Below are 63,713 nucleotides of genomic sequence, written 5' to 3'. Positions count from 1 at the left end.
AGCGTAGATTAATTGGAGTATTAAGAGGGGGAGTCTAAGGTGGAATTGTGGAGGCGGCTCCATCATTAGGAAAAAGACATTACTGTGTATTAATTGTTTGTTTGTTGTATAGTAGTATTTCAGATTTCAGATAATTATAGCATATATAGCCAATTGGATATCTAGATTATCTATCGTTTGGAATTTCAATATATGTGCGTGTAAATAAGAGAAAATCAAATCACCTGTTCTATTTAATTACTGTTTCTCAATTAAAAAAACGTTGATTTGATAAACAAATCAGCTACTAAATTAAAATATAATTTTGCCAGCACGCCCGTAGTATTTTCTTTTAGTCGGAGCTTAGAATTTTGGAGAAGTATTTTCGAGAAACTTGTGTACAAAAAAAATTAATAAAATAATTTCTTCATTTCATATTTTTGTATTCAAATAAGCTTTGATGAAAAAAATTAAAAACCAATAAATATTGAGTTTGATTATTATGTATTGATAGTCTAAAAAGATTTTTACATTGACAATCAATAAAAAATCATAAAAAAATGACTTTTAAAATAATTTTTATAATAAATAATAAACATACCATTTATAGAAATTATTTATTGCATGATTATATAAAACTATTATATTTTCTCAAAAATATTACTCCCTTGTGATTTTGTAGTGTTTTACAAAAAATTAATAAACACACCATATTTTCTCAAAATAAATTTTACAAAAATTATTGGAGTACTTTATTAGCACGTATATTGTTGTCCCTTTTTTTTGAATTATTTTATACAAATTTGTGTATACAAGATATATAAATGAAATAAAATAATTATATATATATATATATGATGTCATCAGTTTATTTAATTTTCGAATAATAACACTGAGAAAGAAAACATATGTGGTTTGAATTCATGTAAGAGGAAGAATGTGTCTGCGTAGTGGCCAGTGGGATTAGTAAGATAAAGTGAATAAATTAATTGAGATTTCAAATCTCTGCAGGTGACGGAAATTGGTCATCGTTAGTGAAAGTTGTGGTTTTTGTTTTGTTCGTGGTAGTCGGCCAAGAATAGAATCAGTTCTATTTGGACTTTTAAAAAAATTCTAGGTTATGGTCACAGTTCACACGTGTTTAAGACAAGTAATTTAATGAAATAATTAAAGTTTTTGGTCAGCGAGGAAGAATGGGTGGGTGTAAAGTTTTGAACATCGCAGCTTCCATGAAATAACTAGCAGCTAGACGAATCGATAATTGCGCCAACTCTAGAAAATCTGAAGGTTGCCTCCACTATATGTATAGGAGTTCATCTAGATTTAACTCAAGTCATTTAGCTAGGTGGATGAACATTAAATGAAAGATATAGATATTTTGCTATTTTTATGTAACCAAAAAACATTACCAAAGTAATATTGGATTCAGATTCTCTTATCTTAAGTTGGAACTTGTGGGTGAAAAAAAATATAATTTAAAAAAATTATCAGTTAGATTTTTTGATAAATTAATTATCAATAAAATCAATAAATAAATAACATGTTACTATATAAAATAAAGAAAAGAACGGATATAAAAGAATACAACTAAAGTCGTATGTAATAACATTCATGTATTAACTTCTTTTCATTGATAATTGTAATATTTTTTTTTGGTAAAATTGTAATTTTAATAATGTGTTATAGGTGTGAACTTTTTATTTGTGTATGGGTTTAAATGAATTTTGATGTTATTTGTTATAAGTTGTATTGATTTTTAATTTATTTTAATCGATATACTCTTTTTTGTTTGCAACTGAGCACTTTAAGATCATCCGATAAACTAAACAAATGTTGAGGCGGTATTATTATTTTCACCCATGTGGTCATTTGCAAATTAAACAACAATTTAGTGACTTAGTTAAAAATTAAAATAATTATAGCGACCATGTATAATATGTATTTACCATAATGAAATATTTGCTTGTTGTTGAGAATCTCTTTAATCAGAAGCTTCCATGTGAAGTTTATCAAGTAAAACCAATAATTAATGAGAATGCAAAAGCTGAGGCCACATAAAATTTCACACCGAATTCTCATGTACTCAATATTTATGTAAGCCATGCATGCATACATACATATATATGGAGCAACTTAAAATATTTGTTTGCATGTGTGTAATTACGTCAGTCAACAAAGGAAGAATAAAATGTTCAAACAAAGAGAAGCGTGTGCGAATACAAATATTGATAAGAAGAATCCATGACAATAGATAAACAGTTTTTTTAATACATGATTCAATAACTCAAGAATCATTTGATAAAGTTAAGCAGCAATTACCCTTGGTGTTGGTGGTATACTAATTAATTATCTTTAGCTACTTACTGGCAGTTGAATTACGTACACTATTGCATTGTGCCCGTGTGTGTGTGATCATGTATTGTAGAAGTAGCCAATAAATCAAATTTGTTTATTTCAAGTTCATTTGTCGATTGTTAATCTTGAGTTTTTCATATCTATTAATATATTTTCATGTACATTACATTGCGAGTACGCTTAATTTCTTCCCGTAAATTAATGCAAGTTTAAAAAATTTCTTCAATTTCCTTTCACGCAATTTATCTTTCGTGCAAGTTTGCAGGATAAAGGTTGTCTTGGAGATGGTTTATAACTAATTAAGTCCAATAAAGGCCCTTGTTTATATATTAGCTGAATGGTGTATGAATTATGCATTCTGTATTTATAGACATAATTGAATCTCTTGAGTGGTTGTTAATTTTACGATGTATTGGTGTACATGGGTTTTTACTTTCATTTTATTTTTATATATATTGTACATAAGTACCTATTATTTTATTAAATAAATATATAAATTTTCGGCACTTAAATTCCTTTTTATTTTTATTTTCTTATTGTCTATGGGTCTGTTCGGTACTTCAGTTCGATTTAAAGGAATAAAAAGTTTGAATAAATTAAATCAATTGATTTGAGAGGTCCATATTGAGGTCATTGAATTAGTAACATATATAATTTTTAAATTGCTAATTTATAAAATGTGAAAAAAATCATAAATTTATCATATATATATATTTTTAATAATAACCCTTGAATTTAGAATATCAATTACAATATAATTGCTAAGAGGAGGAAAATCTCTCAAATCCTAGAAAAAAAAATAGAATACTGTAATTGATTTGGTTCGTATGTTTGATTTGATTCCAGAAATTACGAACTTGACAGCCAATAGAAGGACAATTAGATATTTTCGTCAAATTGGTAATTTCTACGCTTCACATTTTTTTCCTTGTAAAGACTCATGATAATCCCCGCAAGAAACAGGACAAAAAGAGTTAAACTTTATTTAGTAGAGATGAGAAAAATATAATAGATTGAAATAAAAAAACAAAGTACAAATAAGTAAGAAATAAAGTGATAAGTAAAGTTTTTGGTTGAAGAGAAAATATAAAAAAGATGAGGAAAGATAAAGAGATGAATGAAAATAAATAAGAAAGAGTACAAACAAGACCCATTATTTTTAAATTTTTTTCTCCTCATTTTTTCCCACCAAACATATAAAATTATTTTCTTTCTCCATGTATTATTTTCATCTGTGAAATCAAACACAACGTTATGAAATTGATAATGAGAAGTAAAACGTTTTACATGATTGAACATATATGTACTCGATCGAGTCATATTTCTCAACTAAAATGAGTAGTTCTAATCATTTATATTTTTGCAATTTAAATATTACATTATATCCTTAATTGTAAGCTTCTTTATGAAATAAGTTAAGGCAAGGTTTTCAATAAAAATTTATTAATTTGGTTAAAATTATCACTTTTTTGTTATTTAAAAAGTCTACTAGGTTTAAGAAATAGATTAAGAAGTTATAAAATTGATTTAGTGAAAAACAGGAAAAGAAAAAAATTCATAATTTCAAAGTTTTTTATATACTAACAAAAATTAACAACTAATACTTATCATTTATGAATAATAAAAAAAACAAGCTTAATAATTTAAGTGAATATCCTCTTTATATATGTGGTGTGTTAAGTGGGGTGATGGGATTTGGTGGATGGGAGAAAGCACAATGGGAGGGCTGCTACTAAAACTATAACGTGTACCAAAGTTTGTGCTGACAGAGATTATTAAGGTGGGGTTCTATGATGCAAAAGGTTATTAATTAGTATTTTATATTTATGTTATAACCTTTATTAGAATTAATTTGTTTATTATGACCTTCGGATGAGGAGTTGGTATTTGTAAATCTGAATTTTGGATGGGTATTACTTATACTCAATCATATATATATATATATATATATATATATATATATATTCTTTTTGTCGATAAAAATCATACTATTTATAAAATTAGAAAGGTTATTTTGAATTTTTAGAATATCTCATTATTATTTAGTAACGATGTCACATAACATACAATTATATATAATGTTACATTCCATGAGAGTAAAATGATGTTACATGTCTAAATACATCACATCATTATTAAATAATAATCAAATCATTTAAAAAATTTAATTTATGATGATCGCATTAATAAAAAATTGAAAAAATAATATAAAAAATTATTATATTTATAATAATTAAAAATATATTTAACCTAAATAATATTTTAGTTAGTATTAATATATATATATATATATATATATTCTAAATGTTTTTAGTGTATAAAAATCATATATTTACTTACTTTTTATTTATTAAGCATATATTGACCTACATAAAAAAGTGAAATCTATAAGTTATTGAAGGATAAATTTATACCATATTTAGCAGTCTCATTTTTAAATAAGTTGTCATATGAAAGTCGGATTAGATTGATCATAAACTCTAGTTAGACTTTGCTTTTATAAATTCTTTTCCTCCTATTTTTATCTTTGTCTCATGTATTAAGTAGCATCATTTTAGTTTTCATAGTTTATATTTAGTTTTACATACATTTTTCCCAATTAATTAGTCGAATAATCTATTTAAAGATAGGTACAACATTATTATAAACAAAAAGTAGATAATAAATACTGACAAACTACAATGATAAGAAAACCAATAATATAAAAAAGAGCATTGAATAATACTGTTCTCTTATCCTTGTATCACATCCATGATCTGATTTTTATCAATTCCGAAAGAACAGTGAAGTCAAAGGATATCCTAAAAACACAACATTGTTACACATAATCTAAATAGATGATACTTAGCATTCCAAAGAAAAACATGACAAATAGAATGCAACTTTTTTCTTTTTGAAAAGAGACCTAAAACTATATAAAATGATAACAAAAAATATCATTCGACAAAACCGTTAAAAAAATTGAGCCATGCATAAATTGCGTTGCGAATTCTGTTTGTCATCAGGCTTAAGATAAAAAGAGGTGATGAGAATCATCCTCAAAGAAAAAATATACATAACACACAAGAGATTCAATTAAAAATATTACATATCTTGGTAAAAAGCTGACAAAAATATATGATCTTGCCTAAAAAACTAATGATAGATGATATAAAAGATCAAATTTAAGTCTTGATTTTTTTTTTAAACAAGCCTCGTGTCTATTTAAACAAAACCTTTTTTTTTTCTGAGTAGCAAAACCTTATTCTACACTCAAACTTTTTCCACCTCTTGCTATTTATGTACTTTAATTTGACGTATTACATATCTTAGCAATTGTGTATGTATTTAGCGCATTAAACTTTCTTAAAACATTGCAATTAAATCAATTAACTATCTATCCCATTGGTCAAATATTGTTTTTAGTTGACAATTATATTGAATTAATGAGAATCTTTTCCAGCATTTTATAGTTTTCGACATGTTTGACAAATTTATGTGTAAAAGAATGGAGTAATTTATAATCTCACTAATTATATCAAATTGATATCATTTATATGTACAGTATGACGTACAAGAGGCTAATGGCTACGATATGGTAATATTACTTATAAAAAAACATCAAAAATATGTTTTTTTTCCTATAAATATCAAAATGTTCGAGATTCGTTCATACGAAATTTTGAGTATGTTTTTCATCATCGCAAAATGTAAATATATGATATTTTGTCTTGAAACTGAATTCAGGAAATTCAATCCTACATGTCAATGCTAGATCATTATCACGTGTCAATTAGAATTTGACATGTTAACTATCTAACATTAACACATAGAATCAGATCACTCAAATCCAACTTTGAGCCAAAATATGACACATTTATATTTTGCGAAGATGAAAAATATATTTGAAATTTTGTTGGGACAGATACCGAATATTTTGATATTTATAGGGATGAAAAATATATTTTAGCCTAAAAAACTTAATTATGTTTTTAGTTACTTAGAGTAGCGGTCTAATTTGTTAGTCCCCATATAAAAAATTGTATATTTTAGTTTCTCAAATTCAAAAAATGTTATTTTTAATCCTTCTATCAAATAAAAGTTTAAATCTTTTAGTCCCTTGAATTCTAACAAGGGGACTAAAAACAATATTTTTTTTTAATTTGAAGAACTAAAAATGTAAATTTTCATTTGGAGAACAAAATAACATACTTCCTTAAGGCTGCTTTGGGGGTGGTTGTGAGTTTTTTATTTTTGGGTTTCAAATACAAATTTTAAAACAAAACATGTTTAGCAAAAATAGAGCTGAAATAATTTTTAAATCATTTTTAAACTTTTTATACTCATTTTCAAAACCAAAAAAAAAATCATGAATTTGGTTTTTAGTTAAAAAAAACACACATTTCTCACATTTAATAATGACATTTTTTGTTGTCACCACTGTCACAACTGGCACAACTATCACCACCACTATCACTATTACCATGTCATCGTCACCACCACCAATATCACTTATGTCGTTGTCACTACCACATCGCTGCCACCATCTCTATCGTTGTCACCGCCATAACTAATTGTCACCACCACCACCACCATCATCACTACTGTCATCATTGTCACCGACATCACCAACATTATTACCACCATTAGTGTCACTACTATCATCATTATCATCACCACCATCATTAATATTATCACAATCATCACCATCGCCACCACTTAATGCCACAATCATTGTCATCAATATTGTTATTACTACTACTATTGCTACCAACAACACCACCTTTGTCACCGTCCCCACAACTACCATTGCTACCACTTGTTGTCACCATCTCCACCATCATCATCACTAATATCGCCTCCATCACTGTCAATGTCACCATCATTGGCTGCCACCACCACCACATCATCATTGTCGACACTAGTTCCATTGTCACAACCACCAATGTCAGCTTCATTGTCACTATTGATATTTCTATCGTTGTTGTTGATATCATTATCATCATTATTGTCGTTATCACCACACAAGACATTTTTAAACTATCTTTAATACAATATGAAACTTTTAAAATGAGTTTATTTAAAACTAATCATATTTTAAAACCTGATTTAAATTTTTTTTGAAACTAAAACTAAAAATTAATTGTTATTTTTAAAAATTTGAAAACTCAAAATGAGAAAACCACCTCTAAATTAAGGGTTTCAAAACATAATTATGCCTAAAAAAATTCCCGTAATATTAACACTGAAATATGTATAGAATATTATTATGACTTTTTTATTCATAGATTAATGCAACATATTGATATAATCCAATAAAATATGGAGAATTGGGACACATATGATATGCCTAACATAAAAAATCCCATATTTAAGCATAAAAATAAATAAAAAATGGAGAATTGAGGCACATATGCTTAATCTCTTACTATACTATGTGGCACATATGCCTAACATTAAAAAAAATAGTTATATATATATAAAGGGAAACAAGTGAATTGAGGCTCAAAGTATAGAAAAAATAGACTCCTACTGTGCCTCAATATAATATTTACCAAATATTAAATTTAAATCCACAACTAAGTACTTTTCAACTTTTCACATTGAGTATAATCGTTTTGTTCTATTTTTATTTATTTATTATTATTTAAATAACTTTCCTGCTGATCCCACCTTTTATCTAGAGTCTAATTCAATTGATTGAATAAGGTGTCTGAATTATTATAAATTTTTTATATTTATATTTGATTTACAAATAAAAATAAAAACATCCTTTGATCCAACAAAGAAATTTGTTAAAGAAGATTATTAGCAGAAGTACTCACCGATACAAAGAGTGTGATATCTTCCCTGTTACAATTGTTAATTTCTTATTATTAACAGTAATAATTGAGTATGTGCCACAAAATTACTAGTTATATTTTTGGGTACAGTACTAGTTATATATATAAAGAGAATAAAGAAACACGCAGTTTCTGATATTTGTTTTGTTATCCTTTAAATGTTTACTAAGAATCTTTAAAATTAATGAGTAAATAATCAATATAGTTCTTGCATCTCATTATCTTTTTAGTTTCTAAAATTAAGAAAAACTAAAAAAAGTTCTTGAAATTATTTAATATTATATTTTAGTTCCTAAAATTAATATTTTTTCACTTTGGTCTCCAATATGAGGACTTAAGTGACGATGATAATGAGTATAGGAATCAAAATAATAAAAAAAAAATTCAGGAACTTAAATGAACTCCTAATAATTTTAGGAAGTTATCTGAGTTTTCTTAATTTTAGAGACTAAACTAACAATAAGATATAAATTCGGAACTAAATTGATCATTTATTTAAAATTAAAAAGAAATTGACTTTTGTTCAAAACCATTAACTAGTAGCTAGCCGTCAAGTAGCTTTCCATTTGCTTTTTTATAGGCTTTGCCTAATATTTAGAATATCAGCGAATACTGCTTAACGTGAGTGAGCGAGTATTTTCTTCAAATTTATTAAACTATGGTGGGACTAGCTTGTTTGACAAGTGGATATGTATGTATATATGCACATTCATGCTCAAATTAACAATCATAAATCTAGGGTTTTCACGAGAAAGTCACTCCAGAACCACGGACATTGACTTTTTTGGAATTTCATGGCGTCCACAGTTTTAGTCATCATGAGTGAAACACGAGTTCCAGATGTCGTAAAAACTAGTCCTTGATCCATGATTGTAAAACGGGAGTATGATCTACTGAAACTGAAACCAGTTTATCTCGTTTTTCATTTCATATATATATATATATATATATATATATATATATATATATATATATGGTGCAGCGGTAAAGTTTTGTCTTGGTAACTTGTTGGTCATAGGTTCGAATCCGAAAACAGTCTCTTTGCATATGCTCTAACAATAATGATTAACACAAATTATAATGATTTATATTTCTTAATCAAATAATTTATGATTTGAATTCTGATTGATTCATGGATGAAATAAATTTTGTTGAGAGGGAAATATTTATGATTAATAAACTAAAATATTAATTTTTTTTGTATAAAAAAATAATCAAAACATGGTGTGACATGTTTGATTAATAATTTTATCTCTTAAACAAATTGTTATGCGTCCAATATCTAACCTATGCATAATAAAAAAATACCTGGTTAGAATTTAATTTTTTAAATGAATCTCAATACCTTAGAAGGGACAAGGATACCTTGCTTCACCTAAAAAAAATATAAATTAAAAAATGCGGCCTCTTAAAAGAAGTGGTACCAACATACATACTCTTTACAACGTATTTTATGAAGATTTTATAAAAATATTATCAATACTTTTATAATTTATATACATTTAGGCATTAGTTTTATTACTATTTTATATTTTTTATTTAATAATTTTGTTAGGATTATTTTAATATTTGATTAAGATTTTATCAAATTCTGATTAGTATTTTTATATATTTATTTTAAAATCTAGTTGAGATTTTATAGATTCTATTTAAAAATCTGATTAAGATTTTAAGGATTTTATTTGAATTTATTCAAGTAAGATTACAAGTAGGTATTATTGGTATTTAATTTTTTTTAGTTTCATTTTTACTTAGATATTACAAATCATACATAAATAAGATTGAACTTGCTACTTAAGCAAAATTGGTATGATTTTTTTAAAGAAAAAAATTATATGAAAGTCAAGTTTTCTTTATTCCTTATGACCCCGTGAACTTAATTGTCAACATTAATTGTTAATAGAGTTTTTTTTTTTTTTATCATGACATTAGTATCAAAATATTTATCTATTTTATTATTAATTAATTTTTGATGAAGAATTTGATTAATCACTTTTAATGTGATATTTTTTTATGCATATTTTTTTCAGGCACAACTCAAATCTAATGTAAGAAGATTGAGTTCTGTATCATTCGGATTACCAACTTATTGGTTAATCTTTTTATATTTTAGGTTTCATTTTACAATATATTTGTTTGAGAAGTTTTTTTCTTATTTGGAATACTATATCAAGGTTTGTGGCTATAAGACATCATTGAATTAATGCGCATTTTTTTTCCTATATATCTTTGCCTCCACGTTTTTATGCTTCGATAAAATACAAAAGGCGGTAATATATCAATGTTCTTGCTTTACTAAGCAACAGGTTATGGTTGATCTACACCAAAGCCTTTTTTATATAAGAAAAAAATTATTGATAAACATATTATAAGGAGTACTCTAACTCAAATTCAAGATTCTCACAAGGACATATTAATATAAAAAAAGGTTAAACTAAATTATCAATAGTAATAAAATAAAAAAGAACAAGTACTATGAAACTATCCATCTTGACTTGAATTCAATACACCAAAGTTCTTACCTAACTAAAGAGTCGCAGTCTTCTTTCTTAATGGGGGTAAAACATCAAATTTACTTGTAGATTCTGAGGTCTTTATATCTCGTGGGTTCACATCAAAGGGTGGAACCAAAGATAAAAAAGGTATTTATAATGGAATAGAGTTAGTGGTTCCATTGCACTTATTCATGCACTAAATACCATAAGGTATGCCATGAGTCTAAATACAAATTAGAAGTCCTAAAGATTATCTGTAATGAGTGTTTGCAATGGATTTTCAAAATTTATCATTACATACTAGATATTTTTTTAAAAAATACTTATTTTTTTTTACCAAATATTAAACATTACCAATCCGAACATCAATTTGTATCCTTAATCATGATATCAACTATTGTCAAAATAAATAAATAAATATAAACACAAATAACATAAGAAGGGGATTTAACTGTATTTTTAGAAATTTAAAACTTTTTCTAAAACTAAAAACACGTTTATCGCTTGATGCAGATAAACTTAAAAACAAATAAAGAAGTTTTGATAAAAAATTTATAAAACAATGCGAAGAACAATTTTTTTTGTAAAACAAAACAAGATGTAAGATCTATAAACAAATTTATACACTTTGTTAGTTTAAGCAATCAAAGAAGGCACACGAAAAATTATATTGGTTTGTCTCAAATCAAATATTGTGTCTAGTTTTTGACAACCCATCAAGTTTTCACTAACCGTCAAAGTTACAAGCCTCATGCAAGCTCTACCCTAAGCTTAACTTAAATCCAATATTTTTTGTTCTACTAAGTCATTGTTGGCTCTAAACAAATAAACAAAATTTGTTAGAAGTTTGCACACTGACTAAGTTTGTGATCGTTTTATAGACGAATAAATCACTCAATACTTTTAGTCTTTTATCTCAAAATATACAAAGTGTTTTGAGAGCTTAATATCTATACAAGGATTTATAGAAAGATTTATAAGAAAGAATGAAAGAATATGTTTGTGTATATGATTTGTGTCTTGTTTCTTCAAAGCTTCTTCTATATATAACATTCATTTCAAGTATATGTAGTCTAACAATGGTTGGATTCTTCACTCTCATATTCGTCTAAAGTCTTGAGTCTGTTGGAGTATTTAATGCCTGCATTAAATGCATGTTTCTTCTTCATGCAAAGTCCTTGTCAATAGGCTAGCGTGTTTTATATTTTACCAGGGAAGTCACTTCTTTCATCATAGCAGATATGCAACAATAGAGTGCACCTTTTGATAAGGATCGACGTCTTCTAGATTATGGATTTCATTTATTCTTTATAGGACTTTGACTGATCTTAGGAGAATATTTTCTACACAAAAGAATCTCAGACATAGAATATTAAATGAAAACCTTAATCGTGTTACTTAAATATTATGTCAGATCATTTTATGAATGTACCGTCTGAAAATACAAATGCATATATACAATTCACGACCTGATAGCATATCATACACAACTTTTAACATTTGTATTTATTTGTTTCTCATCAAAATAATTAGGAGTCTTGATTTGTCTTTAAGACACAAATGTCTTTTTTTTATTTGGGTCAATGATAATCACTGTGTATAGGTATATTTTGAGATTAAATTATGTAGGAATTTTTAATTTTTCTTTCTTATTTCTTCTTTATAATGTGAATAATTAGAATTTTAACATCATTTGAGTTTTTGTGCGGAAAATGTCAAAATTTTGTAAATCTACAGTGCTTGGAGAATAAATGCTGCAGAAAAATAAAGTAAAACTCAAAGAAGCAAAATTGAATATCTGAAGCTACTCGCTCAACACGATGCAATCGCTTAGCGGAAAAAACACGCTTAGTGCCAGAAAGTATGGAGAAGTCTAGAACATGAAGGCACGCTTAGTGCAAGTCACGTGCTAAGCACGAGAATACGATCATACTCGCTAAGTGTGACAATCGCGCTTAGCATTAAGGTTGTGTGAAAATCAAGCTGAACTGCACCTATAAAAGAAAGAGAGAGAAGAAGGAAAAAAACATAGAGAAAATTCAAAGAACATAATTCTTTACAGAAGACAAAGATCAAGAGCAGGAGAAACAATCATTAGGAGTCATTCTTTTCCTCAATTCCCTTTCTAAATTTCCCCTTTTCTAAATATTATTCTCTTGCAATTGTAAAACCTCTTATGACAATGAAAGACTAAACCTTTTTTGTTGGGAGCTTATCTATTTATGAATTTTACTTTTTCATTATCCTTTCATGTGCTTAATTTTATTGTTTGTGGCTTGATCACCCATTTGCATGGTAAGTTTTAGGGGTAGCATTGGGAAGCGTCATTCTCTAATAGAATTGGAAAATGATATCTAAATAATTCATCACTAGGGATAGATTGATTTTGTTTAGTTTGTTATACATCTCTATTCTTAATGTAATTTAACTGTTTTACCTCTTAAAGGGATTTGAGAGAAAAAATAAATAAATTAGGCTCTTTCACTTGAAGGATCATGGTTAGAGTATATAAGTAGATTCATGTGAAAATTGAAATAAACAAAAATAGAGAAAAATCATTAACATGACATCAAAAGTAACTCTCGTAGGCTAAGCCCCAAACATTCTCATTCTCTGAATTAACTTCTACAATAATATTGACTTCTCTCATCTTTTTTGTTTTAATTAATTAATTCTCTTTTATGTTTTTTTCTCTTGTTTAATTTAAATTAGTTTTCTGTCAATTTATTTCTGTTTTCTTCACAATCTTTTAAACCAATTTATTTATTTCTTGAAAATTATATATTCACATACTTAAGTACAAACAAAGTTTTTATAGACTCGACACTCAGACTTCTATTTTATTCTATTATTACAAATATTTTATTCATGGTGTGTGATTATCACTTATCTAAAGAAATTTTATAAATAATGAAAGATATAAATGTTTTTTGACTTTTATATATATGTGTGTGTGTTTGTTTCACAAAATTGATTATATTGTTAAAAATAATATTCATGAAAATGTTATTCCGATATCATATTTGAAATTAAGTGAGTGGCAACAACTCTAGTAGTACTATTGAAACACTAGTAAATGTTTTGTTCCATCTGGTCAAGAATTTCTTGAAACTAACGCCCCATCTACTTAGAGGCTTAGACTTCACGCATTGTCTTAACTTCTCACGCTTTGTTGACTGATCTCTTTAATTGTGTTGTGAGAATTTCATTGAAGCCCTTGGCTCGTGAGTCAGGTAGGAGGATCTTTGGTATCACCTAGAACTAAAGTATATATATATATTATTCCTTTGATTTATTTGGAAAAAAGATTTTGACTAATTTGAAGTTTGATTAAAAAATAAATAAAGTTTAATTAATAATTATTTTTGTTAAAAATTAAACTTAAATAGTATTAAAATTTTTTAACCTTAACTTTCGTATATACTCAATCATTTTGTTAAAGTCTATATAGATACATACATCATTCTTTTCCTACCTGCAGAGCCTTTACCCACACTAAAGATATTGTGCTAGCTGATTGCTACTTTGAATTTGTCGTGTTTAAAGCTAGTGCCATTTTTTATTGTGAAAAAAAAATGATAGAACCTTTTAATTTAAGGCTAACTGAAGTGGACTTAGCCTCACCTAATAAGTAATAAGGTGCCTAAAATTCATGACAAATACAAATTGATGGACAATAAAATTATAAATAATTGATAGAACTTTTAAATTTAACATAAGTATGTGAGGAACGTGAATCTACAAACTTTTCAACCTATTTCTTTGATACATGTGGCACAAAAGACTTGGTCCATGTCCACTTTCTGTTGAGTGGTCTCATTTGTAAAATAGTTAACTTAGATTAGATTAGATAAAAATAACTAGCATAAATTAATGATGATAGTATAAAAGAACTTTGAATATACTAATCAAATTAAGCATATGCTCAATAATTGATAAATACAGACAGAGATTGGTTAGATTCGATCACTTCTCCTTGAAGGCCCTGTTAGGATCAAAGGCATTTAGTGATAGCCACAAAATTAATTTGGATGATATTATCATTTTAATGATTGCATAAAACTATTTTATATAGTGGATTAAAAATATTGTTAGTCAGACAATGTCTAAAGTAAGTAATGTTTTAAGTCTATAATATGAAGTTTTAGATATCTATTTTCTATTTTCTCAAACCCCACCTCTTATTTTTATTTAAATAACTTCTTATCTCTTTAGATAAAACTTATCTTTGTCATCCAAATCTTTAAATTTATTTAACGGGATAGATTCTAGCTTCTATTTTCAAACACTTTCTTCCTTCCTTTCCATATTTTTTTTTTTACTTCTATTTGTATCTCAATCAAAATAAGTTATTCACATGCAAGTATCATAAATAATAATAAAAATTATATGTAATTAGGGTAAGTTTTACATTATGTTTTTTCTAAGTAACAATTTATTTATAGTTTTTCCTGCATTAAATAATGTTATTAGGATATATTTTGAATTGGTTAATATTACCAAAAAAAAATATAAAACTTTAGCATTTTCTAGTAACATTAAATGTCGCTGGCATAAAAAGATACTTTTTCCCGATGACATTAGACACACATTGGCACTGAAAAGCACCATGCATTTTCCAGCCACACCAAACTTGTTTGCAAAGAAAAACATTTGTTTCCGATGGCATTAGATGAATTGGCATAGAGAAGCACCTTTTGAACGTTGTTGGCGTTAAGTAGTGTTTTTCTCAGCGACAACAGATGTGTTGGCATAGAAAAGCAATCTTTCACCGTGACTGCGAATTCTATTGGCATTAAATAGTATTTTTCTCAACAACAACACGTGTGTTGGCATAAAAAAAATAAAATTCACAACGATAGTGAATGTTGTTGACATTAAGAAGTACTACTTTTCTCTATGACAACAAATACATTGACATGAAAATAAATTAAAAAAAACACTTTTTGCCGTAACAAGTTTTGTTATTGGGATAAGTATAATTTTTCCTACGCTACTAGTCATATATTGACAAAATTATAGGAAATGACAATCAAATGTCACTATATACCAAATGTCTATCTTTGTTAACAACTCAATTGCCATTGGAAATAAGTCGTTACAAATATAATTCTTTATTGTGTTGATTTAGTAGTTATTTGAATATTATTTAGACTTAATTATAATTAAAAATTCAATTAGATTTCTCAATTATTAAAAAATTTAATTAAGTCTCAAAGCTCAAAATGTGTTTACAAATTATTCATTAATAAAATTCTCACATTGATAACAAGAATCGAATCTACATCCTTATGAGAATAAAATAAGTATTATAAAAATTAATGAACTTATCATAGAATATAGTTTGTAATTAAATGACATTAATGTAAGAAAATCTCTACACAACAATGCATATATTGATTATTATTTAAAGTTGTTTATTTTTATAATAATTAATTTAAAATTATATTTAAGATTATTTCAAATATATTAATTGGCATGATAAAAATATTTACCCTTATAATATATTAAAAGTAAACTGTAATAACATTGCCTATAAAAATATGCATGCATTTTCATCATATTATTTTATGAATTTAATTTAAATACACATATAATTTTTTTATACTATCATTCAATCATAAACTATTACATATGATAAAATTATTAAATTTATAATAATTATTTTATAAATCTTACTTAATTAAGATAATTTTTAGCTGGTTGACAATATAATTTTTTTATACTAACATTGCATGAAAATTTAACTCTTATTTTATTAGTAAAATATATTTGTAAGATTCAAGGTTCCGGAAGTCACTAGGCGAGTGAGGCAACAGCCTTAGGCCCCTCTTAAGTTCTTATTTTCTTGAAAAAAATTAACTTAAATGATTAGATGATAAATTTTCATCATAGTATGTGGTGTTATTTGTTATTAAGTCTATGCAATTTAAAAATATGTATATATACATAGATATTTTTGTAAATTATTTAAGTTTTATTACTCATTTAAAAAATAGAGAAAACTATTTAATTGTGATTTTTACTTTGAACTCAAATAAAAAAAAATGACATTGAAATGAATATAGAGATTAAATTTCATAAAAAAATAGTATGATATATAAAAAAGTATTTTGATGAAAATATATAATAATAATGATACTAGACATTGAATTAAAGATTAATTCTTTTTATTCTTGTAAAAGAATAATAAAGTCTTTTGGTTTTGAATATTGCATGTGTGTATACACTATACACATCAAATCTTGTCTTTTATTTATAGCTTAATTATTTCAACAATTCTTAAAATATGAAATCACTATGACTTTTTTTAATTTGAAACTCAATAGTTGAAAATTTCAAAAGAGGATGAAGTGAAAAGAAAGTGTTACTCTCAAAATGAATTTAAGAGACCTATTGAATTACGATTTTAAAAGATTATATTAACATAAAAATATCTTGTAGATTTTAAAGATTATGTAAGAATGTTATAATTTATCAGATTTTTTATAAGATTTTTATGATAATTTAGATTTTAATAAATTTATATCATTAGAATTTAAAAGATTTAAAATGACTTTATAGAATTCAAAATTACTAGAGTTACTGAAAAACGTAATAACAAAATAATGAGGTTTGGATAAAAAAAATTAAAACCAATATAATTTTTAATCTTTTAATAGTCAAATTGTTTAGTGTTAGATCCTCTTATACTAACCCTTCTTCTAATAGTATCTTCTCATTCTCGTTTTTGGATTTGAACAATAGATTTAAAATTAATATATTTTTTTGATTTTTTTCAATTACTATAATTATTTAATAATAAATATAATAACATGTTTAATTTGGATGCAATAATAAACATATACTAAAAGAGAGTGATGACGGTGAAAAACTTGGAGGAGAATTACTAAGTTATGGAGATGATAAAATTAAATATAACAGTCACAAAAATATTGTGTCTAGCATGTTGTGGACATAGACCATGTAAGAAAAACATGATTAGCCTTGACACATAAGATAAACATTAATTTAATTTAAAAACAAACAAAAAAGTACAAAAACAAAGAGTATATTTAACATTTTTTTGTTCCAAAATAATAAGATAAACATATATGACACAAACATCTTGAAAAATATTATTTTTTGTCAGTTATTCGAATATCATTGAATTTTGTTACACTCCTTAGAAATCCTAAAAATCTGAATTGAATATCACAATGCTCATTTATACCATTTAAAAATTCTGGTTGAATACTACACAACTTTTTTATATAAAAAAAATCTTTTAAATTCTTTAAAATTGCAATTCAATACACACCCTTACACTAAGTTTGAGTGAATTTTTGACCCAGACCTTTTTTTCTCTTTACTAAAGGTACCGAAATAAATACTAAAAAAATAATGCATTATTGGATGTATTGAATTATATTAAAATATTATTAATAAAATTTGTAAATATTATTTTTGTCAAAAGAAGTTTTTTTGAAAAATTATTTTGGCAGTAAAAATAATAATTTATTTTGTATTAAATTTGAGACCAATTATGTTGTTAAGATAGCTAGCGATTGAATATATTACTATAAAGTGAAATGTTAACAAAATGAATGTAGCTCATTTAGTCAATAAGTGGGTGCTGGAGATCTATTTTCGTCGATTTCTATCAATAAAAAAATATGCAGGTTTCAAATTGCGTTACACAATCTCCAACTATCAAAAAAATTAAATGTTTGTGTAACAGCAACTCGGTCGCAGTGGCTGCAACAACATATATTTTTACCACTCATAACTTTTTTAAACAATTTGAAGCCCGATTTGTAACGTGTAAAATAGTGAAAACACATAAATGAGAGGTTAGAGGTTTCTTCCTTTGAGAGGTCATGTTTGAAGAATACTTTTAGAACACGCTGACTCGTTATTGAGCGTGACTAAAATCTGTCATTAACTCACAAAAGCCAAACATAGCATAGACTGGTCAAGAATTGGCGAAAAGGGCCCACGGTAAAATTTTCCAATCTTTTTCACTAAATAATTAATTTCCTTGCAATGTTTTCTTTGACAACCACAAACGAATATATTATATTAAGACAACTACAAATAGACATGAAGTTTATCTAATCAGACCATTTCATATTATGATAAATAAAAATTACAAATATAAACCTACCTATTTATACTAAATTTTAGTTAAATAGTTAAAGTTTTAAAAAAGTACTCTTTTTTTTAAAAATGATCATAATTCCTAAATAACTTTTAATTTTGACCGTCATATATAATTGTATGGTGAAATTTAAAGTTTTCACATTTTTTAAAATGAAAATCATTCTCACATTTTTTATCGGTCAAACAAAAAATTATTATCACTTGATACACTCATGTACATGTGTGTATTTCTGTATGTTTCATTCGTAAGAATTGAAAATAAATGTAAAAAATTTATAATAATTTACGTATCGTATTATATTCAATAATCTGAAATGGAAGATGCAATAAAAGTTATGGCAACATTTGTCTCATAAAATTCTTATAACTACATAATTCCTAATCTTAAATCTTTTTCAAATTGATCTTGTTATCTTCGTAGGAATGGAAGATGCATTAAAAGTTATGGCAAGATTTGCCCTATGTAAGTGACCCACACACATGTTGATGCAAACAGTACGTGGGGGGGTGATAAGGACAAGAGAAGCATGTGGATTTGAAGTTTGAAAAACAGAGAGGCAGAGATTAAAATTCAAATAGGAGAGTTAGGTTCGCGCAGCCTCTTATTCTTCTTCCTCTCATAATACAATTTTGAAAAACAGGCTTTCAATTCAAACTATGCAAGATTATTCAAACTCATTTGAAACGTCAAATTAATGTTGCATGGTCACAACACATGATGCTGCCACGTTCTTCTTCTTCTTCTAGTTTTGTAGGTGACAAAAGACCCAATTATCCTCTATATATGATTATTCCTAACACCCCATCAATTTTTTCTTTTCAAACATCACAATCGAGTTTCTCCGAATTTGTCACCAATCTTACGTAAGAGATTGGAAAATTCCAAGGCATCAAAATTAAGAACAATTATAATTTCCTTGCATGGTTCACTTTTTCTCCCCTCGCGTTCTGTGTGCATGCCACCATTCAGGGTGGAATTGAATTTTTGAGGGAGTGTTTCTTTTGCAAGTTATATTAAATGTTTTTCATACTATTAATAAATAGCTATTAGTACAAGCATTGATGACTTGTATTTCTTAATCAAGTCATTTATAATTTAAATTTTAATTAATTTTTAAGTATGAAATAAATTATATTAAAAAAAATATTTATTTTATGTATGTTCATGACCTCCAATAAAAATTAATTATTAGTTTCCACAAAAACATCTTTTTATCAATAATGTTAAGAAAAAAAATTCAATGTTTTCCATTTTGTTAGAACCGTACCAAACTATTGTTTTTTAGTGTGTTGGTTTGGTAATTAGCCTTGTACGGACTTAGTGGTAAGCTTTGAAAATTAAACCAGTTTTTCCATTGCTGAATACTCCCTGCTTTTGACCATTTGTTAAAAAGAAACTGTGCTTTTGACCATGTGTTGGGTGTTCTTGTCTTCTAGCCTCCAGGTCAATATATGTAAAAGGAAAATTTATCTTATATTTTAAATTTAATTTGCTATGTTTTTTTTATTGATTAAGATGTAACATTCATATGTACTAAAAAGGATAAATTTTAATTTTATATATATTTTCAATAAAAATATTTGGACACAGACATTTAATATAAGATTTAACTATTTTATTATGTCATTTTATTCAATGATATAATGTAGTAATCAATAAGATAATTTTTTTTATTAAATATACTTTAAACTAATAATATGTATATATATATATATATATATATATATATATATATATATATATATATATATATATATATATATATATATATATATATATATATATATATATATATATATATATGATGAAAATTAAATATAGATTCTTCTATAAAATAGATTTTTCTCCACATGTGAATGTGAAGACAATAAAATCTTATACTGTTAAGCCAATCTTATGAATTTTTATATGTTTTGTATACGGTTTTTTCAAAAAGATACTTTTATTATATATTTAACTCGCAGCACATATAATTTGTCAAAGCCATGGATAATAAAAAAAAGAAATTTGTCGTAATTTAAAACTTATACAAAATTACAATATTATAAACACATTTGAATATAAAATCACCATTCTTGGTTAAAAAAACAATTTCTTGTAGCTAACTATGATTATTATATTTTGCAAAAGTTTATATAATTGTAGTTAGGAAGTATATGACATATAGGAGCTTGATCTTACGTGTAATTTACCTTTTGTTCCCAAATCTTTCAAGCATTTTACGGATAATTAAAATCTTCAAATTATTTACTAAAATGGAAGAAAAAAAAGAGAAATGATAAACAGTACAAAAATGTTAGCAAGAATAAAACTAATATGATGTGTAAACGTTTTAGTAGAAACAAAACTTTTACTTTACTTGGTTAAAAAAAAAACTTTCAGTTTAATTGGTTATGCAGTCATATAGCTTTTAGCAAATAATTATTTCGTCATTTATTATATTGCGCAATTTTTTTCATAGTACTAAATAGCAACTCTGATATATATATATATAGACGAGTTATATATATGTAAGCAACGCATTCATGGATCATCATAATTGTGGACATTTTGATGTCTAACCATGAAAATCATGAAATAGTCATCGACGGGGAGAAATTTGACTATAAATTAATGTTAATTTTAGCGATAACCCCAGTCAAAGTTGGAAAATTACAAGCATCTGAGTTTTAATGCCAAGGAACAACGGCACCAATATAATATGACGTAATATGACGTTATGTTTATTCTATATAAAGACCACAGGCTGTCCATGTGTATATAAATGAATATATTAATCCTATATATATTGAAAACAGTGCCCTTTTTTTTTCTAGAATTACCGTCCAAAAAACGTTCGTTTTCATAATAAAATAATCCGAACAAAATTAGGGTTTGTAAATACTCAATATATATATACATATATATATATATATATATATATATATAAAGTATTTTTAAGGATTAATTATTGGAGAATTACGAGAAGTCAAATATAAGGAGATTTCAATCAATAAATTATGAACAAATTACATAAATGAATGTGATATTAACTTCAAGTTGTTCATGAGAATCGGAGAAAATAATTAATATTTATCAATAATTTAGGTTAAAAGTAGTTAAAAAAATGAGTGAGATTATATGAGTTCAATAATCTTAAAGGTAATCTTGAAAAATAATAAAAATTATTAACAAAGATAACCAACTTTCTTAATTCATATGCAATTTTTTTTTTTTTGAAAAAAAAGTACGCCTCATTACATAAGGACGGAGGTAATACTTAATTACATGTAACTTTTCTTTCAGTTTAGACATAAATTACACCAAAAATATAAGGGGGAATCTCATGTTTAGCAACCGTATTAGATATCCTAGCTTTATATATACTTTTTCGTGTGTGTGTGTGAAGAAAAATGGTAGAACTGATAAACACTTCCAATATTTCTAAGGATTTTTGCACATATACCTAAACTGTAAGTAAGTTATCCGGTGAAATCTACTCAAATAAGACATGTATGTCAAGAGATTTACCTGAGGAGGATTTTCCACTAAGCATAATTTTAATCATTTCTAGAAGAAACAAACTCATTCATAGAAAATATAAGAGTTCCGTTAAATATAAATAAAAAAGAGTTAACTCTAAATTTGTAACCACTTAGATATATCAGCTTACATTGGCTAGCTACTTTCATAATGGTAAAGTCTGATGAAAGATAGTAAATAGTAGTTAACTAAACTTAAGCCGATCTATATTTGTATATGGACTATAGTTAAGCTTTTGGTGACCAAATATATATGCCTAAGTAAACCAGTACCAGATGTTAGGTGGGGATCCATAAATATTCCAGAGGTAGGATTAAGACGCGCAACATCCTAATCAAACGTTAAATCATGCTTAATCCCCCGGCCATCGCCATAATTTACACTCGCAAAAAGCTAATTTGACTTGTGCAAACCAAATCACAAAGAAGAAGAAAATGTTAAAATGCCATGTTAATATAACAGAAGACATTGAGTATGTTCATATAAAAATCCTACTTCACAAGTATCAAATAAAAAAATTTAAATACAATTTAGACACCAACTATATATAACGAGAGAAAACATTTTATATTAGAATAAAATGATTAAATTTGAACCATATAATCATATATGAAGGATTGAAATTTAATGTCAAAAAGTCACATGACTTTTTATGTAATAACATAATATTAAATTTTGACCATTTATGTTTGATTATACGGTTAAGATTTAATCATCTCACTTTCATATGTTATCTTTATCTTGTATGATATGTCATATATATAAATTTATCTTTGATTAGGTGTTTGTATAATGCAGTTAATTAATATCATTGTCCTCTGCCCATCCAACACATGGATGTTTCACAGGGAAATGTTTGTTTCTCAATATATCCAAAACATATATATAATTAATAACCGTAAATTACACCGTATAAGGAAAAAATGGTGCAATGGATAGTTAAAATATAAAAAGGAGGATGAGGGTGTACTTAGCACTAGAGGTGTAAATAGAAAGTACCGTCCAAAACTAGCATATTGGGTTAGCCCAGTGAGCTTGCCGCTAACCCAACAATGAACCTTGTTATTGAAACTCCCTCATTGCTATTTAACTGTCCTAGGAGTTGGTATTATTTATGTTGACCTCACATTGGAAACTGTGATATTCTTTTGCAAAGGAAAACTTGTTTCCATTGTACAATTGAGAAAAAAATATTACTTTTTAATTTTATATTCATTTTTATTTTTAAAGGAGTTGAATTAAAACAATTTGGTAAACTATTTTTTAAAAGTAACTTAATAAACATAGATGGTATGAGAATATAGAAGAAATTATACTAAATTCATCATAGATACACAACGCAACATTCAATAACAAAATACAACAGTAAGAAAAATAAAATACAAAATATATAACTAAATTCAAAACACTAATCATCAACAAGTTTTCCTCCTCCGTTGTGTGCATGCTTTTGACCCTTCTTTGTGTCTGCCTCAGTACCTGTTTTATATCCTCATAAAACTTGATGCTAGGAGTCACTTTCCTCATATCCAATATGGTCTAAAGATCCCGAGAGATGCCCAGAAACATCGTCTACCAAAAATAATATAAGTACAATGCAACTATACAATGAGAGAGAGAGAGAGAGAGAGAGAGGCTTTGGGGGAAATGGCTTTTGTTGGGTGTTTGCTGTAGCATGCTGCTAAGGCATAGGGGAAGAGGCTTTTGTTGGGGGCAAGGTGTATGGATGAAAGAAAGTGTAAAACCAGACTAGATGGTCGGCATATCACATATCCATGAAAATGTTGGACTTGATAAAAGCCTTTTCTTGGTTTGGCGTACGCAATTTTTTTATCGACCGAATAGTCACAACCCCGAGCGTCGAGCTTAAAAGACATAGGTGATTGCTTGATGGGACAATTCACAACCCTTAAATGCCACACTTGAAAGGTGTAAGTGCTTATTTTGTCGATGATCTATAATGCATCAAATGCAAAATTTCAAGGCATAACCTATTACTCGGTCGGACAATTCAAAAGACCTTTTTAAAGTATAATTAAAGTACAATTTAAATATTGAATATTTTAGTTAAACTAGGACATATTTTATAAAATCTTTAATAAGACCTGAATTATTTTATTTTATCTTATTTGATGGGTCATGCATTTACTAAATTAAACGAAGTTGAATAGATGGCCAAATTAAACCTTAAGTTTTGAGAATAAATTCATACAACATTAATCACTAAATTACACTAACCAACTATTATTTATATTTGATTTAAATTTATTTTTAGTCCTTTAAATTGGAATATGATTTTTTAGTCCTTCATATTAAAGTTTGTTTCATTAGTCCTTCAAATTTGATCGATGATATTTTTAGCCTTTCTTTCTATATGGCATTAGTGTGAGTCAAACATAAAATATTGAATTTATTATTTTCAACAAATTTTTATCTCAGAATTTGGTTTTATAATTTATATTTTAAAGTTCAATTTATAGAGGTTATAAACTGTCACAAATTGTAAGAAAGATAAAGGATAAATACCAAATTTCGTTCCCAAAAATATAATTCAGTGACATATCAATCCCTCTTCAAATATGCAAAAATGACAATAAATTAGTCATGTCGTTAGTTTCATCCATTATATTTAATGTGAGTGCTTACATGGCTATTGAGGACTCAAATGACATGGGAAAAGAATGTCACATTGGTTGCAGAACCAATTTGTCATCAAAATATGGATTAACTAATTTCTTTTTATCAATTGTAAACCAATGGTTGGATTTTTTTTCCCTTTATGCCTTTCCTCAATTACCCTTTCTTTCATCTTTCCTTCCTCGCACTCATCTGTTATGAAATCCTTGTGAGACCCTCAACTTCTACAATGATGACAACAACTTTAGCCATGTCGATGACATCAAATCCTTCAAGTCCGACAATACTTCTGGCACATCAACCACATCCTATCAGTGCGGTTGAAAGCCAAAGAGGTCATGGGTGTTTGCAGCCAAGGAGATAGGCACCAAGGAATTGTTGTTAAGGGTAGAAACTTCTCAAAGCTCTTCATCGCCATTGCAACACCGCTCCACCTCTCATTGAGGCTTTTCAATGCACAAAGAGAAATCATCATAGAAGGAAGCGGGGACAATGAAGTATGAAATGGTGTGAATCGAATCCTCCGAGCAATGATGTTGGTAGGAAGCGGTTTGAAATAAGGGTGAAGGTATGGAATTGGGGAAAATAACGAGAAGGATGAGACTGTGTGAGATTTTACTAGCAATTATACACAAGCAAACCCTTTTCACTGTGTCTTTCTCAAATTCAAATCGCCAAAATCATCCTTTTTGCTAGTGTTTTAATATGTTTTTTTGATCTTATGCGAAAGGGATTTGTACAAACTTATGTTGTAGGTGAAATAGGATGCAAGTCATGCTTCACGAGACTTTCCATGATACCATCTCCGAGGTTGAGTGGTTGTGGTGGTGTCATCGTCGTTGTTATTTCGATGTTGATATCATCGTAGTGGTGGAAATTGGTCAAGAAACCATAATAGTGGTTCTCTGCTCCTCGTGGTTTGGAATGGTCGCAATGCTAATGGTGCACTTGGTCTGGAATGCATTGTGTTAATTCAAAAGACATTTATGCCTTAAAAATGAATTAAGACTCCTAATTATTTTGATTATATGCAAATAAATACAAATGACAAAAGTTGTGTTTGATATGCTATCAGAGCATGATCTATCTTTGTGCGTTTGAAGTTTTCAGACGATGCACTTATAAGACGTCTGATATAGTATTTAAGTATTGTATTTAAGACATTTATTTAATATCTATGTTTGAGATTTTTCATGCAAAAAATTCTCTTAGGATCTGCTAAAGTCTTATGAAGAATAAAAGAAGTTCACAATCTAGAAGACACTAATCCTCATCAAAATGCGTCCTTTGTTATTGCAGACCTATTATGATAAAAGAAGTGACTTTCTTACAGAAGTACAAGACACGTCGTCATATCAACATGGATTTTGCATGAAGAAGAGATGTGCATTTAATGTTGTGCTATCATCATAAACTTTGTATAAAGAAGGGACATGCATTTAATGCAACCATTAAATGCTTCACTAGACTCAAGACCTTAGACAAAAAACAAAGTGAAAAATCCAACCATTGAAAGACAACAAATACTTGAAGATGAAAATTATATATAGAAGGAGTTTTGAAGAAACAATATATGAATCATCTACGCGAATAATTATTTCATTCTTTATTGTAAAAACTTTCTATGAATTCTTGTAAAGATAAAAAGCTCTCAAAACACCTTGTATATCTTGAGAGAAAATACTATAAGTGATAAGTAATGTATCTGTTTGTTAGACGATCATACTTTAGTTAGTGAGCAATCTTCCAACAAATCTTGTTGATTTGTTTAGAGCCAACAATGATTTGGTAGGACAAAGAATACTGGTTTTAAATCATGCTTGGGTTAGAGCTGGCAAGTGTAAGAACTAGAAGTGATAGTAAACAATACTTGTATGTTTGATAAGTTAGTGGAAACTTGATGGTTGCCAAGAATTGGATGTAGTCTTGAATTTGAGATGAACTAGTATAAATTCTTTGTATGCTTTCTTGTTTAACTGACAAAGGATTTTTGAATTTGTTTTCAGATCTTACATCTTCTTTTTAAAGAAAACTGTTTTTCTCATTGTTTGATCGATTTATATTCATCAAACAATAAAAGTGTTTTACAAGTTTAAGAAAAACTAAATTTCTAAAAGACAATTCAACCTCCATTCTTGTATTATTTGCTTCTACATATTATAGAAAGAAAGGTAATTTAGGAAAAGAAAGAGAGAAAGAGAAAATAAAAAAAAAACCAAACAAGTAAAAAAGCAAAACTTACATACCAACAAATTAGTCTTGTCGAGTTAACAACCTAAGTGACATTCTTTCTCATGACATTTTAGTCCCGAGTTTCCACATAAGCATTAATGTTAGGGATAACGGAGAAAAGTTAATGACAAAAATAATTTTTCAGCATTTTTCCACATTCAGGGAATAAATTTTATTTTTCTATCTTTCAGGAACTTATATGTCATCGATTGAAGGACTAAAATGAGTGTTTACCCAAAATAAATCTCAAATCCCCCTTAGGCTCTCAGAAATATCAAATTGAATAACAATGCAACCAATAACCAGCAAAATTCAAATCGAAAAATAGGAAATTCAAATCCAAGTTACAATGAAAATGTGAGAAAGTTTCATAAGATTTTTTTTTTCAAAATCAGAGAAGCGATGGTGGGAGAATCATCACAACGCATGGTTCAAAGCAACACAAGTTCCTTCATGTGTCTATATCAATCACACAAGAGCCTAATCAATTGTGTTTATCCTTCATTCTCTTCTTTTGTTGTTCTTTTTTTCTCTCTAGAATGACTATCTCTTACTAGTCTTTGTTGACGTTGCTCTGTGAAAGGTCATTTTCCAAGGATGGTGAGTAGTGTGTGCACATCAAAAGGGATTTAAACCTAAGGGAGAGAGCAATTGACTATCTAGTCACAAGGATCTTGGTGTTAATAGAGAATCTTTTTCTTGATCTTGGTGAGTGCACTTGCTCCAAGAAAATGAAATAGTAGTGTGTGATCTCATAATGGAAACAAACTCTTTGTTAAGGTTTTAAAATTTAAATTGAAAATTAAATTCTAGCGGTTAAAAGTATTTTTCGAATTCCAAAAACTAAACAAGTAAATTTAACTTTGGAGGACAAAAACAAAAATGACTTACATTCGAGAGATTAAAAATATGTTTAAACCTTTGTATTTTTTTTTTGTGTGGCTGCCATGGGGCTAAAACACCCCAGGAGAGAAAATTTGATTAAAAACCACATGGGAACAAGGTTCTTGAAATATCAGCCATAATAGGGCCATACAAGAAAGATGGAACAAAATCGAAAATTTTGACACCCTCATTAATGGAGAGACCATACTTTGCCAAAGCATCAACCACATGCTGGCTTCTCTAAGGATATGACTCCATTCGTAATGTCGTCTTTCCTAGCAAAATCCTTTATAGCTTCTACCACATGATTAAAAGCATGATCAGATGAACACCCATCATTGATAAGAGAAATTATTGTGGTTGAGTCGGATTCAATGAACAAATCCTTGAAGCCCCTCTCCCATGCTACTTGCATGCCAATGATAATCGTCCAACCTTCAGCTTAGGTAATGGAACATGCACCAATATTGAAAGAAAAACCCAACACTATCATCCCAATATGGTCTCTTAACACTCCCCCACAAGTTGTCATGCCATTTTTATCTACTACACGTCACAATTTTGTTTATTGCTTTCCACTGAAGGATGATTCCAAGCTATAAGCTCCTGACCTGCATTGTTGTGAATACTCCCTGCAACCTTCAACTCTGCTCCTCAGCAAGCAACAATTTGGTTGACTGAATTCGAAATTTCGAATATCAGACTCCCCACATCTTGCCTCTTGATTTCAAATATGAATTCATTTCTATTTCTCCAAAGCATGGACAAGGTCACGCCAAAAGTCAGTGCCCAATGGTTATGGGGATCCTTCCCAGGATTAAAATTCTCCAGCAGCCACTCCCAAATATTTGTAGTAAAAAGCTGACCAGACAAAGAATTGCTCGAAATGACATTCCAAATTGCTCATGCCACCTTGCACTCTCTACAAACATGGCTAATACTTTCACTGCTATTATTGCACTGGGTGCAATTATTATCATCACAGAGCTTCCTCTTGAACCTTTGCACATTAGTAAACAAAGCCCCCTTGGCCATTTTCCACATATGAATTTGGATTCTTTCTGGTCTCCTCCACTTCCAGATGACATTATACAAAGGATCCTAGTCATTATTGAGCCCCGTGACATTGTGTTAAGCTTATGCTAGAGAGAATTTACCATTTACATCGCCTTTCCACACCACCTCATATTTCGGTCTTGCTAGTTTGGGAGGAATCATAGCTTTTATATGATCACACACCCCCATAAGGAAGAATTGTATTCAACTTTGTTACATCCCATAGACTATCATGGGTTTTAAGCCTTTGTATTTCACGTTTTGATTTAAGAGTGATTATAGTTTTTGACAACCAAAAATTTCAAACACTCAATCAACAATTTCATTTTCTCTTTATATTTCATCTTATCACATTTCATTATCAATCAAATTAATTATTTATTTCTCATTTTTTCCTTTTTCTCTCAATTTGTAAACAACTTAAAATTTTTCAAGAAATGTTTTTTAAAATTTAAATATATTTTAATTTTTATAAAAATAGTTAAATTTAATTTTTGTCATCTAAAGTTTTTTTATTAGTTTTATATATTTTAAATGTTTTTAAAAAATCTCTATCATTATTTAGTGATAATATAATATGTATTTAAATTCAAACATCAACATATACATCTACATTATATCATCAATAAATAATGAGAATGGAGAAAGACCATTTATAAAAATAAAAACTAAAATTAATTCTAAAATTAGAGAAAATAAAAATATATTTTACCCTTCCGGTCGTTAAAATTTCTGTAGTTTGAAGCAGATATTCCCATCACCCCACCCTGCCGGTTAGCCGTAGCTGAACCCGGAACCCACCCGGAGCCACCGTGTATGACGACATACACCGCTTTAAAGCCACCGATTGGGTTGCGCTTCCTCCAACCACCACCGCTTTCCCCTTCTACCACATCGTGTGTTTCTTTCTCCCTCTCACTCTCCTCTCCTCAATTTCATTTTGTTCTGACCCACGCTGAACCATACTCGCGATTGCAGGTTCAAGCTTCCCAGAATCAACTGTAATTACTCCTCTTTCGAAGTACGCACGCTCCTCTCGACTTACACTGTCCATTCATTTTGATTTTGCTTTAACGTCTTGTTTCACATTTAGCTACTTTCTTTATTGCTGCTTTATGTTATATATGGTGGAAATTTCAGGAATGTATGTATGTACTAAAATAATTGTAATATTTTTGCTCAAGCCCCGGGGACTCAGCTTAGACTTCTGAATTCAGTTAGTTTTTCACTTCCAGAGAAGAGGTACTTAAGTGTTTGTGTGTGTGTCTTTATTTCATCGTGTTAATAACTTCAATTGTCATTTGTTCTGAGTATGAATTTTGTCAATAATATATCTTCCTAGCTAGTTCTTTTTTGGATATCTATGGCAGCTTATTTCTATCAATTGCAACAGTTTTGGTCTAATTTTCGGACAGAGTGGAAGTGGAAAAACAACTCTATTGCAGGTCATACTTTTTTTTTATCCATTTAGTGAATCTGGTTTTCTTGAATATTCGTGCATGATGCTTTTCTAGTTGGGTTATTGTTATCACTCATCAAATGGGCTCGCATTTCTCCATTTAGCTTCTTGCAGGAATAAGCAAACCAACCTCGGTATGTATTCACATCCAAAAATATGGGAGTGATGGAAATCCGAGTCAACCTCCAGAGCCCTTGGTGCCGGAAAGGGTTGGTATTGTCTTCCAGTTTCCCGAGAGGTGCGAATATTAACTAATTGCAGTTCTTTTGTGTTTTTGGTGAAATGGTTGTGCCCTCAGAGTTTTATTCAATTTCTGTTGATTATTTTGAGGATCAAGAAGGATCAAAGAGGGACTTGGTTTTGCTTTCAAGACAGGTTTCTGTCAGCCTTTGTTATGAGATAGATGTGTTTTTCTTTTTTCAAGCTTCTTGTTGGTGTTTAGCACATGGACTTTCTCTTGAATTTTTTGCCATATTTGTGGAGGGATTGCAGAACCTTTCGTTTATGTATGTTCTTTATTGTTTTTCTACTTTCGATGTCCTTCTCTAGTCTGTTGTGGAGAATTTCTTATCGTCCATATGTCTCTACTTTCTTTCTTGTCTTTCTAAATGGGTTGCCCAATGCATGTAGCTCCAACCATTGTGGGACTTGGGGAGGGTCAGATTTGCATAATCTCACCCCTATATATGTTAGGAAGTTCCACATTACCTGCCTCAGTTCTTGGGATGTATCTTATATATTTGTTGGGCAACTTCACCTAGTGCCAATTGGTTTTAGCTGAAATCTAACACGGTATCAAAGCCTATAACCCATCTTAGTTCTTGCCTATTCTAGTAGGCTCGCCTATTCTGGCAGGCATCTGTGGAGGGGGTTGTGTTAAGAAATCTCACACCGCCTGCCTCAGTTTTTAAGGTGCAACTTATGTATCTATTGGATAACTTCACTCAGTACCAATCGGTTTTAAGCTAAAATCTAATAATGGACAAAGGCTTTTTCTGTAACTAGAAGAACCATGAATCCATGACCCCTAGATCACAAGGCAGCAACATTACTAACTTACTGGCTCACCATCTTCTTGTCTTTTTCTTAGAATTTGGGCTTCAACCCCGCAAAAATGGCTTGTAAGGTGAGAATTACCCTAACTTTATAAGCTCTATTTAAGTCATATATCAAGGTAACATGGAACTAAACACCCAACCTAAGGCTACAATTAAGGTCTATCAGAGGGTCAGTTGCATGCTCTCTTAAACCCTAGTGAGGAGAATGTTTGTATTGACCTGATAAGTGATAACAAATTCTGGTGGTTAATGATGCATATCTTTTGTTGTGGGTGATTTGTTCATTTTCATTTGTGCTCTACTCTTCTATGACAATTAAAAGTAGTGATATTGATACATTCACCATTTCACCTTCAACAAGTTTGACAGCTGACATTATTTGTGCTGAATGCTGAACAAACTCCTTAATTAGGGTTGGTCTTGAGTTGTGAAGCAAAAATGATTCTCAAGCATTTATAACTGACTAGTAAAAGTAAACCAAACATGTCTATTTATTAAGCTTTCACAAAACTCACAGATTTATTGAATACATGATCACTTCAAGTACAGGCATAACATAATCATAATATCAAATTACCAATACTAGTTTTGACAAGTCTCTCTTATAGAGGCTCAATTCATCATGACTTTAGTACTGATTAACTTAAGTTGCTACAGCTCCAGCACCAAATCTACAATGCCAAAAATCATTAATGAGTACATAAATAGTCTAATTATAATTCAGTGGCGCACATATTATGATAATTCATGATATATTAATTTGCATTGAAATCTAGAAACCTGCTGAGGATTAGTTTCAGATTGGCGTTATGTTACATCTTATAAAACATTTTACTCAATACTTGTTGATAGGGTATTTGGGAATAATTTGTTAGTTTGGTAGGGTCCTGGTCAGTGTAAAGGCGGTGGGAAAGAGGAGTGATGGTAGATCCTTTTTATCTTTGTAAGTATCCAAGCACAAAAATTTCTAATGTAATTTATATTTTGGATAAGTAAATAGTTGTTGGGGAACAGTAATTGGAAATAATGCTGAAAGTATTCACTTTAGAGGAAATGCAGAAAAATGCTGCAGAAGAGAATACAATCAGAGCTGACACACGGACTCTGCCATCCCTGGCTTAAGCAACCAAATCGCTCTCCAAAATTCTGTTATGCCTCCCCACAATTTCTCACCCACTTCTTATTTAACAGTTTCCTTTTCTCTCTCAGTTGCACAATAATATTCAACACTCCCTTGGTTTTCTCTCTCTCTCTCTGTCTCTCTCTCTCTCTTTTCTTGTCTTATATACATGCGTCAAAGGTATCATAGGATTAACATGGCATTCCTTTATTTTTGCAATATGTACTATATATTCTGTGTTGTTGAGATAAGACTTTTTATGAATACTTGAAATAATGCTAATGGAAGATATTTATAAAATTTGTGTGTGTGTGAAAGGAATTGCATTCTAACTAGATGTATGTAGTACTTACACTTTGCATCTGTTTTGATCCAGTGCTCATTGTTTCCAGTTGAGCTACTGCAAATTAGCCCATGCTGTGGTGGGTTCCAATTGGTCATACAGTGTTGGGACCACTTTCTTGATTTGGTATCTGAATAAAATCTTTTGCCTTTGTCTGGGTTTGTGAACTTCCCATCATCATATTCCTGGAGGCATTCATGAGGGACATTTTTTATCTTACCTTTGTGGGATTGAATGCAATCGTTTCCATCTACAGGGCTTTCAGGATAGACTTTTCTGTGAAACATACGTAGAACCTGCATATCCAGATGAACGGACTAAATAATTTATTATAAGATGATAGTTAATATTCACTATATTTTCAAGACATTCGTATTGAAAACAAGCACTCAATAAATTTATGTTATTATCTCGTCGATAATATTTGGCTAATAAATCTGAGAAGCAGGTGATTCTCACAATCTGGTTTGTGTAGGTTGTGTTTGGCTTCATCCTTTTTAAGATTATTTCCAGTGTGACTAAAGAAACAAACACACGTTTCGATTTTCATTGGCCATATGTTGCTAAGATGATAAGGTAATAATCAAAGTGGGTGATACAACAACCAAGGGATTTGGTGTTAAATGTGGTTCAGAAGGTCTAGTAATAGAGACCAACCTTGTGGAGTTTTTTATTGGTTGAAGCAGAATCAGCATCATCCCTGGAAGTGTTACAGCTTTTTGAAGAACTGTGGACCCTTTTCAATATCTTTCTCATAATATGCATGGCAGAAGACTTAGTAGTTCTCTTGACTTGTGTTTCTCCTTGTATTCCTGTCTCTATACAATCTTGACTTGTTGCCTTTATCTTATAAAGTAGCTCAGCAAGTGATGCTCTTTCTTTCCTTTCTTGTTTTGTTTCTGGAAGTTCAAATGAGGACCCCAGTAAATATCCTTGCAGTGGACAGTCATCTTTGTTTCTGTAATCTTCAGCTTTGGGTCCATCTATTTCCTTTCCACAAAGTGTGATAATGCTAACATAGCTGTTTCTTCCTGATGAATCATACGAACTTTCTTCTTTTTCAGCCTCAAGAAATTTCTCAAGCTCATAACTTATGAGCTTCAGTTCATTTTCTGTCACCTCTTCACTTCTCAATGTTATGTTTTCTGAAGGCATAGCAAATGTTGGTGTTCCTGGTTCATTGGTGACTGTTTCTGCACCAAGAGTTCCAATTGTTAGAAAACCTTCAAAGAGCTCAGCGACTATTGCAGGTGTTTCTTCTTGAGGCTTATCTTCTCTGCTGTCGACCAACCCAGAGTAAGATGTTTGATTTTCCTGATGGTGTGGCTTTGAGAAACTGGGTTGATTTATGGAGCTGAAGCTTGGCTTTGTCTGGGAGTATTGATTGTCAAGTGTTGGCTGCACTGTAAGGCAAGTACAAGGGTTTCCTGAAATTGGAGTCCAAAAGAAATTACTAAACTGGTGAGATTATCATTTAATGATAGATATACATAATACATGCTACATAACTCAGTGAAACATTGATTTCTTGCTATTACTCTCCTTGTACTCTGGAAAGAGGAATACAGAACATGAGAAAAAAACGACAATAATCAGATGAATTAAATGTGGACACTGGTCCTCGAGAGTGATATAAGTGCAATTTTTCTATCTGCAGATTAGGTTAGTGGTTGCAGCCAAACTGTTAAAGTTACATGCAGATGTTTCAAGCACAGTAGTGGTCTTGATCTGTTTAAAAAGCCTAGAGTGCAAAACACCTTATGTTTAATTTAGCCAAAGTCTTAACATTTTGGTTAGATTTTTATTCAGAATCTAGAGCTCAGAAAAATCAATGTAATACGCATATTGTGCTATTGCATTGATTGACAGTAACCAGTCAGTCAGTTGCACAATTTAGTTGTGTCTAGGTGTGACTGGTGGCAGTTTTTAGCCTTCACTGAGTTCCTTAAAGACCATTTACATTGCCAACCTTCTGTTCCATTTTCATTCACTCCCATTAAGAAAAAAGAGAGGAAATATTGGATTCTAAGAGATAAGTTAGTAAGGACAGCTCAATACCAAGTGTGAAACCCTTGAAAGGATCTATACTATTCTGCCGAAGTTTTCGATGCACCCATTGAAATAGCTGCAATAAGGAAAGGCAGGGATGAAGTTGAAGGACTGGAAGAAATTTTTCATTGTCATTGGGCAGAGTTTAGACTCACCTTCATTTTGATCTCTTTTCTTGTTTGATAACCAAATATTTCTTAGTTAACTGATTATGCTGGCAGATATATATGTGCAAGAAAAAAGATCTCTAGGATTGGGAGGATATGATGGATAAAGTGAAAAGGCAAAAGACCTTTTCTTTGTGATTCATTACGAGTTGGAAGTAGATTTATATTAGAAGAGTCTAAGTTAGATGTGTGCATAGAGAAAAACAATTAGATAGATACAACAATGTGGTTGGCTATTCTTTTCAAAATCTAATCATGAGGGTGAATTGTGAATTGGTTGGCTATTCTTTTCAAAATGCTATGTCTATATTTTTGTCTCTGTATGAACTTAATGGAGTTAGATCACTCTCGGATGTAAATAATCTTTGATTCCAGACACTGTCAATTTTGAATGATGCAGCTAAAGCACTCTAACTGTTGCAGAAAAATATACTCTATACAAATATACCTAATAATATACAACCATCTGTTCAGGAAATCAGAAGCAATTAGTGAAAATTTAAATTTGCAGTAGTCGGGCATGCTTTTTGTGATGTGCTATCGTTGGAAAGACTGCTGTTCAATTCAGAAGTCCTACTACCAAACGGTTAATACTTTCTGTACTTTACATGTGCAAAGTGCAAACCATATTTCTTTAAGTATTCACTGTTAACTGATAAACTTTTTCTTAAGTTTAACTTATAAAATCTAGTCCCAGTTTTTTGAGAATGTGGGTTTGGGCCTAACTCAACGCCAAAAGCTAGATCAAACGGTAAGGGTTGCCCCCACTTATATAATCTATATTGGCCTTATCTCTAGCCAATGTGAGACTTAGATTTTTTCCAATACACCCCCTCACGCCTAGCACTTTTGGGCTTGGTGTATGGATGACATGGTGGATGGCCCATTTAATGGATCTAGGATAGACTTTGATACCATTTAAGAATGTGGGTTTGGGCCTAACTCAACCCCAAAAGCTAGTTCAAAGAATGAGGGTTACCCCTCACTTATATACTTTATATTGGCCTTATCTCTAGCCAATGTGGGATTTGGGTTTTTCCCAATACAGTTTTTTGAATTGTCGGACACTGTGTTATGTGAACCTTGAGAACTTGAGTGGACACATCTAATGTTAGTTAGAATTAGAATGGTAGACTTTATTCTTTGCAAGGCTAGGGTGCGAAGCTTCTGGACTGGATGTGCTTAAAGCATTAAGAAATCTCTTTTTGGTGATGGATGTGCCTGAAAGTTTTATGCTAATATATTAAAGTGTTTATATTATTATTATCGACATCATTGTTGTTATTGTTGTTGTTATCTTTATGTAGATACTAGATAGGAGGTGCAAGTACCTCGGTAAAGAAGGGGGGTAGATGGCCAAGTGAAAGACCAACCTTCAATCATTATCACATCAAGACCAATGCCAACTGAGCTAAAAGCTCTTTGACTATAGTTATGTTAATTTTGAATTGTTATAAACTTTATCTGTGATGTCTCACTGGTAATTGTAGATAAAACTCTTCGTACCTTTCTAGTTCCTCACACTTCCACCAAAGCACATTGCAGATTGGTTAAAAGTGAAGTTAAAGTCTTCTAGAAAAGGGAAAATAATGTTTGTATGGTTTGCCATGTGATTTTAAGGGATCATGGATTTGGTCCTCTTCCCGTTGCAGTTTTACACTTGGGAACGAGATCATGGAAGGGATGTTAATCCCTCACCCAGCACTTTGCTTGATGTAACTTGACTTCATGCATCTTTCTAAATCAACTAATCAAGGAACACTTCCCGTTTGATGATATCCTTGGTTCAATCTTTTAGGATTTATGTCTGAGCCATTTTTCATTGTAGTTATGCCTTCTGAACTTCCTTTATTGTCGTACAGCATGTTGCAGGAGATAATTGCTGTTCCTGAAGGTTCAACATCATGCCTAGAAAGCGATGGGAGTAATATTTCCCAGGGGAAAGCTGTAGTAAAGCTCAGGCGTGAACACTATTAAGCAATGTTCATTTATAAGATATACATGAATGTGCTGCAGTAACTGTGAGTACTTTTCTTTGCATAGGGACAAATAATTGTTGCGGCTCTTTCAAAGGTAAACATGCCTAAGCTATTGTTTCTCCTTAGATGGTAATTTGTAATTGAATTAGCTCCATATATTGAACATACTTAATTAGAACATCTTTGGTTCAAGATGGACCTTTCTTTCTAATCAATTTTTGAGGCATAAACCAATAATTTTCGGCAACATAGTACACTACAGAAGACTGGCTTACTTTTGATGTGTCATTCCAAATATATTCTCCTTTTGGATTGGTTGATAAAAAGTGTGCAGTGTCAGCATCACACTTGCAGGATCAACTGCATTTGTTTGTCATATGCTTACCTGCTTCTCGGAATATGGTTTCAAATCTTGTTTAACTTTTGGTGCTTGATTTTTTCCTTCAAGTGGTTTACACAACCAATATATTCTATTTACTCTGCATGTGCAACAAGGCGTAATACTTGACTAACTTTGAGGACATTCCCATTTTAGAAACAATTGATTGGCATCACGACATAAATTCACTATGTTTCAACAGGGGAATGTGTCCCAAGTCCTAGTCCAATTATTAAGAAGTCAGATAGGCTTATAGGAGATTCAAACAAACCCCACTAATGAGCTTAACTTTTTGGTGCTATGGCATCTTCAAGTTTAGCAACACGCGGGCAGATTAACATGAAAGTTGCCACATTTGGAGGATTTACATGATTTGCTTGTAAGGACAAAGCCATATCAGCCATTCAAAAAGTAATGTCCAAAACAAACACTAAGTCCTCAGAATTATGGGTCACTTCTTAGACGGTGCAGGGTATAGGTGTAACCCATATAAAGGATAGATGCTGACCATGTGAGTTCCATGCGATTAAGGAAATTGGATGTGGTTGACATAATGACCTAACTTAGTCTTTCTAACAACCACTGAATAATAGCTTCTTTCAACTACAACTCTTTCCCCTTTTTTGGAATGGAAATTATTGCTTGAGATAAAGGCTTTGAATGTGGAATTAATTATCAAGTTAATACGGCTATTTTTTTCCTACTAGTGTTTGTAGGTTATTTATACTACTATAGTAAAAAGGTACCACTATTTCTTTTAAGAGGAGGAATAAACTTACTTCAAGAGTATTCTTTTAAAATTACTCATCTTTCTTATCATTTATTTTCTTGAAATTTAATGGTGGTAATAAGTCACTAATTTTATTATTAGATTCCAAGAAAATGAATAGTAAGAATGAAGAGCAACTCTTTGGAGTAAGTTGATCTCTTATCTTCTTTTAAAGTTGAATCTTTTTTCACACGAATTGAATTGATGCTTATTGCTATCAATCCTAAAGCATGAGCACGACATATGTAATGTGATTTTGTTACAAACTTTGATGTCAAATTGTCAATTCCTTGTATTAGTTGAACATATAGGAGGGAGAATTTAATTGTTCTTCTAAAGTTTTGTAGAAAATAAGCTTTTCTTCAAAACAAATGTTCAAATATCATTTAGAAGTAAGTTTAAATGACTTGAAGTCTTAAAAGGGGGTTGTCTAGAATTTCATATGATATATTCAAACACAATTTTTTTGTTGTTCTAGATCACATGTATCCTCCACTAGGGACAATCATGTTCAAGTCAAATAAGACCACTATGGGTACAAGTTTTCTCTCCAAGTATTTAACGTAGTTACCCAGGATTCAAAATCGAGATTATTGGTTAAGATATAACAATTTCACGCTAGTTGATCTATGTATTTGGTGGTCTAAACACAATTTTTAAATTATTGAGTTAAAAATACTTTGAAATTTTTTTTGCTAGGCAATCCCAAGACTAGAAACTCAAAAGGAGATGGAAGGTGGAAGTGCACAAAGAGGAATTGTTTCGACTCATTCTCTAATGGTGAGAATTACATTCAGTCCTTAATACACAAGGATTTTTCCCTATGCACCAAGACTACAAAACAATTTCCTTGTATTCAAGTATTCTTCACACAAATCTCTTTAGACTTATTCCAAATACAATTAATGCTTTCTAAAAGATATATAGATATACAATGATACTTTAGGAACAATCTCTTGACTATGCAAAGTATTAAGAAATAAGTACATTAAGGATCCCCAAAAAAAGTTTAGAATGAAGAAAAATTATTGAAAAATGTTTTTTTTTATCTCTGTAAAAGTGTAGCACTATATTATTCAATTATCCATAATCAATAATTAACTCCTTTATATAATGTTTCAAAGAAGACCAATGTTGTGACTAAAGATTGTAGGACAAAATAAATGTTAAGTTTTCATGTAATGCATGGAGTGCAATAGTTGTCCTATTGTACAATTGCTTTATATGCAAGAGAGACTACTTTTCAAATATTTATTATAATGGTGTCAATAATTTTCTCTTTCTAAGCAACACTGGTACTGCCCCATTTAACTTTTCATTTTGTCATATTTATTTTTTTACTAAATTATTGTGTTGTTGTACTATGATTGGAATTGTCTCAAGTTTTATTCCAAACAAGATAGCACATTCCTAGAGAGATGTCCTTTTTTATGTGAGAGGAACAAAACTAGATCATTAGATCTTATTTTGAATGGTCAAGATCTAAACACACAAAGTCATGAGTTTCTTTTAAAATAACTCATGACTTTTTAAGTGATCCACACAAATTGATTAACTTTGATTGATTTGGATCAAAATGTCTCATAAACTTGAACGAGGCTGCCACGTGACCACCCTCAGTGAGAGTTTATTCGATTAAATTAATATTATATATCATTTGTGAATTACAATTAAAAATAAAATTTTATAGAATAATGAATTTTGACCTTTTATAAAAAAAATTTATAATTTGTAATTTAATATTTACTTTTTTATATTATAAAAATAATTTTATGTAAGTTAATTAATTTTACAAAAATATTTTTCTTTTATAAATATATTTTTTCATTGGATGAAATAAAAAAATTTAAATAAAGCAAAAGTCTTTAAAGAATTTATCGAACAACTTTTGGTTTTAAAAAAATCTTTTCAGCTTAAGAAAATGAAATTTGCTTTGCAACTTTTATTCATTTTTTAAGTTTTTATTTTTAACTTCAAAATTTTGAGTAAAAAAAAAGGTCAAGCATACCTTAAGAATTAATAGGTGTGTCAGATTTTAATTTTTAAAAGTAAAATTGAGTCTTTGGTACAAAGTGTTTCGTTCACATATAATATCCATTCAAAGCTTTTGGATAATTTCATTTTAATAGAAGCTAAAGCCATGATTAGGGGAATTTCTTTGTGCACCCAGTATATTTGTTGTACACCTAGCAATTTTTTTAAATTCCAAAATTACCCCTGCTCACTTCTTCTTTCTTTTCCTTCTTCATGCACCATCCATTTTTTTCTTTGCTTACATTCTCGTGAGAGGTGCTCATTCATTCTTGTGTTCGTTTTGGTCAAGGCGCATTGGTTATAGTGGTTCGTTGGTAAATGGTGGTTGTGATGGTGGTTGGTGTGGTTGTTACCGGTAGAGGTATGTTGATTTTCTTTTGCAACTTCAATATAGTTTTATACGAATTTGCAATCCGTATAACATAAGAAGCATACAGATTGACAATCCGTAAGGTTCATATGGAAAGTTATATTTTTTTCTTAAAAATTATTTTAAAATTTGTTTTATTGTTTTTTTTAATATAATTAATTTTATTCTTTATAATATGTTTAAATACGTATATTTTTTTAATTTGTAACTTTTTTTATAGTTTGAAAGTGATATTTATTTTTAAATAATTTACAATTATATTTTATTTTAGTCGTTTTGATGTGAATAATGCAGGTTTTGATGATGCCAAAAAGAATTCACTTGATAATGATTGTCATCATCAAAAAGGGGGAGAATGTGAATCTATGAATACAGGATTTTGATGATGCCAAAGTAGAATCGAACAAGGTTGCTTCAATAAACATTCAAAGGTTAATCATTGTTTTAAATATTAATACAAGGTTGCTTCAACAAACATTTAAAGGTTAAACATTGCTTCAAGATTAATTCAAGGTCAAGCAAACAAAATCAAGAAAAATATAAGGCCTCAAACAATTCCATTGGCTAATCAAGCTTTTTCCTCAAAATACATTGTTTCCAACATCCAAGGCTCTGGTAATGTAATCAATTACCAGAAGACAATTTTGAAAATCAACTTTTAAAAAAAGATTTTAAATTTGAATTTTGAATCATGTAATCGATTGTTATTGATGTGTAATTGATTACCAGTAACGGAACTCCTAAAATTCAATTTGAAAAGTCATGACCCTTCAAAATATAACTGTGTAATTAATTACCAGAAATCTGTAATTGATTACTAGTGAAGAATTTCATAAAAATCTTTTTGAAAAGACACATATCTTTAAACCATTTTGAAAAGGCACGATGGACTTATATATATATGTATCTGACTTCAAAAAGTAAGAGAGAGTTATTCACAAAAAACTTAATTGCCAAATGCTCTCTCAACAACTCTTGGGCAAATACTTGTAAATCTATTGAGAATTCACCTAGGAACTTCAAAATGTATCATCATCTCTAAAAGAGAGAAATTATTCTAGGATTTTCAATTTGTATCATCCACTCTAAAAGAGAGAAATCTTTCTGTTCATCTCAGAAAGACAATTGTAATCAAGAAATTGATTGTCTCTTGGATTGTGCGACTTGTAATCAAGAGATGGGTTGTTTCTTGGAGAATCTTGAACACAAAGATGAGGATCCCAAGGTGTGTTCAAAGTCTGTAAATGATTTACAGAGATAGTGAAAAATCTCAAGTGGGTTGCTTGAGGACTGGACATAGGCACAGGAAGTGATCAAACCAGTATAAATCGAATTTGCATTTCTCTCTTCCCTTATCTTATTTATTTCATTGCAATCAATTTTGTCGCACGTTTAAAGAACATTATTAAATTGATTGTTGCTTCTTCTTCTGCATTATGAGTCTATCATTTAAAAAAGGGTTAAAGTTTGTTAGTGAGAAATTTTGAAACTTAATTCACCCCCTCTTAAGTTATTGAGGCAACTTGTCCAACAAAAGTCAATGGTCAAATTAAGAAATATTCTTCTAAAATTGAAGGAATACAATGCCAACAATTCTACAATAATTCAGTAAGTATACAATGCAAGATATGCATATCGTTCTTCTATAAAAGCCAATAATACTGAAATGCAACAACTAATGAAGCTTTTTGAACAAGATTCGTATATTCATTGACATAGATTGAAGGATGAAGATGTTGTACGTGATATATTTCTCATAGATAGTACCTACAAAACAAACAGGTACATGTTGCCATTATTGACATTGTAGGTGTGACACCAATAGGGATGACATTTTCAGCTGTTTTTGCCTATTTAGAGGGAGAACGTCTAAACAATGTGCCACTTCTCCCAAAAGCAGATATAAGTCCTCTGCCTCCAGTGTCCAAGAAACATGCAATCAGAGGACTTAATCCTGTGGCACCACTATGCCATCAATCTGGTGTAGGCCTTCCAAATTTTTGTACCTTTCTCCCATAAGAGGACAACTTCAACTCAAGACATTCCTGAAAAAAATTAAATTGGTTACTTCAGGTTAAATGAAAAATAGTTATTCAAATATTATATAATTCAAGTAATAATTATCTCTCCTACCCAAACTGTGGCTATCACATGATAAACATAATCTATCAAAATTGATGTATCATGGGGTTCGCCTGGAAAACCTTGGGCATCAACACGTACATCATCAGTAATTGGCTCTTAAGCTTGCTCATGAACCTCGTTAGTTGAATTATTTACATGCTCAACATCCTCAGCAATAATTGCAGCTGCCCGTTGTCCACGTGCAGATGTTATCGGCCTTCGACGCTGAGGGGCTTCTTTCGCATCACAACTAACTTGTGTCCCTAAGGTTCTTCCTATAACTATGCCCAAAGCACGATGCAATCCTCTGGTTCTGATCATAATCTATAAATTTAAACAGCAATAACAATTAATTAATGTCATCGTTCAAATAATAATTGAGTTTCATAAACTAACTAAAAAATTGAATAATAAATAAATTTGATTTAAAAAATTTAATAAATTAGTATTTAATAATTCATAAATAAATATTATATTATTTTTTAAATAACTTTGTTAATACTTTTATATATTCATTAATCAATACAAAAATTCTTTTTTAAAATTTGTAGACTTCACATCACTAATTCTGGTAAACTAAAATATATGAAGAAAATCTAAGTACAAGCTTGTTTTTTATTTCTAATAAATGACTATTTATTTTTTTACAAATTAGTATTTGAGTACTTTTAAATATTTATAAACAAACGAAAAAATTTTAATTTTATACTTCCAAGCATTATTTATATAAATATTTAATACTATTAGTGTAATAATATTTATAGGACTATATCAATAAAAAAAATTTCATATACAATATTAAATTTTCTTGTTTAACTAAATTGTACAATATACACTTATAAAAAATTGTAATTTTTTATATTTAAAAAATTTATAAAAATTATTTTAAATATCAAATATAATTAAATTAATTACATTTTAAAAATAAATAAATAAAAATAATATTTATACATTCATTTTTAAATAAACAAAATTCGTAAATTAATTAACTATTGAATTAATTAATTATTAAAAACCAACTTCAAAAAACAAATATAACTAATTAAATAAATACTTATTAAAAATATACAACAATATGTATTTATTAAATAAATATTATAACAACAAAAAATATTAATTTATTTTAAAATAATAATAATTTATTCAATTATTATTTTATTGATTAATAAATTAAAAAAATTATACGAATTGGGAATACGTATAATGCATACGAAATGCATAATATGGATTTTCAATACATATATCGGCTATGCAATCCCATTTTCAATCAAGGAGTGGAAAAGATGGACTTTTGATGAAGGCGATGGCGATGGCGGTGGCTGGTGGCAATGCACAAATGGAGGCATGAACGAAAAAGGGAAGCACAATAGCATATCGTAGGAAGAGGGAAAGCTTTTTAAAATTTTAAGTGAAAGACAATTTCACCACTTCACTTAAAATGTTGGGTGCACAAGAAATTGTGCTGGGTGCACCTAACAATTCTTGATATGAAAATGGCCTAACTCAATCCACTTAACCTAGGTCAACATGGACCAAGCCAAAAAAATGCTCTCAGAGCCAAAAGGCATTTGAATTTTTTTACTCTCTTATTTGAATCTTGTACCTTCCATTATATTTCAGAATGTTCATTTCGAAATGGATTTTTTTGGATTATAACAAGAGGTACAAGATTCAACAATGAGAGTATAAGAAACAAATACTAGAGCCAAAAAGTTTATGTAAATAAGGATACAATATGTTTTTCGTCCTCGTAAATATGGAAATGTTTAGAGTCTGTCTTTGCAAAAATTTTGATATGTTTTTTCGTCTCCACAAATTAAAAATGTTATTTTTTTACTTGAACATAAGTTTGAGTAACCCAAACCCGCTTTCGAACCTACATGTACACTAAGTGGAAAGCGCTAGTTTTTTTTCAACTTTTTATATCGATTATAATTAGGTTTAAATATATTTTTGGTCCTTGATATATACATGTTTTTTGCATTTGATCCCTAATAAATTTTTCCTTCAAATCGAGTTCCTGACATTTTAAAAGTTTTGTTCGAGGTCCCTGCCATTAGTTGAAATCCATTATCTGCTTACGTGGTCGTTAATCGAACACATAGACATGCGACGTGTGGTGTCATGTGTAATCTTTGTCTGAGTGGGATTATACATAGGAATTTTTTTTTTAAAAAAAGAAGTAAAGATGACTTTGTTCTTCTCCTTCTTCTCCACAATAGGAACAACCACCGATGTCACAAACCAAGCACCTAACTTTCTGACACCGCCAGACCCAAACAACAAAAGGGTGCTTGCATTTGCGTTCAATGATCTCAGTGATGAAGCCTCCATTGTCACCATCAATGAGCGATGGCGATGTCAAGGACATGAAGATGAAAAAGAAGGTGAAGGCGGTGGAAAATGACAACAACATGGAGGGGCAAGCGCATTTTGACAACAACTTTATGTTCGAGGTGTTGAAGCACGTGGATGCGTGGACACTGGTGATGTCAGGGTGCCTGAACAAGTAGTGGCACAAGACGACACGGGATGAGAGGCTCTAGGAACTGATCTGCACAAAGCAGTGGGCAGACATTGGCTGCAGGGAGCAACAACCATGATTCGTGGTCCTCATGCTCGGTGGCTTCTGTCGCCTCTATGCGCTTTATCTCTTCCCATTCTCCAAGCCACAACAAACATCATCTTCTTCCTCCATATTGGCTGAGGTTATATTGTTGTGTAATAAATGTCTAGTACCGTTGATGCTTTCTAGCTCTTACTTTAGCCTAATAGGTAAAAGACACACGAATGAGTTTAGGACTTCCATTGGCTCTGCAAAAGCCAATTTTTTTCTTGAGCCACAATATTTGTCGCTACAGGGATCCATATTATTTGTTTCGTGCCCTGATCTCCTCGATCTACGTTGTAGTCTTTGCCTTCGAAGTCTCATACTTCCAACTCCAGAACGCGCACGTTTCGTTCGTGGAAAAGCATGTGACAAGCCCCACTTGAATTTTGCATCGAGGTCGGCATTGCATAGGGCAAGGAGGTCCTTGAGGGAGGAGTGGGGGTGTAGGAGCTGGTGTCGTCGATGGAAACCTTCTAGTAGGCGAGGACCCAGAGGTCAAAGTGACAAAGGAAGGTGGTTGTTATTACTATGGAGACGATGGAGAAGAAGGAGAAGAATGACATCATTTTTTATAAAAAAAAATCCCACGTGTAATCCGACTCAAACAAAGATTACATGTGGCACAACACACCGCATGCTTACTATCCGGTTAACAGCTAGGTAAGTAGATAACGGATTCCAACAAATAGCAGCGACCTCGGACAAAAATTTTAAAATATTAGGGATCTAGTTTGAAGGAAAACTTTTAAAATATTAGGGATCTAGTTTGAAGGAAAAATTTATTAGAGACTAGATGCAAAAAAATTGATATATATCAGGAACCAAAAATATATTTAAGTCTTACAATTATAGCATATGTGTAAAACATTATTCTATATTGCTTATAATTATAACCAGTTTAAAGTTCCTCATCAAACCTAAACCCGACAATTGAACAACACACACCACCTCACTCCCTGACCAGCAATCAAACCTAAAAACAACACAAACTAAAATCCATGAATCAAACCCCTTTTCCATAAAATTTGAGTCACATTGGGGTTAGGGTCGCGCACAACACAGACTGCACCAAGGGTGGTCGCAAGCATTTATTGGGGTGGCGGCGCAGTTGCACGATCAGTGATGCAGGGTGGTGGCGTAACGACGGTGGTGGTCAAGGACGTGGGGTGTCTCAATGATGTGATCTTGATGGTGGGAGGGCACAACGCACATATCTGAGGCTAGAAAGGTTGTGCATGAAGGAGGACATGGGTGGGTGCGTACACGAATTTGGTGGGTCCTCCAGGGCGGTGGGGCACACTGGAGAGAGGGGAGATAGGTGGCAGCGTGTAGTAAAAAAATAGGTGAATGAGAGTGATGATGGTTTGGATGGGTTGCATGTAGGGTGGTGGTGGGAGTATGTTATGGAGGAGTTTGTCGTGGTGGTGATGATGCACAAAAAGAAAGAGAGAGATTAGGTTAGAAATTTAACTCGTGTCGATGTTTGATTAGTTAATGAACTAAATTTGGTACACAATTACCAGACACAAATATATTGTAACTTGTATCAATCGGAACCAAAAAAAATATCTCATTTTTATTTTGTGGGAAAAAAATATATAAAAAAACTTATAGAGACAAATTTCAAATGTTTTTCATATTCATAAAGACAGAAAAAAAAACCCCACAAAGTTCCGTGAGCTAAGGCCAACCTAAGATCAACTCATTCAATAAGCAAGCATATTCCATGGGTTGACCAACCACCTATAGGTTATTTAGGCGTTCAAATTCTGGCCATTCCTTGAAAGCTATAACAGACACGTGTATTAAAATTTATCAACGTTTCAGATTTAATTTTAGTTAATGAATTTAATTTAACTTTAAAAATTTGAAACAGGGGTCCTTCATTGCGTTTAGGCTTCAACAAGTTTTTGAGATTAAGACCACTATGGTGTCGCCATCTTCCCTTTCTGGTGTCGTCGTCGACCTCTCCTCGAACAACTAGCGAGTTGCGACAACAAGAGAACCTTTTTTCTGATTCATATTACAGGAAAAATTGATCTCGAAAATCAATACCTTTACATACCGAGAGTAGATCGTCGAGATGGGCACTGCCACTGCCAAACCCTTGCAACCTTCAACGTAGGCACACTCCACCAGTTAGAGAGAGAAAGACAGTCAAATGATGTCTGTGGAATGAAATGTTGAAACTATTTTGGGTCTAGGACACAACCTTGTCAGAGCATTTTTGTGTAATTTAATCTATTTTTAAATATATAAATTATATTTTAAACTTATAATAAGTAATTTATACTTTTTTAAAGGATAAATAATTTATACTTATGTATTATTATAAGAAAAAAATTGTAGCTCCTCCATACAAATTAAAAATCTTAGGCCCGTTCGAGGTGATTTTTTACTTTGTAGTTTTGAATTCCTAAAAAATTAAACCCAATTTTAAATTTGAATTTTCAGTTTAAAACATTTTTTTAGTTTTTAAAAAATTAAACCCTAAATTCTATCTTTTTCTTTAATCTGCCATTTACCTCCTCTCTCTCTGACGCATGTGTCGTGCCTTCTAGGGCTGAGCATTGGTTGGATTCAAACCCAAAATGGTTGATCTGACCATAACCAAACATGCTAAGGTTTGGCCCAAATCTGACCGTGAGAAGCTTTGGGTACGACGGGTTCGGATTTTTTGGTTCATGGGCTTAGTCCACTGGATAGAAACGGGTTGAAGACAACAAAGACAAATTGAAGGTTGGCATTGAAATCAGAAACACGGTGATGAAAAAGAAGAATACAAAAGGAATTAGAAATCAAAGATGAAGAACTAGATATTGGACATTCAAACGTGCATCCCGTAGTTGCCAACGCGTTAAAGAACAACACCAGTCATGCTATTGGAAACGAAAAGATGTTGGTCCTGGAAAGTACGATGAGGGTGTCACTCAACATTGACACATAGAAAGATAGAGAATGTGATAGCTTTTCCTTCTCTCTAAAGTAAGTTTACACTTTATGGCATGAAGCTGGACAATGAAGGGGAAGCAAGACGATGAAGGGGGAAACACGAAGATGAAAGGGGAAGATGGAGAGGAAAGGAAAACAAATTGAACGATGGAGGAGTAGAGAGAGTAATACTCAACTTGGGTAAATGTGATTGTGAATACAACTATGACACAATGGCACAATGCTCATTATGCGTGCAAGTAGTCTTTATCTTTCTAACACGGTCGAGTGCGGGTTACAACGAGTTTGATTTTTTCTACCCACACCTGCCCAACATATCCATTATTAACCAAGATTTTCACTTCATCCCACCTAAAGCCCGAAACCGACCAACCATTTCAATCAAATTCAACTTGAGTAATGTTGGTTTCGTGCAGATCCGGATTTGCTACTCACCCGTGGCGCCCTCCCACCAACCCCAAACCAAATTTGTGCATTAGGCCCACCTTGCACCACTAGAACCGTGCTGCCACATCATTGCACCACCCACCTCCCTGACCACCATCATCGTTGTGTCGTCACCCTGTACCACCAGAAATTGCGTCACCACCCCAGGACCCAAAACTGCACCACCACTTGTTGTGGATCTCATGGAGCTTTTAATAGTCGTGATTGTTGAATTCTCAATGACTCACACTTTACAACGTTTCACATAGTGATACTTCACTCAACTTTCTCATTGGTTAGAATCTTTCACTCGTGAGAATCTTTCGTATGTAGCCCTTTTCGTGGCCTCAAAAACCTGCTTCAACTACTTCCAGGATTATTAATTGTCCCCACAACCAACACGAGACTTTTGAGTATACTTTGTCCTTACTCACATGTTTTCCAGGAAAACTTCATAAAAAGTCACTTATCTCATAATTATTCCAAGTCAAACACGCTTAACTATGAAGTTCTTAAGTGATAGATTATCAAAAAGTAGATATGTCTTGATAGTATAGGTAATATCAATTAATTCATTTAAGTCATCCTTAACTGCATAATCTTAAATCTGCATAATCTCTGGATCTTTCTTTCTAGTGTGATTTGTCGTCAGGGTGTTACAAAGTTTCCCTTTAACAAAATCACACATCTTTTGCACACAAAATCACATACACCGAAAGTGAGGCCATGATATTAAGAGTTTTGCGACCATGGTTTGACTCTTCTTCACCTGCAATTGTTGAGGAGGGATCCTCCACTCTGGTGGAGCATCGTGTTGATCCACCTTCAGCAAGAAATCCAACCATGCAGACGAGACGCCTAATTCTACTGTCAGAAAGAGATAGATGGTGCGAACGAAAGATTCTCTGACAACGATAAGAGAAAGTCCTTCGCAAGTAATCTCGACATCGACAACTGATAATATTGACACCTTATTGAAAAGAACGTAAATAAAGAGAAGGGATGAGAAGTGTCATATAGACAAAACATAAAAGGAAAGGATAAAATCTCTCTTTTTTTTATTTTGAAAATTATCTCAAAAGTGTTTCAAAATGATAAAAAAACCAACTCTAACTCCAATTTTAATGAACACATTTTGATTTTGAAAATGTATTTTAAAATAAAAAATTGGAGACTGACGTCACCCCAAAACCTTAATTTATGTTGTGACTAGGAACTAGAAATTTTAGTAAACAAGTTGGTTCAATAAATAATCTAAGCAATATGATATGACCGACAGGGTGTTGGGTTAGAGTCCCAAGATTAATCTGAACAAGTTGCGTGTCCCTGCTGTCACTGCTCTCTGAGCAAAACCAGAAGAACACATCAATCCAACCCTGCCAAAATCAATCCCCAGATACCATTCCCCTTCCCATAACAAAGACAACCCAATCATTGTTTGTTCACATCCGAATCCACAAAATACTGTTATAATTATTCTGATTCACGAAAAACAGGAAAACCCGAATCTCTCTCTTTGTTCCTCTCGGGGTCACGAAAATGGGCACAGAGACCTCATCGGTGGATATTTCTGAACCCTTGCTCGTGGATTCTCACGGGAACGAGGAAAAGGAGGAGTATTTGCGCGAGGAGGTTCCGGAATGGAAGGAGCAGATAACAATAAGAGGGTTGGTGGTGAGTGCTGTGTTGGGGACCTTGTTCTGCATCATCACCCACAAGCTGAACCTCACCGTTGGGATCATTCCTTCTCTTAATGTGGCTGCTGGCTTGTTGGGGTTCTTCTTTGTCAGGACCTGGACCGGGTTCTTGACCAAGATGGGTTTTTTCACCAAACCCTTTACTAGGCAAGAGAACACTGTTATTCAGACCTGTGTTGTTGCTTGCTATGGCCTTGCCTTCAGTGGTACCTCTCTCTCTCTCTCTCTCTCTCTCTCTCTCTATTAGTTTTTTTTTTTTTATGGGAAAATGTTAGTTTGTTAGAATGTTAGTTTTTGTTAGCGAAGGGGATGGAACCTGCGACCTTTCCCATCTTCCCTTCTCCCTTAACCACCCAACCCATCTCTCTCTATTAGTTACTTGCTTGATTGTTTTGGATTCAATTGTTAAGCCTTGGTGGTTGAAAGGAGAAAGGGAGGAAGAAGTCATGGGTTTGAATCCTTCCTACTAACAAAAACTAAAAAGCTAACATTAACAATTAAGGGAGATATAAGGTTGGTTTAGTGGTTGAGGAAGGGTGAAGGAAGAAGGGAGGGGGGTGATGTCACGGGTTTGAGTCTCGCCAACTGACATTTCTAACAAAAAGCTAACAAACTAACATTTGCCACATCGTCAAGGCTTTTTAGAGTCTTTGTCCATAATTTTACTGCAATATCAAGATTGGAAAGTGAATCCTTGATGGGAAATTTCTGTGGATTTGTTGCTGTTGAATTCACCTTAGAACTTCACGAATCTTGAAAAAAGTTGACTTTGTTTGTTTTCTACTATTTGGATGTGTTTCTGTCTTCTTTACGTGTTATGTGCTGCATGAGCTTGGTGGTGCTTTGTTGGAAGATATGTCTCAGCTTGGAGTTGGTTTTGTGAAGGTTAAAGGCTTTGAGAGTTTTGTGGAAGAGATAAGGTGAATTGACTATGGAGTAGGAAATGAACATAGCTTCCTTCTGCACTCTAGAAGATTTAATTTGTATGTTTTTAGTTTTATTTTCTTAGAATAGTAATAAACTACCATCAATAGCGTGGATCAACTGGCATAATGTTGTTTCAATTTAATCAGGGGTCTTGAAATTGTATTTTGGATATACAACTACGTTAAATACCCTCGAGGAAGACCTTTATTCCCATAGTTACCTGACTTAAATAGGATTGTTTTCCGTAGAAGATACCTTTGGCTTATACCATAACAGAATAATAGTAATAATAAACTAACAAGATTTCATTTGTGTTCAAATTCATCTAATTTAATTACCTTAGTAATGAAATCTATTGAAAAGCTTTATAACACTGATAAAATCTCTCTGCCAAAGGGAAAAAAAAATAAGTAGTGAATGTTGAAATGAAATGTGGTTATTTACTTAATTGTACAAGGTAAAAATACTTTGTTAGACATGATTTTCTGTTGTTCTATTGCTGTCTCAATTCTAGTTAAGCAATCTGGTTTATGTTAAAATCCCTTGGTCATGAAAGTTGCTACTTATATTAGTGAGATTTTTTCACATAAATTTCTCTAACGTGCAAACTGTGATGTTGTTGACAGGGGGGTTTGGTTCATCCTTGATTGCCATGGATCAGAGAACATATGAACTCATAGGCCCTGATTACCCTGGTAATAGAGCTGAAGATGTTAAAAACCCTGGCTTGGGTTGGATGATGGGTTTCATGTTTGTTGTCAGTTTCCTTGGACTTTTTAGTCTTGTGCCACTTCGTAAGGTAATCTATTTGGTTTGTTATTATTGTGTTAGATTTTCTAGAATTCTATTTCTTTCTTTTTTTTCCTTTTCTTTTTTATCATATGGAATTTTTTTTTTATCAGCAAAAGATAATTATATATATATATATATATATATATATATATATATATATATATATATATATATGAATGAGAAAGAAGTACCAGAGGTACTATGTACATAGGTAGGATACCATACACATGGTTCCTTAGAGAAACTAATATAGTTTGTTTAGGAACCATATTATGGCTACATAAGTAGTACAGCTGCTAGAAATGCAAGCAAAAACTACCCTCCACTGATATATAAAACCTTGTCGGATTTGGCTCGACCATTGATTAAAGTGAATAGTAAAATCTTTCTCCAAGTTTCTTAGCCACGTCCAGATTAAGAATATAGCATCCTCTAGCAGTTTGTTGACATTGAAAGGTGCATTGGAGAATGAAATAAGAGGAGATATCATATAACACGAGCAGGAGAATGAAATAAGAAATGCAGGAATTTTGTCTCTTGTAATCTGGTGGAGATCAAATGATAAAGCATGGTCAAACTTTGATCTGTCAATCATTATAGCAATTGTTCTTTGGTTTTTGGAATTTTGACTATTTTTTGAACTATTGATATGATGAGTGTACCTTCTTCATCAATTTCCATGTTTGTGATTTTATTGCCGAATGTTTGACATTCTATCAAAAGCTTATTTATTTATTTTTTGTCAAAACTATACGAAAGCTTTTTAGAGGATGTATTATTTTCCCATGTACTAAAAATAATGCTTCCATCATCCTGTTGATTTTGTTGCTTTGACTGAAAGCACAAACTTTGAAGGAGTCATATATGTAGTGCAAATTATATGAATATTTATTTATTTTGTTGCAAAGTCACAAAGATATGAATGATTTCTCTGTTGAGAGGGATATAAAGTTTGTGTAAATATATGACTGTCCATGTTAGAAACTAAATAGAAAAGTTTATTTAAAGAGGAATTATTTAATTTAATGCCCTCAACTTTTCAAATGGTTTTTATCCCACAAAAATCAAATGGTGTCAATTTAGTAGTACATCTATAATGAGAAAAGTGAATATAATAAGAGTGGAACTGGAGGGAGACAGGGGGTGCAAATTTTGGTTATGGCTTTTCTACTCTTTCTCTATGTAGCTGTAGCTGGAGCCTCTTTACTTCCATCTGTTGCCTATTTGATATATCATTTCCCTTGCCACTGTATCCTGATATCCATGAATGCAATTTCAGGTTATGGTCTTGGATTATAAGCTTACATATCCCAGTGGGACAGCTACAGCAATGCTAATCAACAGTTTCCATACAAAAACTGGAGCAGAACTTGCTGGGTATACATTACAAATTATGTTAATTTGTAGATTTTTATATCTTTCATTCCAGTACTGATTGCACACATTGTTCACGAACCTTTCTACTTATTAATCAAAGCATTGTGGAAACACCTTAAACCTTTTAATCCCTCTTAACTTTTTTATGCATAGATTATTTTGTGTCTATTTGCTTTCCTTTTAATATTTATTAATTTATTGCCTATGAGAATCTTACAGGAACCAAGTTCGGCAGCTTGGGAAGTATCTAAGCATAAGTTTCTGCTGGAGTTGCTTTAAGTGGTTCTTCAGTGGTATTGGGGATTCATGTGGGTTTGACAACTTCCCTAGCTTTGGTTTGACACTATTTAAGAACACGTAAGGCTCTTGTAATTTTGATTTTCTTCACATTTAGCTGAATTCACTTCTCACTCACCTTAAATTATGTAGAAGCTGTTCTTGGGTATCACATATGTATACTGTTTAATGAGACCTAATGATTATTATGGCAGTCTGAGAGTTACATTGTACATAGGCCTAAGGCAGTATGTTGCTATTAAGAGAAGATAGTGAACAACAAGTGATAAATGTTTTTTGAAAAGCATAGATAGATCTACTTTTGTATTTATATTTGTGAGTGTCATTTCTATGATTTCACTTGTGCCATAAGGTACACTACAAGCAGGAACTTTTTGGATTTCATAGATGTCCATGAGCTAGTGACAAACTATAAGTCTATAACTTGCAACTTAGTGAACTCAATAAATAAAAAAGATGCTTTACCACATGATGGATATCTCCCTGTACTTGGGAAATACCAGAATTCAATCATGATTATGAATACCTATATCTTCTTAAGAAACTAATGGGGTAGTGTCACAAACTTCAACTAGTTGTTTCTATAAACTCTACCCTTAACTTCCATTTTACAAACATGTTAGTTGAATATCTCCCTGTACTTGGGAAATGCCAAAACTCAATTATGATTATGAATACCAATACCTTCTTATGAACTAATGGGGTTGTGTCAGAAGCTTCAACTAGTGCTATTTATGATCTATAATAAACTTAACCCTTAACTACTAATATGTGAGTTGAATTTCTGGAACTGCATGATTGCTTGAGAATAATTGCAGGTAGTAATGACAGACTAAGGAAAATATCAACTGACCCAAAGTTGCACTGGGGTGCACACACACACACACTTTGGACAATGCCTAGGCTTGTCATAGACTGGTTAATTCGCTGTTTTTTTTTTTTTTGAATTCAGAGGAAAAAAAAGAGATAGAGAAAGTGGCCACAAGTTAAGAAGTTAAAAATACTTTTAATATAAACGAGCATAATTACATTAATCTGTGGACTATTTTCTCAAATGGATTGATAAAAAGAAATAGACTAATGAAATTGCATTCTAGGTTTGCAATTTAGCCTTTAGTTTGTAGAGTTCTAGTGTTGTGGTCTTGCTGCTATTGATTGATTGGCTGTGGCTCTCCTGAACACTTGTTCCAGCACTGGTTAAAGTTTTATTAATCAGCCTCGGGTACAATGTAATAGATAACACAAATAAATGACTGACATGCATAATATATTAAGGCTAGCATCTCTATTGTCTATTTATTGTGATAATATAATTATACTATGACACTTGTACCTTTACTGACGGTGATATTACACTATAAGAGGCAACAACTTCCCCGAATAACCTAATCATTTTTCTTAATTTTTTAACAAATGTTTTAGGTTTTACTTTGCGGTGGTTTGTGTTTCTTAAGTCTTAACTGCCCCTCATGACGCAGCTTAAAACAAATATTTTTTCATTAATAGCTTCTCAATTTTTTTTAATAGTTATCAAATAAGTGATTAACATTTTATTCTTAACTGGTAACTGCTATGCTGGGGAATGAATGTGGAGGGTTCTGAGTACTCAAGTAATTGTCTAGATACTAACATAGCAACATGCCTTCTTCCCTTTTATGCAGATTCTATTTTGACTTCAGTCCAACCTATGTTGGATGTGGTCTTATCTGTCCTCACCTAGTCAATTGTTCTGTTCTCCTTGGAGCTATTATATCATGGGGCTTTCTGTGGCCTTTTGTCTCTGAGCATGCTGGCGACTGGTATCCAGCTGACCTTGGTAGCAATGATTTCAAAGGTCTTTATGGATACAAGGTATGGCTAACCAAATATACGTGCAGGACATCGCTTATGTATCTTCATGAAAACAGTGCTTGTGATCTCTACTTGAAGCTCTATTCCAAGAATAAAAGAAAACAATGCCTTGATGTTTTTTATCTGAAGTGCAAGTGTAAATTTGAAATTGACGCTGGAAAGTCTTGATTACTCATAACTGGAGAACCAAGCTTGAGCCACTTACAATTTATCAATTTAAACTATCAAACGTAATGCATGATATTTATCTTCTATGCATCTTAACTTTCAAGTACAAAAGAAAATAGTCAATTACATACAATGGGGAATATTAGATGGTTATCAACATTCCAGTTTTAAATTTTACTCAGCACAGTACATGTTTTTGTTTTCTATGTAGTGGTCATTGTTTTGACTAGATAAGTTTTTCCTTATTTGCTCTGAAACATGCTGAGCCAGCCTGAACTTTAATTAGGGTTTTTCAAAAGCTTTAATTTCTTAAAAAGGTTTGCATGTCTGATCAGTTTAACTTTACATCCTTTATCCAAAGCCATTTTTTCTTGTGAAGTACTTCTAATAATTTCTTATATTCATTGATTAGTTGCTTTATTCTGTTATAATTTTGTGTAAAGCTTTTTTGTTACATATAATGTTTTGTGCAGGTATTCATATCTATTGCCCTGATTTTAGGGGATGGTATTTACAATCTGATAAAGATTATACTGATAACCATTAGGGAAATGTGGAGGACAAGCTCCAAACAGCTTCCTGTTGTGACAGAGGTTCAAGGTGAGTTAGTTACTTTCATAGTGACATTGAATCTTGATCTGTACGGCATCTTGGCTATGGATAATAAAGAATTGGTTGCATTGTGGAAAACGACTGAACTGAATGGAGTTAATTATCTTCTGAAAATCATATTTGATTATCTACTCCCAGAGTCATCTATTGAAACTAGTGGTATTATACATTGATGTTAACCTTCAGTACTGCTATTTTTCTCCCCCATCCATAGTCAAATAATTAGCCATCACAATAATTCATTATTATTTGAAAATGAATCCATGTTGTATAGTTTTATCTGTCATCTGGTTATTAGTAAAACCACATATAAGCATGATTTCATCAATAGACAATGACAGGGAACCATAACTCAGATCTGCATCTCTTGTCTGCCCTGGCCAGGTCTGGATCTGAGTGCAAGTGTATAATTTATAGAAGTCAACTATTTTCATGTTCATGTTTTCAGATGATGAGAATTCTCAACTGCAATCAGAAGAAAAGAAGAGGGAAGAAGTATTTTTGAAGGACAGGATACCCACCTGGTTTGCAGCTTCTGGATATGTGGGCTTGGCTGCGATATCCATAGCAACAATACCAATTATCTTCCCTCCTCTCAAATGGTACTTGGTTCTGTGCTCTTACATCCTCGCCCCTGCCCTTGCCTTCTGCAACTCTTACGGTACTGGCCTCACAGACTGGAGTCTGGCATCCACTTATGGGAAGATTGGTCTTTTCATCATTGCTGCAGCAGTAGGCCAAAACGGTGGTGTAATAGCAGGGGTAGCAGCCTGTGCTGTGATGATGTCAATCGTCGCAACTGCTGCTGATCTCATGCAAGATTTCAAGACTGGTTACCTGACCCTCTCATCGGCAAAGTCCATGTTTGTGAGCCAATTGATTGGAACAGCCATGGGTTGTGTAATCGCTCCTCTCACATTCTGGATGTTTTGGACTGCCTTTGATGTTGGCTCACCTGATGGCCCTTACAAAGCACCATATGCCGTTATATTCAGGGAAATGGCCATACTCGGTGTTCAGGGATTCTCAGAGCTTCCAAAGTACTGCCTTGAAATGTGCGGTGGTTTCTTTGCGGCTGCCCTGGCTATCAACCTTCTAAGGGATGTGACTCCTAAGAAATTCTCACAGTACATACCTATCCCAATGGCAATGGCAGTTCCATTTTACATTGGTGCTTACTTTGCAGTTGATATGTTTGTTGGAACTGTGATATTGTTTGTATGGGAGAGGTTGAACAGAAAGGATGCAGAAGACTATGCTGGAGCAGTTGCTTCTGGACTGATATGCGGTGACGGGATATGGACAATTCCTTCTGCAATCCTTTCTATTATGAGGATTGATCCCCCCATCTGTATGTACTTTGGCCCTTCCACAAGTAGCTGAAACCAGCAACTTTAAGTTGTCTTTAAAACTGCAATGTTTATTTATTTGCCTTGTGTCTGTAAATATATGGGATGTAAGCATCACAGGCAATATCTGGCATTTCATTTCCTCTGTTTCTCTTTGCATGTGTCCCTAAATATTTAGGGATATCGTTCAGTTCCTTAACTGTCTCAGGGGAACCCGAAAACAGAAGAAAAGCACCAAGAGGGAAGGGGGTACCTTGATCCCATTTTCCTTTTGGTGCATTAATGTATTCCACATTCTTTTCTTAAAGTTGTCTCAGTTCAAAACCAAAGTAATGTATGTTTAAGAAGTTAAATTAGAATGCATTGACTGTGTAAAAATTATTTGTATTCATCAAATAATGAGTTATATTATGTAGGGTAAGATTGTTAATGTTTGTGATGATTACACTAATAGTATGTTTTAAAATAGGTGGTATTTTGGATAAAATAACGAACAAGAAAATAGGTGTGAAGAAAAAAAGGTACAATAAGAATCATCCATTACTAAATTATTAATCTTAAATTGAAAATGCTTAACATATATTGTCTTACTTATTAGGCTTGTGCAAATATTTGTGGAGAATATCTATATCCATTAGGGCTGAACTAATAAACCTATGTTTGGAATGAGGGAAAGAGAGGGGAGAGGAAACAAAAAAAATTGAAATTTGAATTGGAAGGAAAGTGAATGGAAAAAAAAAAATATTTTTATAAACTAACTTTTCTTTTCACTTTCTATTAATCCAAACAAAAAAAATATATCAAGATTATCTGTATTTTTTTCTCTATTTTTTTTCCTTCCTATCATACATATCATAAATCCTCATTCCATAGGTTAATTTGTCATATCTTTGCACGCCATGAGCACTAAATGCGTGTTTGGAAGCAAGGTGTGTCAAATTTTCTCACTCGATATCCATGTCCAACGATAAGCTGTATATATTAACTTTTGATTTCTCACATTTTGGATTTACATTTTATGGCTTTAATTTAATGCAAAATTATGAACACATTTATTTTTATTTTTTTTATTTTCCTATTGAGCATATTTTAAATGACTGAATTACAACAACAACAGTTATGAACACATTTTCTTATCCTTCCTTTTAGACCACTAATTTCATTAAAAAAAATATTTTTGCAGTTTTATAGTCATAAAGAGAAAGGCTTTCATTGTCAATCTTTACAGAGGCTGAGAGATATGAAAAATTAGGATTTTTACTCGACGCTACGGAGCAAAACGCAAGAACGTGACAAAAAGGAAACCAAACTGCATATAATTATTTCCAAAATGAGAAATGCTAATTTTAGGATTTTTAATAAATATCAGTCAATAATAAAGAGTTTCTTAAAAACATGTATTATAAAACACGATGTTATTATACACTCTTCTTTTAAGGTTTATACCCTTTATTATTGATTGAAATTTATTTAAAAAATAAAATTATGTCCTTTATTGAATTATGTCAATATTGATTTTGTCATTTAAAAAATAACTAATAGTAAAAAAAATTGTTTAGATAGTATTTTAATAGCATTTCTCATTTTGGAATTAAGTATATTCAACTTGGTTTGTTTTGTTCTCTTCTTGCATTTTTCATTGACTTGTATTTTGATATGTAACATCGAGTATAATATCTCTAAATTACTAACATTAGAAATAAATACAAGTGAAGATCTCTTTTATGACATAATATTTATATTTAATTAATTAAAATATACCCTTAGGCATTAAGAATAATAATATCTTAAATTAAGAATTGATAAGATCAAGATAATAGAATGATAAACTAGTATTTGACCGTGTTTAGTTATGATTTTTTAGCCATAATCTTACATTCTTGATATATCTTATTAACAAAACTCATGTTTGGTTGCTAGTTTAAGCAACACGGGTACTTAGGAGCTAAAGAGTGAAAAAAGAGACAAAAATTGGATATTTTGACTTAAATGGAGATATTGGCACCTGACCATGATCATATTGACTTGATCATGGTCGTGGTCGACCATGGCTAACTATTGATTTTTATGAATTTCTCTTATGATGGACATACTCTTTTCACCATGGTCGTGGTTTGTGGGGCATTGGCACACACTTAAATCTTCCTTATAAATAGTGGATTTTAAAAAGAAGTCCTTATATTTTTCTTGTGATTCGTGATTTTGAGATTTTCAAGGGAGAAGAGCACCGTGAGAGCACTTATGGCTACGAAGGAGCATGGAGATCACAAAAAGGGTCAGATCTTGTAAGGATTTCTCTTTCTTGTGTTGGTTTCATGTCTTTCTTTATGATTTCTAACTTTTTCGTGACATGAGTGACTAGTCCCTTTTGGTTTAGGATATGATGCAGTCAAATCTCATGTACCTTTTTTATTTCAATAAATACCTCGATGTTATTCAATTAAATCTTTTTTCTCATTCTTTATTGTTATATTTGGATTTGATCAGTCTTAAACCTTCTTGATTACATTGTATTGATCATCTGTGTGTGGCTAATTGACCTAGAAAGAGATTATTTTGCACCAACATGCATGATCAAGTTTCTAGTGGATTAACTTGATTGGTAATCATACCTGGGGGCTGCAAATTAAGAATTTATCCCTAAACCTAAATCAATATTTCTAGATCAGTTGAATATTGATTTAGAATAATGAGCATTATTAGACCTAGGTCAAAGGCTAGTAATTAAATTAGGAGAATAATAATGAGTGATTTAATTAAGGGTTTATTGGAATTAAATTGGGGGAAAAGGGGCATGCGCGAATTCATAATCCTAGGTTTTTCTTTATAATTGTTCTTGTTAAGGATTTTCCACATGGTCAAGTGAAACAACAAGCTTCGAAATAGTAACATGACTTTCATTTGGGTCGTTTTCCAAAGGACTAGTGTTTATCTAGGCAATTCTAATCAAACAACTAAGGTTTTGTAAAATTATTTTCTCAAAGGATTGTCTGGAACAATTTCAAGGCCAATGAACAATAAAATAAATAAACAGCAATTGTAATAATAATAGTAAATTGAAATGAAGTAGTAGTATTGATCACAATGTTGTTTTGAGAATTATGGGGTTTGAACAATTGGGGTTGAACTTGGTTTTCCTTATTTCAATCTAATAACCACAATTAATCTAATCATTCATGCATATTATTCCCAATTCATAAATATATTTTAACCCTAATGTCTTGGCAAATTAATCTAAATAATTAGCGTTATCGATTAAGAATTAATGGAGCCTAATTGGTATTGACCTATGTCTAGCGACAATCCTAATTATGTACTCTTCTCAGTTTCAGGGACCAAAAAAGTGTTTGTCAACTAAATTAGCGGTTTCTATGATCAAGCAATGGTGATCAATCTAGAACAGACATTAAGAATATAAGAAGAATAATACACACATAAACAATTGTATTAAAAAGGAGAATTACATGAAATTAGGTAAATCGTTCCAACCTTGAAAGAATTCATACAAAGTGTAATGAATAACAAGCTAAAAGCCTAGAAATAATCTTCTCTCTTTCACAGAACAGCTGCTTCAATTCGTATTGAGATCTCTCTTCAATCACCCACTAGGTTTTTATAAACTTTTATGGACTTGGGTCTAACACGACTTCCTTGCTTAAGCGTGAACTGTGCTTGCTTAAGCTAGGCCTTAAAAAATTTCAGCTTTTGTCTCTCCTCGCTTAAGCGCACAACAAGTCATGCTTAAACGATAATTCCTAATCTATCATAATTTTGAATTAAAACAAGGCTCAATGTATCAAAAATGCTAGATAATCGTCTCATATCATGTTTAAAATTAAAGCATATTTGGCAATTATTAGTTTCTCACAAAGTTCTTTTGCTTTTATTCTTCTTTTCGTTAAAGAGTAAAATGATCAAAACAATCTTTCTTAATTTTATAAAACTCAAACTGTCTAATTGTTGCTAAATTGATTATTTGAGAACACAAATGGTCCCCTCTATGTTTGATATTCCGTTTTTGGTCTATTGTTACTATTGCATAAAATGGAGCAAAGATCAAAGACCCAATGCCTAGAGCTCAGATCTTAGACCCCTAATGGGAGTGCTCCCGTTTCACCTTTCTTTGTTCTCTATTTTGTGCTTGGAACCTCTTTTCCCCTTTTTGCCCCTTTCAAGCCCTGAGTTGGGATTTTGATGATTTTTGGGATAGATTAAGCTTTATTGGGGGTGTTTATGCATGTTTGAGAGTTAGGTTTTGATGTAGAAGTGTTATAGGGTTTTTTTTATCAGTGGAAGGAAATTAAAGACAACGAAAACATTTAGAATCTAACAAATAGATTCCTAGGGCATCAGCTAAATACATTCCGAGAGTTGTAGGGGACAAGTATCCCAAACTCAACAAGTAGAGGATGAAGAACCTCCATCTTTGGCCAGCCAATTTGCACATTGGTTTGCTTCTCTGAAAGTGTGCTTGAAAGTGATATTCCAATCTAAGGCCACCAAATCTCTGACACATCGAATAAGAGCATGATGGGGATGAAAGCTTTGCTTGTCTTTCAAAATAAGCTCTATGTAAGAAAGAGAATCAGTCTCACATATGATGTTCTTGAACCCAAGATCCAATGTAAAGCCACATGAACCAGAAAACCGTTTGATTCATTGCCCTTGATCATCACAAATAATGACACCAAAACCTGAAGCACCCGGATTCCTGAAAGAACTACCATTTGTGTTGACTTTGACAGTCCCTTCAGGAGGAGCCCATCATTGAACAAGAATGCTAGATGGGGGCATTAGGGGAGGATAACAATGAAGACTTGATTGTATCGCAAAGAAGGGTCTAGAGAAAGATGACAAAAACAAAGAAAATGGTTAGTTGGAATGGCTCCATGGAGAGCGAGCCAGAAAAAGAAACAAATCTTTTTTGGTATGGGAAGGGACCACAGCCAACACCAAGAATTCTCACAAGTAGCTTGAGTGGAAGTGTTGTAGGTTTGATCTTGAATGTTAGGACAAGTTAGGAGGCCATAGATAAGCAGAATCGTGAGGGTCGCGATTTGGCGAAACGCACTTTAGCTTAAGCGAGAACAGTTCTAGCGTAATATATTCATTAAATGTAATAAATAGAATAATACGATTATTGCATTTATTAAATAATTGTATAGTTAAATTTAATAATACTATTAAATATTATATATTTATTAAATGTAACAAATAGAATATAAATTTATTAAAATGTGAATATTCATATGTATCTATATATAACATTTTCCTAATAATAATTTAGATGAATGCTACTCGAACCACCTTTATAGGTAGTCTATATGATGCACCATTTTTATCCATCTGAACCCTCAACATTGTATTATCCTTCTTCAACTCTCTCCTCATCCCCTTCCCTTATTCCCTTAGTCTTTGTCATTCATTATTGGTGTCGTGCAACGCCTCCTTATCATCGGTCTCCATCTCCACCCAGGCAAAAATTGTACGTATACACAAAAGTGATTCCATAAGGAAGTTGTGCGACATCCCAGGGATGCAAAGCCAAACACCCCAAATTCAACAAAAACTTCCTTTCTCAACCCCAAAGGACTATCTTTGTTTACCTCAGTTTGGTCAGCCAAGAGAACAAGAACAACATGCAAGAAGGGATGAGCAGTTACCCACTTGTAACATT

General features: G+C 31.3%; 3 protein-coding genes and 1 long non-coding RNA gene across 10 annotated transcripts; 2 read left to right on the top strand and 2 right to left on the bottom strand.

Annotated features, from left to right (window-relative positions):
• Positions 1 to 7,125: 7,125 nt before the first annotated feature.
• Positions 7,126 to 29,105, bottom strand: LOC102662335 (WD repeat-containing protein 48 homolog). The gene is made up of 2 exons (XM_041010834.1): positions 29,001 to 29,105; positions 7,126 to 7,353 (listed from the first exon to the last, which is right to left on the bottom strand). The coding sequence occupies exons 1-2, from the start codon at positions 29,103 to 29,105 to the stop codon at positions 7,126 to 7,128; spliced, it is 333 nt and encodes a 110-aa protein (XP_040866768.1).
• A 684-nt stretch (positions 29,106 to 29,789) lies between these two features.
• LOC121173771 (uncharacterized) lies at positions 29,790 to 40,957 on the top strand. Of its 7 annotated transcripts, XR_005889139.1 has the most exons (9): positions 29,790 to 30,022; positions 30,105 to 30,147; positions 30,267 to 30,368; positions 30,520 to 30,571; positions 30,690 to 30,823; positions 33,140 to 34,567; positions 36,630 to 36,753; positions 37,185 to 37,395; positions 39,149 to 39,401. It is a non-coding gene; the product is annotated as an uncharacterized lncRNA (long non-coding RNA). The 7 variants fall into 7 exon arrangements; XR_005889134.1 differs by lacking the exons at positions 33,140 to 34,567; positions 36,630 to 36,753 and adding an exon at positions 40,773 to 40,946 and having other exon boundaries at positions 29,841 to 30,022; positions 39,149 to 39,229; XR_005889137.1 differs by lacking the exon at positions 36,630 to 36,753 and having other exon boundaries at positions 29,791 to 30,022; positions 37,185 to 39,401.
• On the bottom strand, positions 32,157 to 35,451 carry LOC102666543 (protein LAZY 1). Its single transcript, XM_041010795.1, has 5 exons — positions 35,311 to 35,451; positions 35,165 to 35,231; positions 33,764 to 34,533; positions 33,117 to 33,402; positions 32,157 to 32,314 (listed from the first exon to the last, which is right to left on the bottom strand). Exons 1-5 carry the CDS (start codon positions 35,314 to 35,316, stop codon positions 32,295 to 32,297), a joined length of 1,149 nt encoding a protein of 382 aa, XP_040866729.1. The 5' UTR covers positions 35,317 to 35,451; the 3' UTR covers positions 32,157 to 32,294.
• Positions 40,958 to 50,201: 9,244 nt separating the features above from the next.
• LOC100782700 (probable metal-nicotianamine transporter YSL6) lies at positions 50,202 to 58,343 on the top strand. Its single transcript, XM_003549064.5, has 7 exons — positions 50,202 to 50,869; positions 52,217 to 52,389; positions 53,662 to 53,759; positions 53,979 to 54,116; positions 55,718 to 55,907; positions 56,549 to 56,675; positions 57,136 to 58,343. The coding sequence occupies exons 1-7, from the start codon at positions 50,506 to 50,508 to the stop codon at positions 58,068 to 58,070; spliced, it is 2,025 nt and encodes a 674-aa protein (XP_003549112.1). The 5' UTR covers positions 50,202 to 50,505; the 3' UTR covers positions 58,071 to 58,343.
• Positions 58,344 to 63,713: the final 5,370 nt, after the last annotated feature.

The sequence above is a fragment of the Glycine max genome, chromosome 16, assembly GCF_000004515.6.
Source record: "Glycine max cultivar Williams 82 chromosome 16, Glycine_max_v4.0, whole genome shotgun sequence".
Taxonomy (NCBI): Eukaryota; Viridiplantae; Streptophyta; class Magnoliopsida; order Fabales; family Fabaceae; genus Glycine; species Glycine max.
Note: the sequence above shows the minus strand (reverse complement) of the source record. Positions and strands in the feature narration are given on the sequence as shown.

What these genes read in the sequence shown, in the direction of transcription:
- LOC102662335 (XM_041010834.1), bottom strand. Translation starts at nt 29,105, where the DNA reads ATGGCCAAGGGGGCTTTGTTTACTAATGTGCAAAGGTTCAAGAGGAAG. An exon ending in GCAGTGAAAGTATTAGCCAT is followed by an intron (nt 7,354 to 29,000) that starts GTTTGTAGAGAG and finishes TATTAAAGATAG; the next exon opens with TTTAAAAATGTCTTGTGTGG.
- LOC102666543 (XM_041010795.1), bottom strand. An exon ending in TTTCAAGGGTTTCACACTTG is followed by an intron (nt 34,534 to 35,164) that starts GTATTGAGCTGT and finishes CTCCAATTTCAG; the next exon opens with GAAACCCTTGTACTTGCCTT. An exon ending in GATCAAAACAGATGCAAAGT is followed by an intron (nt 32,315 to 33,116) that starts GTAAGTACTACA and finishes TTGGCATTGTAG; the next exon opens with ATTTGGTGCTGGAGCTGTAG.
- LOC100782700 (XM_003549064.5), top strand. Translation starts at nt 50,506, where the DNA reads ATGGGCACAGAGACCTCATCGGTGGATATTTCTGAACCCTTGCTCGTG. An exon ending in GTCTTGTGCCACTTCGTAAG is followed by an intron (nt 52,390 to 53,661) that starts GTAATCTATTTG and finishes ATGCAATTTCAG; the next exon opens with GTTATGGTCTTGGATTATAA. An exon ending in TTGACACTATTTAAGAACAC is followed by an intron (nt 54,117 to 55,717) that starts GTAAGGCTCTTG and finishes CCTTTTATGCAG; the next exon opens with ATTCTATTTTGACTTCAGTC.